We start from the raw sequence: 66,295 nt of genomic DNA on the forward strand, positions 1-66,295 counted from the left end.
GGTCCGTCTTGCCGGCCTCTCACCAACAGTCCTTTTAATTGAGGGAGTTGGGTCACAAATCCACGGTTATGTCCACAGAGGCACAGTCGTAGACATATCCCATAAGATGACGTCTTCAACTCAAAGAGAACGTTGAGTTACGTACTGTATGTAACCTTTTGTTCTCTGTAGAAGAACGCAATATGTCACCCTCCTTTGCACTGTCCACCTGCATATGCTCCAGGGCGAGTGTGCTCTTTTGCACGGCGTTACGGATGCTTGAGGTGGTGCTCCGAGGCACTCAGCCATTCATGTATTGGTTGTAGGTTTGTCATCTTGTGATCTCCTTCAGAGAACCTAGGCTACATACTGAACATAGCTCAACATTTAGGGACAAACCTGGATAAATAAGCTCAGAGTAAGTGGTAAACCTTCTATTAGAAGAGCCCTTTGGCTTTGTTTTGCTGGGAGAGAGTTAACTCAGAGTAAGTGGTAAACCTCCTAATAGGAGAGCCATAGGGTTTTTAAATTATCCAGGTTTGTTACTAAGCCATGTAAAATACTCCCCAGAGTCAGTCTAGCAGTCTTCAATAACAAGCCAACCTAAGAGGAGAACTCACACACACACACACACACACACACACACCTGTAATATCTGATCTGTTTGACCACACTGGTGACCCTGCTATATCTCCTCCTCTCCTCTTTTAAACCTTTTCTTTCCTCCTCTCTCCATGATCTTTCTCTTCTATAAACTCTCCAGGCTGCACCTCGGGGACAAACAGTCCCAACTCACCTGTAGAGGTGAGGTGTGTGGTGTGTGGTGTCAGGGGACCTGGGCTATGTAAACAGCTTATCTGTCAGAACAAAGTGGCGGGACAGGTTTCCAGTCACCAAATGGCGACTGTTGACTCCATCGGATTAAGAGGGTAGAGGAAAAAAAAGCAAGAGGGAATTAAAAAAGAAAAAAAAATGGTGTAAAAGAAGGAGTCATGGATGAATGGGTTCATCTGAACCCTCCTTGGATAATAGTAGCCTTCTGAGGTTATGATATCGCTGCTGGTTGAAATTCAATAAGAGAAACTCCTTTGAATTGAACTGCTGGAATGGGGCCAGCTCTGCCACAATACAATCAGCCTGAGAAAGAGAGAGAGAGAGAGAGAGAGAGAGAGAGGAAAGGGGGGAAAATGGTGGGGGTGTGAGAAGGAGAGAAGGGCTATTGGCCTTATCCTTTAGCTTGTAACCCACTTCCAAAGGTGACACATTTTTGTATTCCCCTGTGACCTGAGGCCTGAGGAGAGGCTTTGGGATTCGTCCAGTCTCAGAGAGCATGCTGGGAGAAAAGAAGAGAGAGAGCCACAAAAAGAGCAGCCCACAAGAGCTACACCTTAGGGTGTGAGTTTGTTTTCAGAGTGTCATCTAAGCTGGCAGTCCTCTTGCTTTTCTTGCTCTCTTTCATTCACTAATGCTGATGCACTCTTCCCTCGTTCTCTGGGAGACGGCAGGCGACGAGGGCCGCCTTGAAAAGGAACAGGTGAATCGTCGGAGAAACTCATTACGGTGCCGTGTGATTGAATTCCACCCTGCGAGCCCCCCCCCCCCCCCCCCGTGAAACGCGTTAGCGCGGCTCCTCTGAGGCCGTGAGCACGCACTGCAGCAGGCGGGCAGGTGCGCCCGTCACAAATTTACACTCCAGACTGTGACTGAGGACGTCTGGCTATATCTGTTCTTTTCTGCTTTCTTTCCCCCCTTGCTTGAACGTTTTGGACCGTGTGTGTGTGTGTGTGTGAGAGAGTGTGTGTGTGTGTGAGAGAGTGTGTGTGTGTGTGAGAGAGTGTGTGTGCGTGTGTGAGAGAGGTGCAGAGAGGACGTTTGGGGGGTTCAGAGGGGTGAGGTTACAGCCAGACCAGAGCACCACTGTGGGTGGTCCCCCAAAACACACAGACACACACTCACACTCACACACACACACACATTAAAGATGATTATACACTCTGCCTCTTTACCATTCTACTGGGGTTAATGTTACTGTACACACATACACACACTCGCACTCAGGGCCATAGGAGCCGTGATTCCCATGTCTAATGAGCCTGTAGCAGCTCCAGAGGGCCCCAGGGGTCTGGTTCATGCATGCCTCCTCCATCCAGGGGGAAACTGCTCCACCACATCTCGCACCACCCCGCCCCAGAAATAACCCCCCTACTTTGCCTACCTCTGCAGAATGAGGACTCACGCAGAGTTGGTGAGCTACATGTGTCACTGCATATGAGGCACTGCCAGAGTGGCGTGCTTGCTGCCATGTATAGAGTTTCTACAGTGATGGTAGCCTACATTTTGCACCATCTTGTCACACAGGAATGGGAGAGGTGAATGTTGTGAATGCCGCATTCATTTAGATGGTAGCAGTGGTGATGAAACAAGTGGATATCAGGTGCAGCTTTGACACTCATGTTGAATGACTGGCCTCTGTCATTTCCTTAAGCGTTGTCTCTATCTCTCTCTCTCTCTCTCTCTCTGTCTCACTCGCTTTGTCTCTCTCTTATTCTGTCCATCTTACTCTCTCTGTCTTTCTTCTTGCTCATTCAGTCTCACCGGCTCTCGTTGGGGCTCAAATTGATTATAAATGGCACTGGGGCACCTTCAGGATGTCTGTCACTCTGAGTAACAGCTGTTTCTCTACCCAGTCACCTCGCCACGGGAGGCCGACCTGCTGCAATGTGCAATCACAGCCCTGTGCGTGCCCTTGAGAATGACACAAACGAGGGACAGGGTTCACACTACAGCCGGGGAAGGAAGATCCACACATAAATGACTTTCTTTGAGTATTGATGTGCTGTAAAGCAGACAAGGGAAAAACACAAGTAAATGGTGTCTGAAATGAACTAATAATGGTGTGGTGAGAGTGGTCGGAAATTGACTTGTAAAATTTGACCCATAAACTTTTATGCAGAGGAATCATCATGGCACCTTAAAAGGGTGATGCTGTATGAGTGAGTAAATGGAAGAGAATATATTTTGTTTCAGATGCTGCCAGGTCGATAGCCTTTTAAAGGTAAGTGTGTCAAATGCTGCCAGGTCAATAGCGTTTTAAAGGTAAGTGTATCAAATGAAATAGAGAAAAATTATAACATAACACAATCCCACTTTTCCTGAAATAAGTAGGTCACATGCTTTTGGGGCCTATTAATTACACATTTTGAATGCAGAAATGTCACACACTTTGAAAATAAACTGTCATGTGAGTCAACTAACAATTTACCTGTGTAAACCATATCTCACACACAGCCCAGACAACAGCTATGCCAACGAATCCTTAACTAAGAATAGGCAATTCATTTCACATTTTAATAATTCTCATGACTGGGTATAAAACTGGCTGAGAGTTAGAGTCTATAACCAGTTGAAACCGGTTGTCACTCGATCACCACAAGCTCTGAGTCTGAATGTGGGTTACTCCTCTCTCTCATAAACCCTTTCACAAAGACACACGATGTGCGTGATGAATATCTTACAGGAGGAAAACCCCAAACAGACAGTGGGCCCCTCCTGCAGATGGACCAGCTCACTGTGGAGCTTCCCAGACTGGTGGTGCTGACCTGGCTGGCCCAAAGTGGGTCAGAATTGTCCAATCCAAGACATTTCTTCACCAACAGCGCAGTTCAGTAAGAGCCTGTGCAGCTGCTAGACCATTTGTAACAGACACAAAAATGATATCAATCAAGTATGTTGCAGTTTTATTGCACGAGAAAACTTAAATACTATCACACACTAAGAGAACCAACATTTTGAAGCTGTATTTGAAACAATACACTGTGGATCAGCCAAAGTTTTACAAGTCCTTAATGATTCTGTAAACTATTGTTTCATGACCGGTTCAGTGTGTCCAGACGATGACCTGCTATTGACTTAATGTTAGGACATAAGAGCACTGGAAATGATCAACTGTCTTCTTTAAATCAATCAATTACAATGTCTTTCAGTGCATATACAGGGAGGGAGTCAAATTATGTTTGTCAAACCTGGATGAAAAGAAAAACAAAGAGGGGTAAAAAGTCAAATAAAACTCAGCACCGCCTGTTTTCCAAACCCATCCCTGGGCACCAGATGTTGTTAATTACCCAACTGTGTTAAACGAAGAGCCTTGAATTGCTGTGTTTTCAACCCAAACAGTTCCCTTCACGATTGAGATGGCAAAGCCTGTGTGTGTTGGCATGTCCTTTCATCTCGCCCCATTGTTTTCTTAGTTATTAGCAGCTATTTTCTCAGGAGATCACAAGCGAGCAAAGAGTCCGCCTCAAGACTGCTAAATATAGTCCCATGGCGATGCATTCCACCTTGCGTGGCAGGGCTGTCCAGAGACAAACTGGCTCACGGTGAGCTGTTCCACACCGCCACACAGAACGAAAGACTAAAGGTCACCAGATCTTTTGATCTGGTAATCACGTAAACGCCTCACATTTAAGTGGGTGTATCTCTTGGACAGAGTCCCGTGACACGTCTTTTGAGGAGCTCCTTGTGGAGGCCTCAACCACTTTGAGCAGAATGGAACCTGGAACTTGTTGTGGCCGAGACAAGTCTCACTTTGTGCTAGTACCCATGTGGTAGGGGGGGGTGGGGGTAGGGGGAGAAAAACAACTCTGAAGGGTTTTATGTACAGTAAGATGAAAGAGTTTTCCTTGGACTAGATGGTGAAACCTGCTCAAAAAATGCTTGTTTCCTTGACGTGCCAAGGCATGTCATCATGCTTGTGATTCACACGGATGTGGCCAACGATTTTTTCTTTGGGCCCCCTCAGTTTGGGATTCCTACACCTCACGCTGTGTTTGCTTTGCAGTCACTGCAGGTGTGAGAGCTGCGAGCTGACGGCTGATTACTCACAGGGCAAAAAATGATCTCAACCAGTGCAACTGGTCTGTGTGTGTGTAGCAATCTACCAACATATATCAACCTCGGCAGGGCTGCATGCACTCCATGCTCAAGTGCTGCTGTATGACCACAACATGGTGACCTATGACCCCGCTGGATGAGCCTGTGTCTTAAGGTTAAGTGTCAACACTAACCTCTTTAAACGTTCGAATGGACATCAAGAGGGAGAGGGGGACTCTAAGGTTCCAGCACTGGTCTACCACGCGACCCTGACCAATGTGGACATTACACTCACAGGGCAAACATGATCTAAGCCAGTGCAGCTGGTCTGTGTGTGCCGCTAGCAGGTCACATGCTAGCTTTCCGCATATCACACTCAATGGCAACAGCAGCAATACATATAATCTCATACTCAATTTAGAACACGTTCAAAATCTCAGAATATTCTGTGTGACTGTCCCAAATCCCCTTGTAGTCTTGTTTTCATTGAAACTTCTGATCAAAGCCATGCAACGCATAATAATTGTCATATAGTTTCAAGAAATTATAATCAACTGTGTAATTAAAAATGAACAATAACTTCACTTTATTTAACTTTACTTTCCCATGCCCTCACTGGTGCCCAATCTATGGGGGAGAGGCCTGCTCACTTCCCCATCAGTTTCCCAGCTCAGCGGCAGCTTCCCCATGGCCAGCTGTTGTTCATTTACCTTGCTCAAGATGATGATGATCCATTATCAGACCACAGCCACCTCGCACCAAAATCTCTTTACATAACCCTTGACTGTACACAATACTGAACCTGTTTCCCAAGGGAACGGACTGTAGTCAATAAGCACACAATGGTGCTAGTCTCTTAGCGTGATCTGGAGGTTTGCGCATATCCTCTTTTACATCAGAGTCAACAGTGCCTGCCAGACAAGGGTGGCCTTGATGTGACACCCCAGGAAGGACGCAGATAGCCCTGGAAATAGAAGAATGTGAGCTGCTGTCTCACATCTGCAGTTGCTTGTGTGTCACCTTGTCCCCCAGTCACGCTGGCCATTAACCCAGGGCCACAAGCATCGCACAGGCTGGCATTCCACGAGTGTTTACTCACGGCTCCCCCAGGGGGCCCACAAACTCCCCTTGTAAAGGAGTAACTGAGTGCCAGAGAGACAAGAGGGACACTGGACTGAAACAAAACACTCAGGGTACCCCAGGTGAACTCTGAATTTGTGCTATTACTTGCTGTGCAATCATGCATTATTACTCATTTAATCATACCTCATTATATCACTGTTATTACTATAATTAGAGCTATTTACATTTCACTGTTTAAAATTCAGAGAACACTTGCAGTGCAAGTCATAATAGGCCGAGTTGGGAATATGGAGGGAGCAGGAGGCGTACGAGGCACGTAGGAGGTGGTGTTTGATAGCACAGCGTGACACCAGCAGTGCAGTAAGTCTCCGGTGGCATTGCGGTGAAAGCCATGCTGTGAACGTTTACACCATGTTTCTCACAGGCCGGCATCGTGAGTGAGTGGTTGATAGGGGCGTGGGCAGAGGCTGACTCCTGCACCATGCCAATTATGTTCATGAAGGCTGTGAGTGTGTGTGTGTGTGTGTGTGTGTGTGGGTGTGCTTCTGTGGACACATGCATGTGTGTGCATGTGTGGACGGATGGGGTGGGGGTTGGGTTGGGGACGGCACACATTGCAGGTGCTGCCCGAGTGATAAATGATGTTTCTTTAAACTTTGGAGGGTGTCGTGTTCAGAAGGCCATGCAGATCGACTCCTCGGAGGTGTCATGACAGCTCTCCCTGTACAGGGGGATATTTTCAAGCTAAGGGAAAAGAAAAAGAAATGCTGTGCAATTAGTTAATGACACATTCGGCTTTGATTAGATGTAATAGGATGAAACAGGAGGCCATTAGACTGGCAGCCTGCTAACGTTAGCCACGCCATTTCCTGCTGGCGTTAGCAGAACAAGAATGGACAAGGCGAGTAAATCCCTTCATACGTACACCACCACACACACAGGACAACAGCTCATTTATACAATGGCAGAGAAACTGTTAATGACTCGATAATTAAAAAACAATAAGACACGCAACATTTGACCGTTCACTTAAATTGGTCTGGCTCTCTAATTGGTGATCTATGGAGAAAAATACATTGCCATTTTAGACCAGACATTCAAATCGCTGTGTAGTGTGACTTCTAGGTAAAGGCCCCCGTCTTCTGGGTTGTAAATAAACCGTATCTCTTTGGTGGAGACGGTGGAGACGAGGAAACACTCGTGTCATGACCTTTACAAACAGACCTGTTTTAGCTCCAGGACTCCAGCAGTGGGAATGAACCTACAACACCTGTTTATAATCCAACAGCCTGGATATGCGTGTGTGTGTGTGTGTGTGTGTGTGTGTGTTTGTGTGGGTGGGAGTGTGTGTGTGTGTGCATTTTTGTGTGTGTGTGTGTGTGTGTGTGTGTGTGTGTGTGTGTGTTTGTGTGTGTGTGTGTGTGTGTGTGATATTCACAACAAATGGTTCTTAGTAAGCTGGAGGAAAAACAAACTGAATGTTACTATAACCTCCATCATGAAGGTCACTGCAGTGCTGACTTACTTATGATCCCTGCAAGAGTGAGGAAGCTACTAAAACCTTTTAAATAAAACAGGGTGTAGCCTATCAGGGAAGCAGTATCTGTTGAACTCATTGTCAAGTATTCTTCCTCAGTTTTGGCTCTACCGCTGAATAAATGTTGGAAGAATGGGTCTAGACTGCAGCTGAGTCGCTCCAAAACTTCACTCAGTCACTCACATCAGTAAGCAGTCCTCTCCTCTTCAATTTACATTCAGCTCCAAACACACCAAGTTAGTTAATGGTTCTATTTTAACAGCAGTCCTGATTCAGCTGGTAGGAATAATCAGTTAATCACTCACAGACTAATGAGGGAGATCACAGAAGATTGAAGACATGAAGGTACATGATGACCAAGAACACATTTGATTTTAGTTTAGTTTTGACTTTCCATGATGGCCTACCTCTGTCTCACCCAAATCTAATGTTCTAGATCTTCTTTTTTTATTTTTTACAACGTAGGCCTAACTCTCTTTCCACGATAACTTCCAACAAAGGTGAAAATAATCTAGTAGATCTGTTTAATGGTTTGCGGTGTGTAATGCCAGATGAAAGATATCCGCAAACACATTTCAGGCCTTACCAGCAATCAAACATAAACGGTTGGGTGCTGGAAAAATGTTTGGCGGGGCGTGCAACCAGGCAGCAAATCCAAAGAGAATGCATGCTTTCGCATTCAGCAATCCGCTGCCGGGTAACAAGAGACTTCCATAGCAATTACTACAGTCATTATCACTGATCTTATTGTTGTTTTCTTTCTGTGATAAACCTGCTTATCAGGCGAGGTCGCGATTATCTACTTACATCACAGTGAGGGTGGACTACAAATGCACAGAACTCCATCCAAAATAGCACACAAGGATGCCTGAAGTTGTCTTTGGCTGCCACCTAGTGGCGCACGATCGTTCCAACAGGTCTGTTCTCTAAAATAACTTACCGTGTCAGTGATTTTATTTATCATGTGGAATATCAAAGTTCCGTCCCAAAATGTGTTTAAAATGGTGACATTGTTACAATTCCGAACCACAATACATTCCTGATAATTTCAGCTAGAAAGGATAAAATGCATTGCCACCAAAATTCCATTCTCTAAATAAATAGGTATAACTCAGGCCAGTATTTTTCGTGCTTTGAATGTTTTTGCTCTACCCACATTATTTCGACAGAAAGCGTCCGACCACATGTTACCCGCTTTAAGTGTAGATATGACCAGGTCGGACTAAAAAGACCTGGAGAGGACTGCTCCTCTAGCAACCCCAACCACCACTTCATTCACATCATAAAACGAAGAGGCCCGCAGTTTACTACCCCCTCAGCCACCGTTAGCTGAGATTCACATCACGGGCCGAGTGAGCCTCGCAGTGGCCGTAAAGCAGACATGAGAGAGGCATGAGTGGCACTATTGACATTCCGTAAACCATATTTTACGAAGGGAGAAAAGGTCTGGAAGAGAACTGGACCTCGCAGTAGAAAAGAATCGGTCTGTCCATAATATCTCACATTTTCTGCCTCACAAAACCTGCTATTAACGTAAAATCCGATGGCAAAAATCTTTGAATGTGCCTCATTTATTTATGTCAATTATTGCCACTCGCAAGGCTTTTTTTATTGTCGAATACTGCAGGTTTAGCTTACTGCACCATCTTGTTTATGAGATACTAAGCAACTGTCAAAGAATAATGACAATACCCCTATCCAACTCAGCTGTTTGCATCACGCCAGCTGTCACGCACTACAGTGGAAATCACAGGCCGCATTCTGATCCTGTTCATCCCCCTCACAAACCCACAACAGACACTCTCCCTTCTACAAGTCTCTCCAGGGACCTATCGTGTGTGTGTGTGTGTGTGTGTGTGTGTGTGTGTGTGTGTGTGTGTGTGTGTGTGTGTGTGTGTGTGTGTGCGTGTGTGTGCGTGTATGTATGGTCAAATGTGTGTGCAGATGCTCTTTAAAACCATAATTTGTCATTGGGGAAACATCCAAATTCACGGCCTTCAGCTAACAGGCATCAACATTCCTCGGAAAATATATATCCCAACAGCTGTGGGCCAGTCTTCCTATGGCCAGTGAATAAACCACTGTCTTAGAAATTATGGGGAGCATCAAATCCATTACACACCACCTCTGTGTGAAGACCGACATTGGAAGTGGCCCAGGAGGAACTGATGGGTTATGGCCTTTGAAAGCGCACAGGAAGTTCAGACACAGACACCCAGTTTCAAGTCACCTTTAGTCTCTGCAGTGTACAAACAGATAAATGTAACTGTCACATTGCAGCTTTCTAGGCAATGAAAGGAGATAGCATAACCCCAGCACAGTGAGGGAGAGTGAGAGAGAGTGAAGAGAGGAGAAAAATGATGGCGTAAAATGATAACACCGTCGAACGGTAAAAGAATGGCCATATGAGGTACTTTTTTTAGTGCATGAAAATGCGAGTGGCGCGCTTGTGAGCGCTTGGAAACCCACAGTGCGTGCTTTCAGAGTGGCGTAATTTCCTTCTAATGCAAAGCCCCTGGGAGAAAGAGAGGGAACCGAGGAACAGACAGGGAGAGAAGGAGAAAATCAAGAGAAAGAAGAGGAAGGAGAGAGAGAGAGAGGGAGAGGGAGAGAGAAACCACAGACACTCAACACCAAAAGTTATTTTATGGGCGACTCTCTCAAAGTAAAGTCTGACTTTGGAAAGACTCATTTGTCCTGGCCAGCACGGCGAGGGTAAATAAAAATCTCTTATCTTGATTAATCTGTCCATCTGCACCAGGCAAGGTGAATGGAAGGTGGCACAAAGGACTGTGAAGAATGTGTGTGTGGGGTTCTTGTGTAAACACCCCCTGGGTCGCTCTCCGCTCCATCACTCGTGGCAGAAGGACTCCCCCTGGGTGCCGGCTAGCCACATTTATTTAGACCCAACATTACTGCCACAGAGGTCAGGGCTGGTGATTACAAGGGGAATTGGGTCGGGCAGGGAGAGAGAAATAGGGAGACTAACTGTAAATGCTAACACTATTTCAGGCACTGCTCCGTATCAACCAAACAAAAAGCGTGAGTGGATGACCAAAGTTGTTTGGGTAGAGGGTCAATTCATACTGGCAACATGTGAAGCTAGGAAAATCAGGTGTTTGATGCTGTAAAAAAAAAGATGAGAAATGAGAGAGAAATGTGAGGTGATATCGTAGGGATTTGACCTGGGAGGGATTCCCTGAAATTGATTCAGAGTCTGTTCTTATAACCCAAGAAAGAGACAATGCAAGTTACCATCATCATTTATATCTCCCCCGCCTCTGGTCATGGGCCTCCGCTAGCTGGGCTAGGCTGCAAGAGGGGAATTTCTCCATACTAACTGGGGAACGATGTATTGTTCTTGGCTCTCGCTGTGGCACTTTATAAGGCCAGAGGCAATGTAAAGAGGCTTGGAGGAGCTCCTCGGCAGACCTCCTGCCTCTCTCCTGTGCAGACCGCAGTCTTCTCCCGCCACTGCTACGCGTCTCTCTCGAGTCACTGACAGCATTATTAGCCTGGGCCTACAGATGAGTGACCTTTCAGTCTCCTTAACAGAGTGACCCCAGAACCAATTACTCTGCCATTAGTCCCCTGGTATAGTCTGGCCTCTGGCTGCACTTGTGAGCTTTGCTGTAAAAGGGAAAGAAGGGACAATGCTGCCATAATCTATTTAGGACAAAAAAAAAAACATACAGGACTTTACTGAAGCAGTTTTACTAGTGTGAGGTTTACGTGCCAAACCCAGAAATATGTTTTTACTCTAAAGTAAAAATACCTCCTCACGACTTCACTTTCATTGCTAACCTCACAATGCACTATAAATGCAACAAACCAAAACACTAACTGGCGTGCCACATCCCATTGAACGAAACCACTAAAGCAGTGCTGTGTTTTATTTAATTTCCTGAGGATATAAGTCGCTAAACTCTTTCTAAATGACTTTAAAACTCTTTGTCTCTATAGGGGTCTTTAATGGATGATACATCCCGCACTAGACATCAGACTCACTAATTAAAGCCTGAAGGCCTGCCAACAATAGCCTTCATGAAGCTTGTCTCCAGAAACCTTCTAATTAGTCCCTCAGAACCTCCAATTGAGTTGGCCAGTCCTTCTCAACTTCATCTTCACTTTGTCCAATGCAACACTTTCACTGTTCTGAATGCCACTACCAGGACAGCGTTGTGGAGAGTGATCTTTGACAAGAAAACCTTTTGCTGCCCCCTTCAGGCTAGGGGCGGTTACATACTTAGGCATTGCTATCTGTTAGCCACATCAAATGTGCTAGTAATGATGAACCAAACCGAACAAAGAAAATAAGCACAATGGACTGAGCTGAACGCAGAATCAGAGCTGTTGTTGCAGCACGTCATTTAGCTTGAGTTTGTTTTCACAAATCTGTCTCCTGGAAATTCTTGTCAAGTGACCTAATTTCTTGATTCTCAGCACATATGGCCGCACAGAGCTCTGGGGAAAATCCACGTTTTCCCAATCTGCTTTGCAGTGAGAAAGAGACAGAGAGTGAGTGTGAGAGAGAGAGAGAGAGAGAGAGAGAGAAAGAGAGAGAGAGAGAGAGAGAGAGAGAGAGAGAGAGAGAGAGAGAGAGAGAGAGAGAAAGAGAGGGAATGAGAGAGCGTGTAAGGCAGACTGAAAGACATCTCTGAAGTCAGTAAAATCAACAATTTCTCGGAAAGTAACGGATGGAAGAAGGAAAGTTAACTCAACAAATCTCAACTGTGTAGTCAACACAGACAATGCCAAAACAAATGACATTCCTTTGAGAGATGCTCATGACATTTCTTCTCATGATGGCATATTTAAATGTCACTTTTCTCAAAAGGCAAACAGTCTGCACAGAACGAGACTGACAGATGAATTATATTTTAAATTGTAAAATATACATTGATTAATTTGAGTGCATCAAATGGGCAGACATGTTTGTCACTTTGTCAAGTCCATGAAAATGCTGGTCCCTGTGTCAAATTGAAGGGAGGATGGCTTCAGTAATACCACTGTCAAGGGTTCAAAAGGACACCAAAGTTTATGGAACATTAAGCTATACACCAATAAGCCACAGTCTGACTTCCTGCCTAATAGCTGTTGGTCCTCTTCATGCCGCCAAAACAGTTCCGATCTGCCAAGGCATGGTCTCTACAAGTATTCTAAACGCACCCTGTGACATCAAGAGTAGATCCTTTAAATCCTTTAAGTATTGAAGTGGAGGTGGCTTGGTTCCTCAAACTGTGCATTTACTAACAATGTGTGGTGTGTGGCAAGTCCAGGCTCATTATCCTGCTGAAAGAGACCACTGCCATAGGGGATTACCACTGACGTGAAGAGACATACTTGGTCTGCAACAATGTTTGCACATGTCAAATTATCATTCACAGGAATTCAGCAGTCAGGGTTTCTCAGTGAAACATTGCCCTGAACATCACACATAGCCCCTATGTCAGTTTGGAGCAGACAGGACACCCTTCATTGCCCAAAAGCATCAAAGAGCCTTAACCCTCATATTACATTCTGGTCAAAAATGACCATTTTGTAACTTCAGTTACATAATATTATCTTAAGCTCACAAAGGTTCATGACATCCTTCACACTAAACACCTAAATGCATACAATACATTGTAGTAAGATTTGAATAGTATTTTGGAAATAATTGTTATGTTTGTTGTGTTTCTAGTCAAAATAGACCAGGCTTTTAAAATTAACGTGACGTGAGTGCAAATAAATATAGTAATAAAATAAATACAGGCAGCTGGATGCATATAAATAGGTGTGCATTTTCTTTTATAAATCAAACTGGTCATTTTTGACCGAGGACACAAGCATCATTATGTTGTTAAATTACAGATTGTATTATGTATTTTTTAAATGTGTGTTTTTAATTGTTTCCTACATTGTTTAATCCACAGAATACTTATAATAAGTAGTTGAATGAATGTTATAATTTTTTGTGAACTTCCCTTATTTTAAATAAAACAGAGTGGTACATTAAAAGGAGGCTTAAAAACTAGGAATGATATATAAATGTTGGACTGTCGAAGAGAATTGCATAGAAAACAAAATAGATTCAAATCCAATTTTTACAAAAGGTATTATTAACATCTCTGAGATTCTTTTGAATGAAAAGATAATTGATAAAAATAAAATGATTTATTATTATTATTATTTGTGTCCCCAAAGCCAGTCAATTGTGAGCGGAACCACATGAGGGTTACTGTCACTGTCACTGGGTCAGGTGCATTCCCCTCAGGCCACTGCTGACCAGGAGCACCCCACAAGGCCGGCCATTTTCACCCAATCATCTGCAGAACATGACTTGACCCTTAACGGCACAGTCCAAAATTCGAATCCAATACTTTTAAATAAATAATAACGGTCAATTGTTCAATTGTCCAGCAGTCCGTTCACTCTGTGGCACTGTAATGGGAAAACAACACAGTGGCACGGACCAGGCCAAATATCAACAACTTTTCCCCAGAATAGTGGCCTGTATCATTTACTTATCCAGATCTTTACATCTGTCCATTTCTCCCACATCCAGCAGGTGTATTTGGCTTGAAAAGAATTCAATCTCCCTGAAAGTCATCACCATTTCCAAAAGGTACTTACACAGATTTTCCTATTCAGTATTGTCATTGTGAATACTTATGTTCTAGTATATTCCTAAAGGCTAAATAAGTTATAAATGAGTGTATGGTGGCAACTAGGGGGGAAACATGCTGTAGGTCGCCCAAAGACAACCTGGAGACGAACAGTGGAGAAGGAAAGAGGTCATGAAGGATGGAGAAGCTGAAATGAGGTCTGAGGTCTAGCGAAAGACTGAGCAGAATGGAAAAAGAAAATTGCAGCCTTATGCGCCTCATGGCGCAGAAAGAATGAACCAAAAAAAAAGTGATTTGTCTACTTAAATTAAAAACGAATTCAATTTAAAACACATTTTCTGGCAGGCTTTCTCTACTTTTTTTCATTGTCAATTATGCATTATACATCTATATACTTATATAGCCTTTGAAAATATACTAGAGCATATGTTTTTGTATCTGTGACAGTGGTGATAACTTTCAGGGGGGTTGAATACTTCTGCAAGCCACTATATATCCCACACCATGTCAAGCGCAATTGTTATAAGCAAATCTATTCTGTTTGCTTCGTTTGGTAATAATGTTTTGGCTCACCAGTGATAAATAAATATGATACTATGAGTTCTGTCTGCTACATTAATTAATGAATGTTTGACAGCAAAGCGGAGAGCTGCAAGGACCTATGAAATATACAAAGCTAAGCGGGCTGGTTGAGTCGTTTATTGACTATATCACCAAGTTATCATCAGTCTTACTGCACCACACTTTTAAAATGAGCCTATGTATAAACGGATCAAGTTCAATTACATTTCTGAAGGTTTGGTGATACAGCATGTTACTTTTACCTACTACCCAACATCTCAACTATAAGTAATTCATGGAAATTCACTAGTATTTGCAAAACTGCTGACTGATAAAAAATGTAAAAAAAAAATACTGGTCAAAAAGGGGAAAGGAAGGTTGTTTTTATTTAACGGTAAACAACTTTCTCCTTCAAAAAGAAAAATATAAAAAAACATTTCTCTAAGGATTTTATGGAAAAGCTATCAAACAAGTCCCTTAGTCCTCAGCATATCTCATTCAGGCGACTGTCCACTGAGAAAGGCATGCCATGCTGATCAATCCTTATTTGAATCTCATGTGCTTGGCTTTGGGAGCGTGTTCAAAAGCGCGCTTGGCCCTGGGACCGTGTTCAAAAGCGTGCTTGGCTTTGGGAGCATGTTCAGAAGCGTCCTTCTGCTCTTCTGGCTGCCACAGAGCGTTCCTCACAAACCGACCAGCGGCCCCTTTGTCCAAACGAGCTGCCTTCTTCTTATCTGTGATCTCTTTCACTTTGTTCATGTGTGTTCGAATTCTCTCCTAAAACAACGAAAAAGATACATGACCCTACCAACTTCAACATATGACATACATTAAAGTGTTTTTTTAAGCACATACAGTTGGGAAAATTATAATTTGACCCCCTGGCGATTTCGCAAGTTTGGCCAATTGCAAAGAAATGTGTGATGTATAATTGTAATGGTAGGTCTATTTTAACAGTGAGACAGAATATCAACAAAAACATCCAGAAAACTGTATTTTATAACAGTTATGAATTGATTTGCATTTGTCGCGGAAAATATGTATTTGAACCCCTACCAAACAGCTAGAATGCTGGCTCCCACAGACCAAACAAGGTACACCTGATCTCTCAACTGGTGACATGTATAAAAGAAACCTGTCCAAAGAATCATACTTCACACCTTCAACCTCACCACCATGGGCAAGACCAAAGAGCTGTCCAAGGACGTCAGAGATAAGATTGTAGACCTGCAAGCAGCTTGGTGAGAAGCTAAATCATGTTTCGCTAGGGGTTCAAATACTTATTTTCCATGACAAATGCAAATCAATTCATAACTGTTATAAAATGCAGTTTTCTGGAGGTTTTTGTTGATATTCTGTCTCTCATTGTTAAAATAGACCTACCATTAAAATTACAGATGCCACATTTCTTTGCAAGTGTCCAAACTTGCGAAATCGGAAGGGGGTCAAATACTTATTTTCCCCACTGTATTAGTGAGATTTATGCATTACAGAGTTATTAAAGCACAGCTATGGACCAGTGTGCTTTATTCAGGCAGTATGTTAAAATAAGGGTTTTGTCTGATGTATTTTACAGATATGCTCAACCAGGTATGCAACATGCATGTTCTCACCAGTTCTTGTTTAATTCCATGCTCTTTTGGGTTGACTCCTTGCGTCACCAAATACACTGTAAAAATAACACAATAACTAGGACACCTTTGCATACAACTCCAGAACAGTTGAAAGTAGTGGAATGAGTATTAACTTACTCCAAAACAGTGAATTCATAGCATATGCAGACATCAAATCCAGCTTTGCTTGCTCCAGTGGGTCCAACTGAGCAGAGGAACAGATTACCCAACAATTTATCTGTGTATGTTTGACTATAATGAGTCTTAGGACCTGTCATTGCTAACACCAGATAACGATAGTCACACTACATAAACATTATTGATTACACAGCCCATACGATGTATTTAAATAATTATTGCAGTGAACTGACAACTACATTTTTCACGTTTATAAACTATCTGAAATCTCACCAGACAGAGATTTTCAAGCACCTGGTAAACCTAACGTTAACCCTGGCTTACCGTTTGCTCATTTTTAGAGCTGGCCATTAGTTTTTTTACAACGTCATTTACAGAGCCCAACGATGTGTCGAACCCAGTCAGGTATTCTTCAATCTCAGTGGGATAATCCTCAACAGGAATGTCTTCTGCCATTGTTATGTGAAGTATCAAGAGTTGAGTTCAGTATTTGCTAATCTGCTAGCTAGAGAGCATAAGAAAGATGTGCTTTCCGACAGGCTGATTCGTTTAAACGCATTAGTACAGGGACCAAGCCTCCAATAACATTGCCAGATATTAAATGTACCAAGACCTACGTTTTCGTAACCTTTAAACTGCCTAAACTAACATAGAGGAACATTCAATTTAGCTCACACAGATGTATGCCATTTCAGGTAACGGCGCACGTTTTTAAAGTGACATCACTGGGTCATTTGGTTTCACTGCCAGGTTACAAGGGGATAAGGGCTTTAAAACAACTAAAGCATTCTGTATTTGTACGACATGCTGATAACGTTATTTCAATTATTTTGAATTTATATATTTCTGAAATTGAGCTATATTATGCAAAAAATATTTAAACATAAAATAATTGTACTAATGTTTTCCGCAGACCTTTACTGTGGTTACATTTTACGAAACTTCCGGGTATCGGTTGCGTCTGCGTCAACAACAAAAAAAACACTGCCCCCTATGTGGGAGGAGAAGAAATGCCTTAAAAGTATCCTGGTAGGCTACTGTATAATTAATGCAATAATGTTGAGCGTGAGCAAAGTGTTTATTGCGCTGTCCTGCAAGGTCTCCGGTGTGAGACAGTGAAATAAGCAATAACATGATTATTATATTAACAGTTTATTTTGTTTATTTTCCCTCCTTCAAATGAGTTCACTCATTTTCCAATTCGTCTTTTGATAGATCACACCGATACTTATGGTACTGCTGGGACGAGGCCTATGTCAAGTTAGAATTTACTTGCATACAATGAATGAACGACTGAGTGAGTGGGTGACTCGACTGACTGACAGAGTGAATTCATTAATTAATTACTTCTATCTATGGCAAAACCACATGACCGCTGTCGCGTTTCTATGGTTACAGCGTGGCAGAGGAAGAGCTCAGAAAAATCACATTTGTGAGTGTGAAGTTCCTTCCTCTAATCCATAGAAATAGTGTTTATTTCTATGCCTCTAATCAAGGATGGATAACTGTGACCTAGAGAAACTCTCGTGCTCTGGTGGGAAACTGGAACCACCATTCAAGCCAGATATAACTTCTTATAAAGTAACTGTTGAGAGCAAAGTAAGTAAGGTGACTCTGGACTTCTTAACAAGTGACTGCGGCGCTTCATACAAAATAGTAAGTGACTGTGAACTAACTTTATGGGTACCAAATACGCTATTCTGTATGGTGATGCATATGTCAACGGTTTTGTATTTGATTTGTTTAGCTGTTTGGGGATGGCTCGAAGACCATTAAATTGAACGACGGATTGAATGCAGTGGCAATTGAAGTTGTTTCTGAAGATGGTACAACGAAGAAATATGGTATTGAGATCACTAAGTTATCTGCCAACTCTGCAAAACTATGTGATTTAGCAATAGAAGGACATTTTAAACTCCATCCAGAATTTTCTGCAAGCGTTTACGAATATTCAAGTAAGTATTTACAGACAGACAGCAGTGCCTATAAGAGCTTACTTTAATTATGCTAGCCTGTAATGTAACAGTATCTTGGTTCACTGTCCACCTTCCAGGCTCTGTCCCGGTCGATTATACCATGGTTGTCATACAGCCAAAGCTACCGGATAAGAAAATGCAAGTTGCAGTTAATGGAGAGGACAGCTCAAAAGCCCTTCTGTTGAATGTCGGTGATACTGTGGTTGCAATTAAAGTTTCATCGGCAGATGGCACCAATTCTCAAGTAGGAAACAATTGCAGCCTGTTTTTAATCCATTCCAGTTTTAAATTATGCACATTATTTTTTAACCATGTGAAAAGTACTAAAATTATATTTTTTAATTATAGTTTATTACATCTTAATGTATTGATACAACTTTGGAAAAAGCTTGATAGGCAAGCTATCTTTCATCACTTCTGCAGGTGTATTCCATTATCATCAGTAGAGAGTGCATTCCAGTGGCTGTCACTTTCTGTAATGTGAAGGACCAGATTAAGTATGAGTGTCCAATTTCCCTGACAGCCTTCTACAGACCTGTCTCAATAAGTCAAAGGTTGGACACAATTAATGGCATTCAAAACCTGTGTTCCCAACCTATATTTAAGATTAAAATGTCCAAAGTATTTCTGTCTTAATTGTCTTATATATGTTATGCTGTGCCCCTGCAGTGACCCAAAGCACGTCTTTTCAGCTCCCTACATTGACATGTTGACTCGGAGGTCAAAGGTCGACCCCCTCAGTGAGACCCCACTGGGCGAGGGCTGGAAAGTTCCAGAGCTGGATCTTGACAAGAAGATGTCTGACGCATCTGTCAAGTGTTTCTTTGCTCATTGCGGTAGGCTGTGTATATCCAGAGGGGGGGAAAAATGAAGTTTCTTTATGTCTGTAATAATTCACACATATTACACTTAGTCATTTCATGCTATAGAGTTGGATGTAGTCATTCATAAATAAATGTATTCTTTTGTGAATTAGTTGTGACATAATGTAAAGCAAAGGCTGTGGAACAATGTGAAACAGTGAAATAGAAAATGCATATAATCGGGTGAAGTGTGCTATGGAGCTAAACAGTAGTCATTTTGGTGATATCATGACTTGCCTTTGAAACTGGATTGAAGATTGAAAAGATACTGATGGAATCTTTGTTATACAGAGTACAACAAGCAGTCAGCCCATTGCACAATTCATATTTTCTTTATAAGTATGCCATCTTACACCGCATCAACTGAAAGTCTTTCATCAGCTGTTCTGAAAGACTGTTGTCTCTCTCACCAAAGGATGTGAAAGCATACTCAAACTGGCAGAGGTGGTGTCTCATGCAAAAGACTGTCCACACAAGCCCCCCGCAGACCTGGATCCAAAGGTCAGCAATAAAATATTCAGGAGGGTTGCTCCTGTTGTGCCAAAATCAAAGTCATCGATTTAGGTTCCACTCATGGTTAATTCATCCTTTACTGTGACTGGGAATTTATTGACCTGTGGGTCACACATCATTCTTATCTCTGTGATTATCCAAATGTAGAGTCAAACAGAAAGTCGTAATGCATCACAGGCTCACTCTGTTCCTTTTCCCGCAGGAAGTTACCGAAACTCACTGGTATAAAACCAATTTTGAGTCTTCAAATAATCTTGAAATTGAGACGAAACACACTTCAGAGGTAAACATGTTTGTTTCAGCCGACCAGTTCACTGTGACACATGCACATGAAGATGTAATGGCAATGTGTTTAAACCTGCAGAGTCGAAACTGGGAGAAAAGACTGCAAAAGGCAGTTGGCAAGGACAGTGTGGAGGACCTCTGTACCCACGCGGAGGAACAGCTAACTCTTTACAAACAGCGTCTTCCTAAACCAGGCAAGTGAACGAGGGAGGCGACCCGAAGCACTGAGCCTCAGCTGACGTGACTATAGATCCCACTCCAGCCTTTAAAAATAGATGAAGAGATAAATACAAAATGATTCCATTGTGACCGTGCACTCAAGTTTCCATGTTCATTTTCTTCAGCTTTTCTGTGCTCGCTCTGTGTAATTCACACTTCCAAGAAATGACATCAAAGCAGGCTCTTAAAGGATTTAATTGGATTTAGTACAGATGAAATATTATCTTACTTCACAACCTGCGCAGGGAGAATTTAATACAGGTTTCAGGGAGGATCATCCTCTGTTAGTTCAGAGTGGGTTGTATGGGGGATCATCTGGTATTGTCACCTCATTTTATTAGATTGATGTGATTCAAATAAAGTCACATTAAGTGCAGGCTTGAAGGTGCAGATGTTCCATAGGAAAAAAAACAGATTTTATTGCAACCACTATTTTATGTCATCCATGTAAACATATAAATCTCATAAGAGATCTGTGATGCTGTTTTTACGAGACATTTTCCCCAGTGGAAGCTTTTCCTCTTGGGAAAAAGAGCTGATATTTACAAAGAGTGACAGGAGGGTTTTTACTTGCATATTCAAATCCTAGTGACTGAATATTTCATGCCAAAAAGATGTACGAAATAATTCATAACTGTTAACATGGTGCAAATACAACAGAATCATATTTGTGTATTCATGTTCCTGTGTGTGTGTGTTTGTGTGTGTGTTTAGGTGACATGATGCAGTATGCTGAGGGACAGTCACCCTTAGACTGTCTTCAGGAGGCTGCCATCCACTACTCCTCTGCCATCAAACTCAAGCCTCGTGATTCCAAACTGCACTATTTGCTCGGAAGGACTCTGGAAGAGCATCACTATGCTGAGGAGATGTATGGCCTTAAAAAGAAGGTAACAGACGATACCCTATGTACGTACCCTATTCAATGCACAGAGTTACAACATAATTGGGACGTAATTACAATGATTGTGTTTCTCTGTGAGACTCTGGTGCAGTAACATGCATTATTCAGGAGTGATTAGCAGCTCTTATGTGACAAGCAAACTGGAGTCCTTACATACTTGTTCTTCATAGCAGTAGTGGTGAGTAGTGGCATCCTACATAGTATGATACAGTTAGCTCATTGGAATATAACAAAGAGTTCACGTTTCCCTTAATGTCAACAGTAAATGTAGTGATTATCAGCAGTAAAGGAAGGTGAAATGATGACAATGATAATGCATGAATACAATAGCAATAATATGTTAATATAATAGCAATAATACATTAATACAATAACAGACTTGGTCTGCATTTATATGTGCGAAGCAAAGCAGTAAACATTGCTGACACCAGTCCACGCTTCCCACTCATCAGGACACTGGCGACGCCCAGGAGCTGGGCAGTGCCAAGACTGCAGGGAGGCTGGATGAGATCTTGGCTGTGTGCAAACTCCATGGCTGCACGGGAACGCCCACGCTGGAGAACAAGCTAAAAGCCCTGGACACGGAATTCCACCAGCTGAAGGAGCAAGGCCAGTCGACCAAGGCTGAATATGTTCAGACCCTCTACCTCTGGCTGTCCAAGAAGGCTAAAAAGGTAATCCCACGGGATTACAATTGCTAGATCAGATCCGTTGATATACTGTATAGTAAATTCATTCTTCACCTTTTTATCAGTTAATTGTTCACTTAATCCCAATTTGGGATTTAGGATGTTCTGGTCCACTGTTCTCATTTGCTCATCGAAGCAGGTGCAAACCAACTCTTATATCAGCCTATGCTACAAGGCCACCATTGCATAAATGCTCAGTCTATTCTGCACCATTCTGACCTCTGCCGTTGTGCAAAATGAACAGAAATAAGACCAGTGTGTGCCTACAGGATGGCCAGTCCAGCCTTGCAGATGAGGAGAGCTGGCTGTTCCGAGCCCTTCTGAAGTACCTGGATGCCTGGTCCCTGAGCCAGGACAGCTGGGAGCACAACCTGCACGTGGGCCGCCTGCTCCTGCTTCAGGGGAAGAGCGGGGAGGCTCTGCAGCATCTCCAGAATGCCCTGGCACTCAGGCCATCCCAGCCAGCCCTCAGGTGACCCAGACGCACCCAAGCTGAGCTCCTCGTCAGGCTAGAATAAAGGGGTAGGATGTTTGGGGCATTATTTAGAGCAGCCAGGTGGAGTAGGGTTTCCATTCAAGCAGATGTAGCTTCATGCACCACTGAACAGATTCATTGCCATTTGAATGGATGGAACAGACACCCTTTAAGGTCATTGAGTCCTGCACATTGTAGTTGTGGTCATCCACTGGAAAATCCAGGAAGATTTACATCCTAATGATTGCAGGTAGCACCCAGAGTCAATACTATTGTCTCTGACACACAATGTATAGTGTTACTGGATAATTACATTAAGCTGGGCTAAGATTTCAGCTTTGTGAAGTCATTTGTTGACCATACGTATATCCCTGTCTTACTTCTGTTCATTCTGTTCTGGAAGGTTCTATACAGGCATGGCTCTGCTACAGCAAGGTGGGAACTCAGAGAAGCAGGAAAAGGAGGCTGCTCTGTACCTCCAGCAAGGGCTGGAATATGTCATGGCCCGTGCCTTAACTGCACCAGAACATGGCAGGTATGGGTGTGTCTGTTTGTGCGTACGTGTGTGTGTGTGTGTGTGTGTGTTGTTGTGTGTACCTGAAGTCTTGAAGTGTTATGCTTTTACCATACCTCTGTTGCAGAAGACATTATGCCATTATGCAGAAGACATTATGTTCCTGCTCTTTTCCCCCATAGAGGAGAGAAGCCGGACCACACAGACCCACTGTCTACTGTCAATGTCCAGTTCCTCCGTGGATGCTACAGCCTGGGTACCCTGCTCAGCAGAAATGCCCCCTCTGGGAGGTCCATGACTGCAGAGCAAGTCTACCATATGTGAGCGTATTGAAAAACAATACATTTCAGACAATTCAGAGAAACAAACAAATGCTTGAAACATTGTCTTAGAATGAGCCAGTTCTCTGATCCCATTCTCCCTTCTCTTGGCCTATTCTCCGTCCTCAGAGTGGTGTCTCTGGCGGCGCAGGGCATGGGCAGGTGTGTGTGTCGTGGCGAGGTGGCTCAGCAGCTGGAGTGGGTCCTGCTGGATGGCCACTTCGCTCTGCTGCAGGGCCTGATGCAGCAGCCCGGTGCGGGGAAACAGGCCTGGTTTGCACAGAGGTGCCAGGCCCTCAGCGCCCTCATACGCCTCACCTCCATCACCCCCTGCAGAGAGCTGCTGGACATACAGGAGAAGGTGACCTCCGCCTTTCTGCACCCATGCAAGCACACTTAACCAGTCTAGATTCAAATGTAAAACTCGGCCTGTCTTAGGGCCAGTTGGAGGTGCACCATTTGGCTTCGTTTAAACACTGGAAATGTCCACTTTAATATAAATGAGTCACCTGCTGTCCAAGTGAGCTGGTTTTAATTTAGATGCTATTTTGGTGTGTCCCAGGTCTGTCAGCTTGGAGTGGTGACAGTGCCCCGCAGCAGCCATGCGTTGGGTCTGCTAGGAGTGACCCAGCTGGCCCAGTACGACAGCGAGCCACAGTCCGAACGGGGCCAGGTGGCCTTGGCGGATGCCTGTCTAAGCTTCCAGGCCAGTATTGAGTTGGAGGGGTCCTCACAGACTGGAGATGCCCCTGAGAAGCTAGCAAGTAAGATGGGGTGACCCTAGCTTAATGCTCTCGCCATTGTGAACATTTAGATCTGATGTGAGTCAGAGTCCTCTGAGCTATCCTGAGCTTAAATAATGTGTTCCCTTGAGGTCTCAGTTAGCAGAAAAGCCGTTTGGTTACATCTGGTTCTTACACTGTGTTTGGAACATAATCCTTAATATTGTAAATTATTTACCAATTTTGTATTGAGTGATTCCTTTAATGTATTGAATTATCTGCTGCTCTTTACATGAGAACTGTAAGCACACAACTTTTGTCAAAGTCTAAACATACACAACCATCTATGTAGTCTCACACAGTTAGACATTCACAACCATTTGGCTTAAATGTTGGTCCGAAATGATGCAAAAGTTCATGTTGGGGTGAGCTTTTGAAGTAAAGCGTCTCAGTGGAAACCTCTTAGCAGGACCATAAACTACAAACATTTCAACAAGTTGTCCTTAGCTGTGTTTAGAGTCAGTCATGATTGGCCCTTTGAGAATAAAAGTAAACCAGGAGCAAAGGAGTATAGAATAAAGGTTCATGCTCTTTTTCCTTAAAGTGTCCCGCATGAATATTCAGACTGCAGTTTTTGCCTATCCCCTTACAGTCAGCCTCAGTTCGCTCAAAGAGAATCTCATAAATCCCTGCCGTGTTGGATGCCATGAGTGAGCGGGTCATGACTTGGTCTTGGTTCCCTCTGTCACTTCCTCAGAGCAGCCGTGGTGGCAGGAGCGTCTGGCTCAGAAGGCGGGAGTTGCCAAGCAGACAGCCAGCAAATCCACAGGGGCACCGGGGCCATCGGAGGCAGGGGCTTCTGGGAAGGGGACCGGGCGTGGGAGGGGAACCCCGGGCAGAGGGGGGGCTGTGGCAGCCGCTGCCAAGTCAGGTGCCGCGTCCCGAGGCGGTAAAGCTGTACCCACTGCCAAACCGGCACCGCCAGCAGCAAGGTGACTGTTTGACATGCTGTTCTTTTTATGGCCCTAGAGCTTCAAGCGCCTCATGTTTATTCCTGTATATTTACAAAGTTGTGTGATTTGTTTCATGTGAAATTTGCTACCTGTAAGTTTTTTTTTTTTTACCAGAGGACGGGCTGCAGGGACTCCTCCAGCCAAGGCCGATGGGGCAGCAAAGGCTCCAGGCAAACCCTCCTCTAAGACCCAGCTCTCTCCCAGCAAGTCCAAACAGGAGGGCAGTGGCCCTCCGGCTAAACCACAGGGTGGGAACAGATGCATTGCCCAGGATTCTTACTCTAATAATTGTAGTAATACTGTGATATTTTATATTATTTAACTAATATATAAAACATTTATGTATTTGGTAGATAGTAAATACACATATTAATATGTTTTATCCAGATATCACAGTGTAGGTCATCGTACATCGTAATATGTATTGACTTGGTGAGTATGTTTCTGTGTCAGTGGATGAGGCTCCATCATCAAACACCAGGATTGCCGCCCCTGCCATCATTAACCCTAAAAGCCATGCACCTCGTCTTGGGCTGGCCAGAGCTCTCTCCCGGTCTGCAGAAACCCACCAAGAGGCTTGCAGCCTGTACCAGGAGGTCATCTCCATGGCACCAGAGGTGAGTTTGTTAGTGGCACAATAACGTTCACATGGCCCACTCTCTTTCTTTGTGCAGGAACCATTAAGTATAAGTGGTCAACTAATGGTAAAGTGGTAATTAGCAACTATTTCTGCTAGACCTACAGACCAATTCTGAGAGCAAGAGAAAGATATCTGCTGTCATTCACTAGGTCTAAATTCAAGCCAGTTTTTTAAAAGCATTAGTTTTAAAGTTTACCTGGACATACCTCAATTCTATCAACTGGTTCAAATTGACATGAATACTGTTCCACCCGGAAAAAAAACAGCATTTGTGAAACAAAGATGAAAGACCTTTGTGGGTTTCGCAAACCAATGACATTAAGTTATGAGTCGTCATTTTGTTAGATAGTCCAATCACATGCCTGTAAAGAAGGGCTTGATCTCTAACCCTTTCATTCAACATCATCCCATCTTAACACGTCCCAGGTCCATGACGCCTACATTGAGCTGGCTGATTTGCTGGTGAAGACAGACCCGCTGGCTGCTGTGGAGGTCTACAGCAGCTTCCCCCTCCGGCCCGTCACCGAGCAGACGTTTGACGACGCATTCATCACGGGGGAGATCGTGCGCATCCTGATGAAGCAGGAGCTCTACGACCACCCTTCACTGGGTCCTAACCTCATTGCCTATGGGAAGGTCATGGGCTTAGGTGAGCCTTCATTAAACATGCATGCCAGGACTGGCAGTGAGGCACGTGTTTTAACAATGTGTATGAATCTGTATGTGCGCTTGGTGTTATTTTATACACTAAAATGTATGCTATAAAGGCATGGAGTGCCTACTGGGACCACATTTTATTCTATGTTTTAGGCAGGATTGTTGATGATCTACTACTTAGTGAGTTTCCAGTTTGAAAAGAGAACAAAGCGAGATTATCATAGTATATGTAGTCGATGTTGAAATTGATCTGTCTTTTGTCTCTCTTCAAGGCTGTCTTGAAAAATATATTGATGTCCTGGAGGGCAAGTTCAAGACAAATCTGTTGAAAAGTATGTATGCTGGAATCCATGACAAACCAGTGGATGACAAAGACCTTAAGGAGTTCTTCAGGTTCAAGTGTTGGATATAATATTTTCTACAACTGCATGATTTCCAGTGTGATTATGGACTTCTTTCTTGACCCTGAGAGGAGTCAAATGGTCACTGATCCATTAATGATTTTGAGCAATATTTTACCAGAAATAAATGACGTGACGAGTATAAGTGGCTTATTTTGTTATTATTGTGTAAAATAACAATTTAAAATCTCAAACATTTCCACCAGTTTCAGTTCTTTCAGCCAGCAAAAAAACAATTTCTCTGGAAAATTGTTTACATTTTACATGAAACCAAAGGCACCTCCTGGACATAACATAGGAAAGTAAAAGTGACATACACCACACTGAGCAGAGTTAGCCTTTTGCCAAATGCATTTGAGGAATAAAACAATGCAAAATGATTCTGCAGTTCTTCGTCAAATTCTGTAGGCTCCAACACATACTTGAAACATCCAACACATACTTGATCCATCATGTACTGTGTAAGCATGTATGGGTGTGAGTCCCTGATCCCAGAGAGAGAGAGAGAGAAAAAGAGAGAGAGAGAGTCCCCTCACACACGATTAAGCTTGGTTACAATGAGCACACGGATGGACTGGTCAAAAGCAGTGCACACACACAAACCCTGCTTGTCTGGGCTCCAGTCCAGGCTGGCGATTGGCTGAGTCGACAAGGTCACATTCTGCAGGAGGTTCACTGTGCCAGCTACGCCCATGTCCACTTCCTCAGAGTCCTTTTTACTTCTCTGGCCTGGATACTCACTGAAACACAAATGACAGTGTGAAATCACAACAACAATCAAAATAACACTTCATATTTCATATATATACTGCACTTCTCAAATTAACTTTACAGTGGGTTACAGAGCCTAACAGGTCTACACAGAGGAAAACAAAGGACTTACTATTTCCATAAATTAAGATTTCCTGCTCCACCTGTCGTCATGAAGATGTCTCTGTTTTGAGGCAAGTGCCTTACTTGCCAGACTGTTGATTTGTGGGCCTATAATATTAACCAAGATACACATTTACAAACATATCCATTGGTTATTATGCTTTCTGACATTTTTGGCATGAATTATCTAATAAGACAAACAAAGGTCTAGCAAAGCAAATTTATGGATTTCTGAACCCTATGAAGGACCAAGGTCAAACATTTCTGGGAGGGAGAAAACAAAACAAAAATATTTGTATAACTTTTTTGGGAGACCACAGAATTACTTGGAAGCCATACACACCTCCATTGATTTTTTTTCTCTCAAAATAAGATCAAACTGGTTTTGTGAGGTGGCCGTTGATTGTTTCATAACTACATCAATATTTGAAGTGGAATGGTTTCGGATCTGGCTAAGCGTGCCAACACTGGGCAAGGCTGACCTAGGTTTGATGTAAGTGAGAAGGCTTTTCATTCGGGGCACAGAGAGAAAGGAGTTGCTCTCATCTCTGTGCCCTAGTGTCGTTTTTGGCACCAACCCCCACTGCCAAAAGCATGCAAAGCAAACACACTCGCAAACAGTTCCAGCTGTGAAAATGTTAAAATGAACGCTTTCCATGCAGCTGAATGGGAAAGTGAGAAACAACCTTTGACGTGTTTTCCGCCTGCCTGAGCCAAAATCACCCTTCTGTTAATTACCTTTTCAGAAACAGATGCAAAGCCTTTGGTGGGGTGCTGGGTCCTCATGTCGAACACGTGGAATTTTCCTTCGAGAGATGACGCCACCAGTTTGTTCATGTTGATATCTTTCCTGTCAAACTCGACGCAACATACCTACCAATTACAAAGAAAAACAACAATCAGGCCCCTGCTTTGATTGTGTTGTTGCACTGTCATCAAGCAATCATGACTAACTAAAATAACCCCAGTGCTGGGAATCACTGATGAAAGCATTCCATAATATTTTGAATGGCTTCAATGTGGCAAGACATAAAATTGAGAACGTATACAAACCAAAGCACATTTTAAATGCCGCTGTTCATTTTACCCTGCAACCTACAGAATGCATATAACTTTTAAATGTTCAGGTAATGTTGAATCTCCATTAACCTAACTAATGTCTATTGAAAAGCCAGTGGTGGTGAAGAAATCTCACTCCATTTCTGATGTTTGTCTCCCATCGTAAAGCCATGTTTCTGAGGTCAAACAGCTTGATATCTCCATTGTCATATCCAGCACACACACAGCGGTCCTGGTCATTGAAAGCATGCCCTATAGAAAAGAAGAAAAAAAAAAACAGAGAGAAAAGAGTGCTTGTAAACAACCTATAATCCCAGACTATAGTAGAGTTCTAAGTTAATTTGGTGGTGAAAAGATTCAAATGTACTGTGACTTTAGTGCAGTTTAGTTGGAGAAGTAGGACAACATCCCTCCTACACTAATTCAGAAGAATGCCTGAAATGTCTTGCCTCTTCCATTAGCCCGAAACACAACAGTGGCCTTTTGCATAGGCATAGTTTCCCATAAAATCAATGTATTGACTCAGTGGAACATTACACATTCATTCATGTGCTTTTATTCCTAAATAACTTACCGAAAGCCACAGTCCAACAATCTCTCTTGGTGTCTCCCTCAACCGGTTCCATATTAGCCACTGGTGTGTCCTTTTGCCTGGAATCCCAAACCTTCACTGTCCCTGTGGGTCAGAAATAGCAGGCACAAACGGTCAGTTTGTTAAATCCAACATATGGAGGACAAACATGAGGATGACAGACAAGATGACACTATACCATCTCTACTTCCAGTCACAATCTCAGGTGCACCATCTCCAATTCCTACTCCTCCCACACCATCAATACAGTTCACAATCTCTTTGTGTGCCTTCACTGAATATACAGGCACATCTGGTACCTCCAGGTTCCTGTAAAATATATATCACATTATAAATACCAAAGGAGGTAGGTTGAAGAAACTGGTTAAATGGACACTGTTTATTACCAGATGTCCACATACAGTAAATGAACACTGTCTGAAATATACCAGATATGTAGATTTCCATCGAAATCCCCTGTGGCTAAATGTCGCTGTTGTAGGGACGTGGCTCCAAATGTCCCACATTTTATGGGCTTTGGCTTTTCAATCTGCAGGACAAGAAAGATTCAGGGTCCAATTACTCCAGTGACACCATCCTAAAATGTGTCTCGTTTTAACACATCCTTCACATTGTCGGGCTACTACTGAATAATTCCGAAACAGGCAACTGGACATACATCAACAGCCATCAAGGCTGAACTTTGCTCCTTGAACTGTGTGCCTTTTACTGTCTATGGTTGGGACTCCTTTGGTTTGTGTTGTCATGGTGACGATTCTCTAATTTCCTAGGTTGTTTCTGGAAGCTCATGAATTGACTCCCTGATAATTATTGTAAAACAAGTTGAAGGATTTAGGTTGTTAGTGTGTTAGCAGTGATGAATTCAAATTAAACACATATACCTCACCTCTTTTACTAGTTGAAGCTCTCCGTGACTGATTTCGTATATTTGCAACACCCCAGTACCTCTTGGGTAGTTACCCATACAAACAAACTTTGCACTGCATGGTACCCATTTGCTGTCAAAAACGGTGTAGTTAAGACTTTTTTGGATGTGCGCTATTATCTGAGGCTTTTCGAGAGGCGTTGACATGTTAGAAAATTGGATGGAAAACTATTTCAAAGAAAATATGTAGCACTCGTAAACGCCTCCAGGATTGTACCTACAAGCCGAAACAGTTAGCTGGGACGCATTAGCCTAGTTGTGACTGTGACAACAACGCTCGCGAGAAACTTATTCGGGACCCATTGCCGATTATAGCTGCCCACAAAGCTGCCATAATAAAATGGGAGGATAGACAAACATATAACGTGTTTCCTTGAGTTATGGAGCTTTGTAAGGTTTTCGAAATTCTAATGTTATCTTATATTTAATATCATATATAACTGGCTGTCTCTGTATTTTAACTGAATTAAGGCGAATGTCATTTAGTATATTGGCCTAAGACGGACACCTAACATGTCCTTTCAACATCATAGAGCATGGCTGCGTGACCAAGTAAATCATCTTCCTAAATAATTTTGCCATAAACCTGGTAATCGCCACCTTACAAGATGGACACTGAAACAAACAAAGCAACTGAAATGAGTTCTACGATGGACGATAACACGGATTCATTCGAAAAGGTTAAAACAAAAAAGTCTCAAAAGCGTAAACGTGAGATGGGGGCAATGGACATGGAATCAGAGGACACGATAGCAACAAAACGACCTCAATTCCCACCTATTTCGGGAGATAAACTAACGGTAGCGTACAATCCTTTACTTTGTCTACATTCCTTTCTGCTGTGTTTTAACAGTTTTTTGTATGATTTGTTTCGTGCTGCGTATATTGTCGATTACCAGCTGATTGTTGCTTCCACGTGCATCATGGGCTTTACGCATGCGCATAATCGCTTGTACATAAAGTTGAGTGTTGCTAACATTCATGCTAGACTCAATAAGTTAGAATATGAGTATGTCAGTTGTTTGCTTTCAAACTTAATATATATATAGCAGTGTTTTTTTTTTTAACGCAAACGCACATATTGCCCTCTGTCTCCTCACACAGGGTGGCACAGATGAGACGAGGAAAGTGCCTGTACCTGCACACCGCTATACACCCTTGAAAGAGAATTGGCTGAAGATTTTCACACCAATTGTTGAAAATTTACAACTTCAAGTCAGATTCAACCTCAAAACAAGAAATGTTGAGATAAAAGTAAGTCCCCTCCACTGCAGGCCATTTGCTATCCACTAATTCGTGATTTAATGTGTCTAACACTTAATGATTCTTCTGTAATTTTTAGATGCATATAAGCCTGTTACGATAGTGGGGATAACTGATCATAATATTATTTTTGTACAGACATGTAAAGAAACTCAGGACATCGGTGCCCTCACGAAGGCATCAGACTTTGTGAAAGCCTTTATCTTAGGATTCCAAGTTGAGGTAAATATAGCATTTAAATACAAATAGGAATATTACATTTTCTGTTTATTGTTTCATGAACTGTAATAATTAAGTGACTATTTATACCACTGTTTATTTTCAATAACTTAGTTGTGTATCCATGCTCGTTTGCTGAAAAAAGCCTCATTCTTTATGGCTGCTTGGATCAGCATGTGCCTAATGCTGCTGTTGTATTTCCATTCCCATGGTTACTCAAAGGATGCTCTAGCCCTCATCAGATTGGATGAACTCTTTCTGGAAACCTTTGATGTCACAGATGGTAAGTTGTGTCCAGATGCTGCTGCTGTTTCACTTGCTGGTTGTGTCGACTTCTTGCCCACCTCTCAATGTTTTATACCTTCTGTCACCAGTGAAACCCCTAAAAGGAGACCACCTATCTCGAGCAATTGGAAGAATAGCAGGAAAGGGAGGAAAAACGAAATTTACCATTGAGAATGTTACAAAGACTAGGATTGTGCTTGCGGACACGTGAGTATGATTTCCTCATCGGCTAAATGAAAGCCAGTACAATCTGTTTTCATATGTTGTGTCATTTTCTTTCAAAAAACATGAATATTATTATCCCCTGTGTTTTTCAGGAAGGTACACATACTTGGGTCTTTTCAAAATATTAAAATGGCACGGACAGCAATATGCAACCTAATCCTGGGTAAGTGGATGTGTGTTACTAATAGCTAATATATTGTGCATAATCAGTCAAAGGTGTAAAATAATTCAATTAAAAGTGAAATGTACTAATTTTTGCAGACATCACTACAGTATTTCTGTAGTGATTTGCTTTGGCAGTTTTGTGTTTGTTTGTTTGTTTGTTTGTTTGTTTTCAACTCCCTCTCTTCCCAACAGGGAGTCCACCATCAAAGGTGTACGGGAACATCAGGGCAGTTGCAAGCCGCTCAGCAGAGAGATTCTAACATGGAGAGGTTGTTTTGTCGCTTTTTCCTGTGAGTGTACCTGGGTGAGAACCAGACTTATCACCTACGAGGTGGACTCTGCCTCAACTATGTGGAAATGGGGGAAAAGATGCTCTGATTTCCAAACAACAATGGACTTTTTGTAACATATGCCTGAGTGGATTATGAAATCAAATAAATACCTATCGACTGGAGAAAAACAAGACACAGAGGTCCACAGTTTAACAGATTAAATGTTTCAAGTTTATTATTTTTTGTTGTCATACAGTATTAAGTCCAATAGTCCCACAGCATAAGATGCAGCATGCAGAGAAAGATAAAAACCCTAAAACCGAAACTTAATTCTTAAAAACTTACGCTTTTGCCCCCCGCCCCCCCCCCCCCCCACACACTCACTATGTACCCAATCCACCAAACTAAAAGTACAACCGAATAACTGAAACTTCAATTGGTTATACAGACAGTGAAGAGCTGGAACTGCATCTAACAAATATTTATGTACAAAAAAAAAGAAAAGAAAAAAAAATCCCCCTTTTGAAGCCCACTATGTGGCAGTTGACAGGATCAGATATGCAACTTTTGTGGAATTCAAGCATTTCAACGATCCAGGTGAGTATAAAAGTTACACTTAAGTAGGTTCACTTATGGTTATTACCAATTGTGTGTACACTTACCAAATTTTGGCAACATCCATATTAAACATTTGAATCGTTAATATATTATAAACATCACAATCAATGTGTAAACAATAGGAGCATTTCAAAATGGATTGACATGCATTAAGGGTCTCCATGTCATGCAAGCACAAGACGTCTCAGCCTGGTTTCCCCAAACAAACAGCTTTTTAAGAGTGTGCACCATGATTGTGACCGCTTAGTTCCACCTATCCTCAGTAGAACACCACTCCAGCTATGCCGTCATTTGTAAGAGGCTGAAGCACAGGAGAAGTCGTAATTTCACAGAATACAGTTTCTCATCTAACGTGTCCAATTATTTGGTTTTAAAGTGTGTTAGAAGTGTTCTCCCAACTAGTAACTTTCCTTGAGTGCTCACAACCAATTCTGGATTTTGTCCATTAGGGGAAAGAAAACTACTTTAAAAGCAAAAAAAAATAAAAAATATCCACATACAATCACGAAGTGTATTTTTCCATTGTACGTCTTTCATGCCAATATGTCAAGAGTACAGTTATTCCATTGCACTATATAGAAGAAACAACTGCAATTACTGTGCACAGCAACCCTTAAGAGGATGAACTGTATACACATGTACAGTTTTTCTCTGATGATCTGAAGAGGAGCCTATGTTGTTGTACCTAATATACATATATTGATTTATAAAAGAGGAAGAATCTGCCAGCAGTTTATGAATGAAAGCGCAACAAAAGATGCATTGGATTTCCAGAATTGGATATCAACACTTAACTTTTGGGTTTTGTGAACATCAACTGCATTCAAATGCAGTCAATTCTATAATAAAATACAAGTCCATAAAAACGTTCTTAATGGTTTTAATAGAAATTTCGCAACGTGTATTGGTCAATGATAAGCACTGGGGTGTGAGGTGAGGATGCAGACTGCTTGCGTACTGAAGTAAAGTGTGTTACAGGAACACTATAAAATGGCTAGGACGACACTTTTTTTTTGGCATCTAATTCTACTCTACTGTATCTGAAAGCAACACAAAGAAACCCATTACTCTGCAACAATATAAACAAGCGACAAAAGAATCTTAACAAGACTGGAAGCGAAATTAAATGTATCAAATCAAATCAAAACCTCATATTACAAAGTTTATAATAGAAAACAATTCCCACTGCCTTATCTGTTGCTTTGAAATGAAATTGCATTAACTTATGTCAATCATGCAATTGCAGTTTGTCTTCCAAAAAAAACGATGGTACAGTTTTCCTTAATTGATTAATTAAATATTCTGCTTGGCACATCACATCCTACAGTTATATTTTATGGATCAAGTATGTTAAGTTGCACCTCAGCTAACTGCTCATTTTCACCCTTAAAAAGCAAGACGTATTTTTTTTCTTAAAAGACGAGAACAAATAAATATATTTTTAAAAAATAACAATAAAAAAAAAGATATAAACAAGCCAAACTTCCTCCCTTCTCACCGTCAAATTGAGATGTTCTTACAAGACTAGCCACTGTTCAGTCTCTTAAAGTGCTACACCGGGGTTATTGACAGGAGAAAAGTTCAATAACTCAAGTTGGCTTCACGAGGCTCGTGTTAGAAGAAAGTGGCTTCACAGAGAAAATACTTCCATTTAAATACATAGAGAGCGACTGCCTGACATCTTGAGCTGATGGTCGGAGAGATGGAGAAGAAAGCGCGCTGTGTGGTGTGGGTCGGTCAGGAAGCTCACACGTCCACCACCATCTTTTTGTGTATGTCAAGGCCTCCAACAACCTAGGAAATAGAAAAAAGATACAAGCTAAAGATATGTAACATAAGCCAAAAAGACAACTGACTTGTCAGTGAATACGGTGTTATCTCAGAGTCATTGCGTGCTAGATCAATATTTGCATGACGAGTATCATCCAGTGAGATTCAGACCCATTCTCACAGCAGCTTCTTGTAATTTGGATCCCAGTTCAAATGATTATACCTGTCTGAGTACACTAGTGGCCAAAGCAAAGACCTCTGATGAAGATTGCACAGGCCATCACCACTGGGACACTTTACCTTCAAAGCACATAGTAAAAACTACAGAGAAAACTTACGGCACAAAACTCCTCGAAAGATATTCTCCCGTCTCCATCCTTGTCTGCATTTATAATGGTCTTGTCAACAATCTGCTGCAGCTGGGTGTCTTTCAGGTTGTTCCCAACCATCATTTTGAGCACCTGGAACAACTCCCCATTCGATATGTAGCCATCTTTGTCCATGTCATAGATTCTAAAAGCAACTGCGTGCATTAAGAGATGAGGAAAATGTTACATTAAGACATGTTTCAAGATCACCTAATGGCTGCTGATGAAATGGCTTTGACAAAGTACTTACACCGCAGCTTCATTTCCTTGTCTCCTTTCACACTGAACTGTGACACACCCTCAATAAATTCTGCAAGGTATGACAGTTTGGTTAGTGTCAGAGATTGTTGCGCCTAGTACAATGCCAGCTTGTCAATCAACCATAAACAAGGATAGTAATCAATCAATCTGCCAGAAGACAAAAGTATTTTTTACAATATGCAGGTATGTATGTACCTTGCTATTATGAATTATTTATTATGAGTGTAGTTCAGCTACTTTATTATGAATGTAGTTCAAATGGTCGGTACTGTCAGTACTTATCACTTTCATTTCATGTCATTTATCAAGGTTTCCTGAGAAAAGACACGCCGACGCAAACTGTGGGTTATTTCTTGCGATAAGAAGACAAACCTAGTCTATACTGGAGAGGACGCCTTCAGGGACAAAGTCCTAACCTCTTTCCCTGGCTATTGAGCTCCTTTTGTTAATCATGAAATGTGATTCAAATTGTGCAAAGGCTGTATATCAGTGAGGGACATTCCTGGACAAAAGCACAATGAGGCTGTTCAGGACTTAACGCCATGATTATGATGAATAAGCTTAAGACAAATGTGATTTAGAGGCATTTCCTGTACAATCTCAACAACAAAGTACATGCTGCAGAACAGTGTTTTATGAGCCTATAGCACCATAGCCATTGAAAACATGAAATTCTTCAGATACGGGTTATTAGCTTGGTGTATTCAACAGCGTTATTTAAGTTAGTCCCGAGTGTTTGGAGATAAGCTGAGTCTAACCAGATATGTTCCGCAGGGGGCCTTCAAATCAAACTAGGTACTAAGATTGTAAAATGAGTACAGACCAATGAATCAAATGAGAAACCGATCTTACCTTTGAAGTCAACTTCCCCGTTGCCATCTGTGTCAAATATATCTATGACCCTCTGCACCAAGGGGTTCTGTTGTAACTCCGGCAAGGACATAAACTCTTCAACACTCAGGGATCCTGAGTTATCCAGGTCGAGTTTCTTAAATCTCTTTCCTAGCCTCTTAATCTCATCAGCATCGACTGTGGAGATGAGAAGGGGAGAGAGAGAGAGAGAGAGAGAAAACAACAAAGAAAAAAAAACATCTATTGAGCAAAAGGGACAGATGCAAATTAAGCAACATTGAGCTTCCACACGCACCTTACTCCAAAGGGCTTGTAGCTTAGGGGTGACCACTCCTTTTTCCCTTCCAGCTACACAAGGGGAAACTGCCACATAAAAAGTGCCTAGCGGAAGGAGAAGAGCGCTCGGGTGTCCACTTACAGCCAAACATCAGAGGCTTTCCACCGCCACGGAACGTGTTACCCATCCCCGATAGTGCCTAACCGAGCGCGTTGGGCGTCCCAACCATACTGAGGCCAACTTCCTGCACTCCGCCACACTAGTGATGGTAAGCTCCTGAACCGCATACTTGGTTACTATAAGCTCTTTCACCGCCACCACGTGACCCCCATTCTCCCTCCTAGCTGCCTCCTTCAAAACTAATCAGTTCTCCAAGATACACCAATAAATCTTTACACAAACTACAGATAGGAGAGGTTGGACAGTGCAGGCTCACAGCTTAACGGCCTTATCTTAAGGAAAGACCAGGGCCGAGAACTCAGAGAGATAACCCGGCAAGAGGGTGTGGACTGGGGTATGGGCGGGAACAGACAGCTGAGAATGATAACCCTGGTAGTAATGCTTCTACTTCGACTGTATGGGCTTTCCCAGCCGGTTCCTCTGAGGCCAAGGTGCATGTCCTCGATGACTAAGTGGAGACATGCAAGAAAGATTATGTGCAAGGAGGATGAGTAGAGAGGAAACGGTCGCCTGGAGCACGTCTTAGTTATAAACCATTGGTTTTTGACCATTATGGGATACATTAGTTATGTAATCTTTGTTTCGATTTGGATAACACAAAGTATTGAACACATGAATCGAAAGATGCGTAGTGAATGCAAGCTTGGTTGTACACACTCCATAATGTATTTCATTACAGTCCTTTGTCTGCAAAGGTGTCTGCTTACACTGCTCAGGAGTGTTCATTTATGACTAACAACTTTGTGTTTACATGCAGAGAAAATCCTTACTTTGTATCAACATAGCAATTAATGACGTGTGACTTTTGTTGTGACACCATTTGCATTTCCTTATCAAAAGGGTTTCTGGCCAGGCCTTGGTGACATTCCCAAAGATTACAATATGGCCACTGCTAATAACAGATATCTAAAGTACACACAATAGTTACAACATCTTCAGCAGTGGCAGTGATAGCAGATGATATAGTATCACTTAAACAGCACAATGGATTCCACTTGAACAGCTTTCCTGATCTGAACGTTGCCTTTGTTTATGGGGCTAATACAGCTGAAAGCTGAATCATTCACAACCAACCAACCACTGTTACTAGGCAACAAGCTCTTTAAGGGTCTATATGTAAGGATGCATATGAACTAGCATGAAATATGTTCACGAGTAGGCCTACACCTGTAACTACTTGACCAGCATATCAGCATGAAAAACTGAGGCACAAATGGATCCAAATAATACCTTATTGTATCGAATGTTCTTTTAGACAAAACCGTCATTTTAAAAGCACCAGTGCGAAGGTGCCTACTGCACTAACCTCTCTATACAGCACTTAATCGGAGAGAATTACAGGTTACGGCTGTATGATAATCAACGTTTATGTGCCACAGCCAATTAAACTAATGAAAGGTTTCCAGTGTATTACACCGCCGCCTGTAATTACACATGATCAGCACAACGTCTCCATCGCCATAGCTCCTTCATGATGCCAGAGGATGGAGCTACACCTGCTGATGCCCTCTTGCTACGTGAATGATTGGTATGCCTAGAACATTGATGTTTGTACATTTGAAATGATAAACATCCTCTTACATCCACTCACCAGGGAGGTGAAAAACTATAATGGATGTCTTAATATCTTTGAAATATAAGTGTGATTCAAGACTGTTTTTACCCTTTCTGAACACTGACACCGCTTTTTGAGTAAGCTAGGATGATTACTAGGGGTTTTTCTCTGTCAAGAAACGAGATGCAGATAAACTGCTTACAAATGTAACAGGCTTAGATAGAGCTGATCATCCAATTCCACCTGATCGTCAGCAGGTGCCGCCGTCGAGCAGAGAGCTGGGTTGGAACAATCGGTTGGAACCGAGTCTCAAGGCCCAAGATGTACAGTGTATACCAATGCTCTATGGGTGTCAACCTGACATCATACTTCTCTCAGTTGATACTAAGCTTGCCACTCCAGTCTGGAGGTACACTGAGCAGAGCACATTTTCTTTCTTTAGCATAAAACCATATTTCTATTAGTTTTCACAGAACTTCTGGATAGCTGAGCTTAACATGAAAACAGCTGATTACGTCCTTCTCTCTCTGTCTTCAACTCTCTCCCCCGAAATTACTCTTTCCTTGCCATATGCATAATTCCTTCCTCCCAAAATGTTGCCGTAACAGAATCTCTAATGTGTATCTTCATACCTAGCCTACTTGCATGACTGGAGAATGAGAAGCATTTGGTCTTGATGTCATCTAATAAGAGTCCCATTGAGCCCCGCCCCCCTCTCCCTGACTCCTGCTATTATAGCGGCTATAATTGACCCCAGGTTTAGACTGGACCTGATAAATTTAACAGCTTCCAACGGTGCCCCGTCAAAGCCCTCCTCTCTGAAACACGTCTATGCTAAGCTACGTTATCACTCACCCTCTCTTTTTAATTCTGATGAGCTAGTGTGAGGGGAGAAGCCATTGTTATTTTTAGTGATGTGGTCACGAGAAACCCCTCCCCCCACACCGCCCCCACCCTTGTCGGTGCTCACCCCCACCAACAGGGAAGCCCCTAGCAACATGGGAACCCAACTAGCAGGCTAGGTTTATTTTTGGCAGCTGTAGGCAGAGCAAAATAGGTTTAGCCACTCTTGGCTGGCTGAAAAATCCACGTTACCACACATACAGTTTCATAACTAGGCCACTGGTGTTGTCCATGATCTCCATAATCCTCAGGTAGTGAGAATGACTATTTGAGATTCTCTCTCTCATTTGCGATAGACACAGAGAGAAAAGACTGATTCCCTTTCTACTATGAACTTATGGTGTGTTCCCTACCAACGTCATCGATGAGGACAAATATATCACTCAAGCCAGATAAGTGAAATGCATCTGCAGCACTTAACATCCAGGCTCCAAACGAGGCTCAATCTCTTAAGCCTGCCTGAGTCCACTGGAACAGAGCTCCTCTGTCAGGCAGAACAGGTGAGACTTTCACACGGCCACATGGAACATATCAAATATGCCTCAGGTGCCCCTAGATAAACAAAGCTCCTATTTTTGCACGTTTCTGCGTTTAAGACTCTGGCTAACCCTGTTGGTGAGCTAAGAAACAAAATGCAGAGCATATAAAAAGGGCATCAAAGCATTCCTTCAAATGTGTAGGTACTCCCGCATCTTCCGTTGAACCGAAGACCATAATTCAATATCATTTACTGAGCATCTTCTCAACTCTATCCACGAAGCAAATAATCTGAAATGCCAAACTTTTAAAAACAGCTCAGAATTTCAACTGTAACATTTTCAGCACCGAAAGCCTTGATTGGCTGCAGCCCCTCCACTGGTCAGCCGTAACCGTGGTAACAAGGCCCGCTCTCACTAGATGAGGGACAAAGGATCACAGACAGTGAGATCCAGTGCTTAAGAGCAACAGGCTTGAGCCACAATGTCCGTGCCGCTAGCGAGCCTGGCTGACACGAGCCTGTCTGTGCGCTTGATGGGCCGAACAGCTGTCCTGACAGCACAGGGCTGGAAATAATCTCAGACTGCTGAGGTCCCCGAGGCGGCCAGTTCATCTGAATGCCGTGTGGCTGCCCCACTGAACTGAGCACGGCCGTGCAAACCAAACCCCCAGGCATGCACAGGTCTGGGCTAGGCACCCCCAAGCCCTACCCTAGGCCACCTTCACACAGGCCTTTGCAGCTAATTTGCAGAATGCTAGCCAAGCTTATGTTTGAAGTGCTGTCAGTGGGTGCAGCGGCATCAGTGATGCTAGCTGGGCAGCTATAGTTGGGAGGACTGTGTGTTGGCTATGGCAATGTCCTTCTGGTCCTCTGAAAGTTGATGCAATGGCTGCAGTGATGTGAGTGTCTCTGTGTGCATGTGTTTGTAATGAGAACATTGCTCTGTGAGGTGTGGGCGATGTCACAAGGTTTCCCCTCTGCAGACCCTTTTCTGTTGCTTTTACATGCAGTACTTGTAGCGGTAGGATAGCAATATTCTTGTTTCCTTACAAATATGTAATCTTCTTCACCTCTCCATTGAACTCATACATGCCTTCTATATTCCCTTTTATTTCTGCTGTGCCTTCTTAAGTGACTCTCATCCTCTGACTCTCTCCATTAAAGGAGCCATGTACTTTTTTTTGGTTTCCAAATCCTGCCGGGTATTGCCGAGAGGTTGGAGGCCTCTGGTGTCATGAGCCATGACTGTAAAGCCCGAAGTGAATTTAGCGTAGCGAGCGAGTGAGGGCTCAGTCCGGGGGGGATGGTGCTCGCTGTCTCACAGCTCATTAAGAGGTACACTTGGGCCTCATGAACACCTGATCCGCTCGACAGTTTAAACATGCGTTTATAGGCCACGCTAGAGAGCTGAGTCAGCCAACGGAGAGGTTCTGGCTAGGGATGTAACGATACACTCGATTTGATTCACATTACTATGTTTATGGTTCGATTCCTTCACAATATTTTAAAGATAATTAATTTAACAGATGGACGTATTTTTCGATGCATTAACAATCATGGACTGCTGTTGTCTTTTTGCACCATTAAACCAAATATAATGACTGCTTGACCCAAGAAGAATTAAAAAATAAATAGTCTCAAGACATAAAATAATATTAAATTGAATGGGACTGTCTGTATCAGCCAACGTTCATATGACATTATGAAAATTGCACTTCACCAGCCAACACTCAAATTTAGCTACAAGTGTGGCTTAGAGATACTGACATCCTTGAAAACCAGGGCTGGTTTTAGGTTACAGACTGAGTGCATGTATGACATTATGCTGTATTCAGGCTCTAGTGCCTTAAGTAGAAATCGAAGACCATCGTTGTTGACTACCAATAATGGTGTCATTTATTTAATGATAAAATCTTAAAGGAGAAGTTTGGACTTTGAGCACTTTCTTTCTCCCATCCCCTGACTGGAATTTGTCATTGCGATAACATTGTTTAGGATTTTGCATCATTACGTATTAGCGTGGTTGATAGTTTTCTCTATAGTGTTTGCATAGCCTACCATCTTCATTTTGTCAGTTAATGTGTCACCGTTCACCTGTTTAGTGAATGGAAAGCCTAAACGCTACCATCCTTCTGATTACAATTTAAATGTCAGCTCCTGTCACACTCACTAGGTTTCACGTTGACGCTGCAACTCTGCTACCGAAACCTCTCTGTCAATGACTGAAAGATGTGAAACATAACACCTCGATTGGAATGTTCGTTTGAGTTAGGACTGAATTAGATATTGTGCACTGGTAACACAAAACATGATACAGGGGACTACTTTACTTTCATGTTATATTGGCCTATTTATTTAGCCTACTACTAATGATGCATTAATGTTTGTGAGTGAGTGAGTGTTTTTTTGTGCATGTCTACACATTTTAAAATCAAATGTATGTTTAGTGATATTACAAAATAATATATGGTTAGAGCTGACAATCACAACTGTCCAACTTATATGATGCTTTTTTTTTTACCAACGCAATATATCGTACAATTAATCGTTCCAGTCCTAGTTCTGGCTCAGGGCCAGGGACAATTTAATCATCCGACTCGAATTAAGAGTCTTCTCCTGCGCGCGACCTACTGATAGGCCAAGAAACCAATTAAAAACATGCATCCCGGCTAAAAATAAGCGTGGCTCCCTGCTAGACCTGGGGCTGACCTTTACGACTGCCGGGAATTTTTAGCCCGGGCAAAACGGGTCTCCCCTTTAGTCGTCTCATCTTTCCCTTTAACCTCTGGTGAGACTTGTAATAACCAAATGCCCCCTGCCTGCAGGGCGGATCCACCCAGACTGATTTATGTACTTTTATTATTTTCATCACACTTTTGTTTGGTCTTAATATTTGCTTGTCTAACTCAGAGGACAGATCACATTTCTAAATCTAGAGGGGAACCTTTGAGTATCTGGAGTCGAGTATCTGGAGTATCTAAACGTAAGGGTTTTGGATAGTCAATTGTCAACTTATGAAAGTGAGCAAGCAGATATTAAATATCCCAATCACAAACACACAAATTACTACCCATCATCGTACCTTACCCAATCAAACACAGATGGCAGTTATTAATAAAACTACTTACAATGTGTGCACATCTCCAGGGGGTAGCTTGCTTCATTTCCCTGTTAGAGAGAAAAAGAGAAAGAGAGAGAGAGAAGTCATTATTGTCACTGTTTTGAGGTCATACAGTAAAATCATGTAGTGGATAATTCAGGAAGTAGTGTGAGGACAGAGGGGACCAGAATATCGCTGTGCTCTAGCTTCTGCAGGCACCCTTGTGCCAAATACTGAAATGGCACAGTAGGTTTTGCAAATCTTAGAAGAACATTCATATTTTAGTGCTTAGCGTATGAACTTGTCAAAAGACAGGAAACCTGACAGACCTGAAACCAGAAACACACACACACACACACACTCATGCGTGCCCAAATGCATGCATGCACACACGCACACATGCACACACAGATACAAATCATCAACGCCAATGGACGTCTTATAGAAATAGAAAGGACCTCCGCCATGCACTGAGAATAGTCATGAGATGGTCTTCAGATATCTCAGACATGCAGCTATGACAAGGCCCTGTGGGGGCTGACTCCTCTGGAGCAACTGACAACTTGACGAGCACGCTGAAGTCCCAGCTCACGTTACCACGGTGATGACTCAGGAGAAGACGGCAAGGACTAGAGTATCAATTATTAAATTCAGCACTCATCATAACTGAGAAGCCAAAAGAGTAAAGGTTGGTAGAAGAGAGTGGAGAAAATCTTGGATGGTTAATCTACTCATTTAACTAGAATGACAACTGAATGGGTGCACTACATGAAGTATCACAGAAACTATGAAAACAATGCAATAATAGCGTGTGTTCGCAATTCCCACAAACAAAACATCCTCATACATTTTAAACATGAATGACCATGTCAGAATGATTAATAACCGGTTTAGAATTTCTGAATCTATGTTAAAGCCCAGAGCACAACAAAACACTTTACAAGCAAACCCAACTTTTAACCTGATCACCCCAACATTCTCTGTTTCCAACTGTTGATGACTTTCGATACAACACAATCACTAGCACTAACACTAATAAAAGTTCATGGCCTTATTACCATGGTCAGTTTTAGGGCGATAGGCAAATTAAACAAAATAGTGTTCTGTGCTTGGGTAACACCCTGACAGCGAGATTTCAGTTACACACACGCACAACTTGTTATGTATAGATGCAATCGGCTAATCCTGGAATCTGGCAGCATGCAGTGATGGTTTATCACAAAAGGTAGATTTCTGTAATGAGAACCCTACTTGCCATTTCCACTTAGGGGGCCATTTTGTTCTATTCAAACCACTTAAAAAAAAGAACATTTGAAGACACTTGGTGAGGTCCAAACATGGGGTCCAGTGCTCGACTACTACCTTGATTGATGTGACATCCATAATCAGACTCATTGGCTGGAGTACCAGATATATGCAGATATCATGGATATTTACTGGAAGGGCCTCAGTCCGTGCACATTTATGGTCCTCAGTGCCTGGAACTATTGTGCTGGAAAGTAATTCTAGCATAAAAATGTGAAACTTTGCTTCAAATGATGCCATTTTCCGCTTTCATTTGCCATCTTGCCTATATCTGGGACTTATTTTTTTGTTTACTTTGGGTAACCAGGAGAGATGGGTAAAGGCTGCACAACATTATTTTTACCATATCATAATTCTCACAAGTTGTTTTATTCACAAACCACACTCATTCTGAATATTGGTTGTTCAGTATCTTGATATATTCAGATGTATTAAGATGTTTCATTGATCGATGTCGATTTACTAGACACATGCCTAGTGGCCTTCAAATCAATAATATGTATAGTGGCACCCTGACGGTTACAATATGTAGATAATTATCAAAAATCTAAATGTTTGTAGACCAACCACAATACGGTAGTAAGGTTTTTAAGATGTTAAGATGTGTTCTATGTCTCTTGATTTGTTTTGCTTCAGGTGTTTAGATGCTTTTGTTTACACTGCAGAAGACGCAGAAGGAAAAAAAACGATTGGAATTTAAAGGCCTGAAAAAGGTAAACAATATAATTTGAATGCACAGGAATCTTGGGATACAGATTTTAGACTATTTAAATATACACGGTATAACACAGGGTATAACACAAAAATACATTTTTCAGCTTAACATCTGAGAGAATCATCCATAAATATCTAAAGGTGCCTAACTGCTTGGCAGCCACTCAGTGCAGTGGTAAATCTGCATCCCCTCCTCTGCAATCCCACCATCGAACACTGCAGTGTTTTGCTGTGGCCACTCACATGAGAGATAGAGAGATAGAGAGAGAGAGGGAGAGAGAGTGGGACAGAGAGGGAGAGGGAGAGAGAGTGGGACAGAGAGAGAGGGAGAGAGGGCCCGTCTGCACGTGACCTACAGTGTGGAGTTTCCCCATCCAGGGGATTTCTGCCTGAGTGATGCTTGTTGCCTCGCTACTGCAGCGGCCCAGGCCCAGTGGGCAGCAGGGAGAGAGGCGTGCCCGATGAGCCGAGGGCTAAACAGACCCAACATCCAGTGTTTCCCCGAACCAGACTTCTCAAATGCCAAAAGGCGATTATTACACAGTACATGCACTGGTCACCTCTGCGTTCTTAGCTTCAGATGGTGAAAGCTTACAAAACACTGTTTAATGTATAGTCAGGGATTTATTTGTCAAAAACAAAAGCATGGTGCCACCCTTTTCATGCCATAAACAGTTTATAGCAAAATATGTCAACGGAAGAATAACTGGGATGTCTTGAAAGCACTTTTGATAAGATCAGAGTAAAACCAATCTTTTTTTGTTTTTAGTTTATCAGACCAAATCCTTCCAACACAAACTAACATATTATCCCCACTGCAGTGTCAACACATGGCAGACTAGGCAGAAATCACCCTGCTCATGTGACTATTGGTTGTTGTTTACATCTCAGTGTGACCACATCATTTCCAGTGGGACACTGTTATATTTCTAAGGGTTATCCTGACCCGAAAATAACCCTCCTGTTGCCCAACTGAAAATCCCATGAGCGCAATATTAAACCTGCAAATGGGATCAAAGGCACTGAGGAGATGTTTGCAGCAGCCAGTGTACAGTGCTGAAATACTCACACAGAGCTCCTTCACGTACCTTTTCAACACTAAACCTTTTCAGCTCAGCCTTGAGTACCTGCTGTGAATACACAATATCTCCTACCATCAAGATTTAAAAAAAGAATAAAACGTACAACACAGAATAAAATATGGATGTGCTCAGTGACACTGCATGGCCATTCGCTGTTTTTGCTGGTTGCTAGTTTAACCTTCGGCCTAAGACGTAATGACTTAAGGTAAAGGAGATTGTGGGTTTAGGATTACTGTTACATCCTAGCCTGTGGTTCTCTCATGAATAATATGTTGGCTGTCAAAATAAAATTAGTCTCAAAGTGAGGGTAAGAGTTAAAAATAACTGGATTTACTTTGCTTTATATGTCTGAAGAATAAGCTTGTGATGATCTGAATGTGACAGAATGTAAAGTAGATCGTGGGGACTGGATGGAAATTGCTTTTGTAGTGCTGATAAATAATGCATTATTTTTTCAGAATCAATTAGACCACAAAACAATTTTGTAAGTCGTGGCAATGACCCATCCAATCTGCTTTTGATGTATACAATTTTCAGATGACCATGATCTTAAGAGCCCATCTAGCATCATTAATATTCATTTTTTTGCATGGTTTAAACTCCAAATAGGTGAATGATTATGGAAATGAATTAGTAAGCTGTTCCTTTGATATTCATATCTCTGGGAGATGAGATTCTGCTAACAGAGTGAGTAGGTGAGTGAGTGAGTGTGTGTGTGTGTGTGTGTGAGTGAGAGAGAGAGCGTCGTTGTGCATGAATAAGGCATTTCTGACAGCCAAAAAAGTAAACATACAGTTCTTAAGCATGGTTATCAATGTCAACATCTCTCAAAGTCTTTTTTGAATCCAGTATGACAGCTCAAAGGCCTCTTTTTTCTACTCCAATTGTCAATGAATGTCAGTGAAAGGGGTATGACTAACCATGCATATTGATCTAATCTGTTGGTTCACTCTCAAGATACTGTATACCAAGTAGCCAGTTGCCTGAATGACCCAGTGCCTCTGCCTGGCTGACACCTCTGTTGAACATAGTTCCCTGTGCATTTTGTTTGTCTTCACCCTATGTAAAGTGTCTTTGAGTACCTAGAAAAGCGCTATATAAAATTAAAGTATTATTATTATTAATTTACTGTGACTAGAATGTATAGGCCTAGGCACATATTATCCTGTGACAGGGACAACTTTGACCTGGCCACCCCATTCCGTCTTTTCTATCAAACTGTTTGACTGACTGACTGGGTCACTTTTAACCACAGATCTTTGGGGGCTAAATGTATTGGACAGCCTTATTCTTCAGTGATTAGTGACAGAGCATTACTGTTTCTCTCGACTTGTGGTAATACAGATGTAAACGTTAGTGTCTTCAGATTATTTAGGCTGAATTTTCTTGATGACCTCCAAGACTGAAGACTTCCTTTACTCCTGTAACATATAGTTCAACATGTAATCACCTGAGTGCCTTGATATCTACACGTGTGCAGAACTCTTTTGGGAGACCTAAACTAAACCCCCATAAGGAGTGATACAGAACCACTTAGCAATGATATTGGATCAAGCCAAACTGAGCCAAGATCATTTTACGATACCAAAACACTCATAGTCCCGTGTCTTGCTGTGAGAATGTATTATCCCAACACAACTGTATGCAAGATGTAGCCTACCTGTAGCATATGTAGATATAGATGTAGCAGACTTAACTAAATGACGGACTCACAACCTGTCACAGACCAGGCTACAAACAACTACGCATACCTGTTGGAGTTCAGTTGGAATGTAGGCTTATCAATATTAAACCAGTATTAGGTCCAATGAAGTCATTACAAATACATACATCTCCGACCAATGACTTTGATTCATTTTAAACTTCAGAAGAAGTACAGAGCTTATATGAATGAATAACGATTGGTTACAGCCAGAGCCATAGAAAACTGGTTACAGCCTAACGCTAAAGGCTTTTACGTAAACATTCGGTGTTTGACACACTGTTGCTTCATTGCGTGTATTAGGGTACTGGTTCATTATCGAGACTGTGACATAATTTTAAGTAACATTTTAACACATTATGTAAGTCTGTGATGCTGTTTTTGGTCTTTAAGACCACGGACTTTGCACACTTATTGGAATCATGCAACATAGTTCCAAGAGGGAGAAAAAAACATCAATAGCTGTTTCTATTTCTATTCCTTGTTGCTCACGATTAGTCCAAGGCTTTGTCGCGACCAACAGGATGCGACTGAATTAGCCTTACTATAGCCTGCTTAACTGTTAGGATACCACTTTGAAGGGGAAAATAGTACAGCATTATCTGGGCCACAGTGACGATAGCTACGTTACACAAAGGTGGAGAATTACAAGGAAATTGGTATCTCCGCCCGACCAACCCTGTGCGTCCCTTTTGTATATACATAGACATTACAGGGTATGCGATTCCCACTCCGAAATGTCAAGAAGGGCATGCAGCGTCTTGACATTTTATGTCATGACACACCAAGCTTCTTTTTCAAGTAGTATAACACAAGCAGCCCTTACCATCTTGCCGGTTGGACGATGAAACGCCTACCAAGAGATGTGCAGAGGTGCCAAACGACAGATTTCGCCAAGGGTGGAACGTCGGCCTTCTGGAGCCACGCAGTAGCTGATATTTGCGTATTTACACGGGTGTGTTTTTGGTTCGCCACTCGCTCTCTTTCGCCGGGCGTTTCACTGCAGTGACTTGGGGAGACCCGTAGGGAGGGGTCTGTAGAGCGGAGCAGAGGAGTCTCGGTTGGAGAAGAGAGGTTGAAGGCAGAGAAGGGGTGGTAGAGAGGGGGAGGTGCAAATACTACAGTACATCCGGGAACTTTTTTCTTACCACGCTCTTGCATGCGCACATCTCAGAATAACGACTACCCATTGCATACGTGCGTAATATGTTTCAGCGTTTGCATAGCCCAGCAAAAGGCCACTAATGAATAAACACATTCTACCAATTCTGTCGGTTGCATCGTGCAGCGTTATGGTCTGCATTACTGTCTTTGATATTTATATATTTATTAACCCGTGCAGTTAATGATCTTGAGGCTGGTCATATTAAGCTCCAAATTAACTTTCATTTGAATAAATGTAGGCTAACGTTATATGTGCTTGAGCAGCCAGATTATCGATGCATCCGGATGCTCCGTACTTTCCCTCCTGCTCCCATGAAATTCCTATTCGACCAGTATGTCTACATTAAGTAGTAGTTATTTATTTATCCTGCCGACATTATAGGCCTGACACTGTTTACAGACCCAATCCAGCATTTCATTTAGAATTTTGCATCATGTCGATCCACCAGCACCATCTGTAGATGGTTTGTCAGTACTGCGTTTTTCTTCCACAACAGTGGAACTACATCTCAGACTGGCCCATCACGTAAGAGTAGTCCTCACCATAGACATACATAGGTCTATGTCTATGGTCCTCACACCTGATGCTCACTGATGGCTCAGACTGACCCATCACGTAAGAGTAGTGCTCACCATAGACATATATAGGTCTATGGTCCTTACACCTGAGGCTCACTGATGGCTCAGACTGACCCATCACGTAAGAGTAGTCCTCACCATAGACATACATAGGTCTATGTCTATGGTCCTCACACCTGATGCTCACTGATGGCTCAGACTGACCCATCACGTAAGAGTAGTCCTCACCATAGACATACATAGGTCTATATATGTCTATGGTCCTCACACATGAGGCTCACTGATGGCTCAAACTGACCCATCACGTAAGAGTAGTCCTCACCATAGACATAGGTCTATATATGTCTACGGTCCTCACGCATGAGGCTCACTGATGGCTCAAACTGGCCCATCACGTAAGAGTAGTCCTCACACATGATTCTGCAAATACAAGTAGCTTAAGTAATGAGAATAGCTGTGGTATTAGTGCATTAGACGTTTGTATAATATTGCACTTAGACTTTATTTGTTCAGATTTGCATGGTTCCAGATCCGAAGATTATCATTTTACAACCACATATGCTTTTTAAAAACATCAATACCTCACATTCCTACATGTGTGCATAGTTAGGATCTGACTGACGACAATACAAAATATTTTTACAAACAAACACAGATCAGATCTGATATGTAAGCGGGTATCTTATTTTCTACAATATCACAGACAAACAAGATATTTAATTTAACCCTTAAATCTGTCAGCACTTAGGTAGTATCCCTCGTTCTGATTGTGCTCTTCAGAGGTAGAACATGAGACAACTGCATAGGGATAAAAAGAAAGAAAGACAGAAGTGTGTAAGTACATACACTGAAAGTACATACACACACACACACACACACACACACACACAGATAAACTTACTAGCTAACCATTTTTCTCTAGGATATGTAGTTGACTACTCAATAGTCTCTGTTTGTCTGAACATCATTGAACATCTGCTAATATAGTGTCAGTCACATATGACAACGTCCAAACACCACCATAGGATCAATCTGATTCATATTGGATCATAGGATCACACAAACAGACAGGTCACAGTTCACAAAAACACAGAGGCAACAGGAACTGGTGATGATGACTAATATGTACAGCCTATGGGGAGGCCTGATCAATGAAGACGTCTCAGCAGTGTGCTTTATTAATCACTTTTAACCAGGCAGAGTGACTATAAAGTCACACCAATTCCCTAGTCAGAAAAACGTCTCTTTATTGATCCACATCAGGCTCTTGGTCTCGTTGGGCTTGCACTCATAGTCGATGCTTCGGAAAGGGTTGCCCCCCTGGCAGTGGTCCCGCTTCTGGTAGTTGTAGAACTTCACCTGCCATGTGGTCTCAAACTGACCAGCATCAGGAAACTGAAACCAAGCACAAAGTACGAAAATTGTTAATAACTGCTCTATATCAATATCATTAACTACTTCTGTATCTATGCAGGTTTGATGTACATGCGGTACCTGTATGCTGATTTGGACAGGCTGCCTCTCACCACTCTTGGTGTGGGGCACACCTTCTGTGTTGTATAACCCTGTGTAGACCACTGACTGGGGATCCTTGGACTGCTCCTCCAAGGAGAAGGTCACTCCCCCTATAGTCATGGTCCTGATGGTTTTCATACATGAATAAAGAATGGATTGATGAAAAATGTGTATAGATCAGATAGATAGATAGATAGATAGATAGGTAGGTAGGAAGGTCGATACAAACATAGATAGATAGATAGATAGATAGACTATCTCAAGAGGTTCTAGTCTTAAATTAAATCGTCTATAGATTCCAGACTCGGCTTCAGTCTGTAGATTCCATGCTTGGAAACAGCTGTAACGGTGTTTCTTGTTTAATTAAAACTATTCAAACCGAACAGATTAAATGTTACCACGCTAAACGTTGATAGGTTTACTCTGCGTGAGGTCGAGGCAGCACAGTTAATGGTGGACTCCTAATCGGCTGTGGATTTTACTGACAACTGGATGACATAATCTGATAGCTGAATCTGGTTCCTCTCTGTCCTAAATTTACCAGAGAGTATTCAATATTACAAGTGTGCCATCATTTAAACACTTTTACCTATGCACGCCTTAGTACATCGTCATCTAATATAGACCATCTAATTATAGGCTACGATAGTATTTTCCCTTTCCCATTTGAGCGTCTCAATCAGTTTTTATCAACCGACAAAGCAAAGTGACTGCCCACTTGCGAGGTGTAATGGGGCGTTAAATTGTCGAAGGGTCAGAAATCATTCCTCAACATTTGATTGTTGTGTAGACTATCGAAACCTAAATTACCGACACATTTTAGTTTTCCCTCTGTGACAAGATACTCACGTAGCCTGCACCACTCCGGGTTTAACGACCACCTCGATTTTGTATTTTGTTCCAGTGAGTAATTTTATTGTCCTGCTCTGATCGAACCTGGTTCCATCGGTTTTGAAGAACACTGGTCCCCCGTTGGGCGTCGTTTTCAGAGACACCGCGATTTTGATTAGGGGAACGTCAGTCATTGTTCCTGCTATGGATGCTACCTTTAAACTCGGCTAAACGTAAAGCAACCAGGTGTCAACGGGAGGTGAAGCAACACTGACACGAGCGAATAGTGTGACGTGTGTCTATGTGGGGAAAAAATACAAAAACGCATCGTCGAGGAAAGGCCTCAATGCAATTTCTGCTCTTCCTGTGCATAGACTAATCCCTTACTGTAATCCCCGAGGAAGCGTGTTGACTGCGAATCTAATGAGATAATGGCAAAAAGCACGTAGGGGAGAGTGGGGTAATGTGAGACATTTTTTACATTTGCTCTCCTCTAGGCGAGCTTAATTGATGTATCAGTAAAATGTACACATATCCCATTTATTCAGGATGTTTCCTAGCAATTGAAATCATCAGAATGTCTTCAAGACAAAGGACATTGAAAATATGATTGTTTTAAAAAAAGTGGTCTTGTGTCTCACTTTACCCCAGCTTAGGGGTAAAGTGAGACAGACCAGAGAAATCAACGGGGTAAAGTGATCCACTTACTTTTTCCACTTTAAAACTACCATAACAACACATGTTGTAACAGTAAGAATCCTGACAGCTAGCTTGACAACTACACATTCCAAAACCTATATCGGACTAGTACCAGAATCAAGGGGATTGGTCAATTAAGCATTTTAACATAACACTTGAAAGTAACTCCGAACAAAATCATGTACAACATAATATAATTCAAAATGTTTTTGTTAACATTCAAATGACAGATAGAATGACCAGTTAGATTAGAACACAGGCATAGGACCATAATCAGAACCAGCTAGAACAGCCTGGGACTCAGAACACAGGACCCAGAGACCCAGCTGGATTAGAATATCAGCCTCGTACTCATTTTGTAAGGGATAATGTATGGAACGCCGGTCATTATCGTGAAAATAAGCCCCGACAGGGCGAACGGCACCCCGACGCGAAGGTTACAGTCATCTGAAGTGGATGGACCAGTGGAGTTCAGCTCAGGATTTGGCCGGTCTGACACCAGAGATGGTGCAAACACTTCCTCAGGGAAAAAAGCTTGGTTATATGGGAATATCCCAGTGGACTTGAATCCAGAAGAGATATTCCGTTGTGTCACTGCTGACAAAAAGGCCTCATTCACAAGTCCTGCAATCTGGTAGATGGGGAGTGTTTTGCCAGGGTTAGATCTCTCTAAACAGTGTCTCACTTTACCCCACAGCATATGTCTCACTTTACCCCGCAGCCACTTTTTTAGAAAAAACAACATCTCTAAGCATTTCAGGCTAATCTTCACCAACATCAATCACATGGTTTTATATGTTGGAAGTTCATCAACATGTATGATATAAGTTTTTCTACCTGAATCAATTTGCTTTGACACAACAGTTGATTTAGTTCACATCAAGAAAATTTACTTTTACATGCAAAAAACACATTTCTGTGCAAAAACATACTTTCCACAGCACCAGCACCAACCTCTCCTTCATGGCAAGGGGGGAATGGGAATGGCTTGAAAACATAATTGTCATTTGACCAAAAATGTGTTCCTTAGCCTAGATACAGGGGGTGTCTCACATTACCCGATGTCTCACATTACCCCGCTCTCCCCTATGCATTCTGATTCATTCTGCGTTCTGATGACTGATCAGTTTGTCGCACAGCCCCTTTTGCTATAGTTTTAAGTTATTATACATGCTGTGCATGTGGTCACTAGCCTTTGCTGGTGATGAAACAGCCATAACAAACGTATCATACGTCAGTGAGCTATGCGTTATTCTGGCATATTCTCTCCGTCTAATAATAGGCTACATATTTAGTTGTAAACCCAAATGCGGAAACAGCTGGCTAAAGTTCACGCAAGGACACCCTTTATTATCCAAAGTGATTTTCTTTATTATCCAAAGTGCTCAGAGCTCTAATGTTCAGCCTAGTGGTAGTATTTCACTGCTGTACATCCCATGGCCTGTCATGCACACTGTTATATTGGTTGTATTACAGTTATATGCCAATATCAATAGATGCTTAGCTTTATTCAAAACGTTGATGTTTAGACAATGAAGATCAACAAAAACTCGACCTAAACCTAACCTTAAGACCTAATGGCTTATCTGAAACATTACATTGTAAAATCAAGCAATCATACTCTAACCACTGAAATGTAAGGGGTTGTAACAATACATTTGTTCACAAGATACATTGACAATATAGTATTTGAATTCTGTGCTTCTTATATCTCTTTTCAGGCAATGTCTTTTGTGTCATTCGTTTATATTTTTTCAGAAAGCTCAACACATAAATCCACATTTGGATTGAAGAATGAAACCATTGCTCTAGGTAGGTCCTCCAAGCATTTTTAATTTAATATGAATATACACAACTGCATTTCACACTACTTAAGAGCAGTACACTTCAGAGGATCTTGTGCACAGGCTGGACACCCTGCATGTGTGTCTTTCCCTTACTTAACTTACTAAACTACTACAGTAGTTACATTCCTTCACTTTTTTCTATTTCTTATGTAAAATAGTATTTATTGTTACACTAGGTCTCTATTGTTCCAAGCTTGATTGTTTTTTCCCTTGAACGTCGCTTTGGATAATAGAGTCTGCTAAATGACTATGTTTCCCAGAAAGTAAGCAAAAATACAAGTCCAACTGATCTTTGCATTGCGCAGAGGGGGGGGGGGGGGCTCCGCCCATCCGGTAGAGTGAGAACGTAAGGCTCTTTCTTGCCGTCATTTCTTCAAAAGCTATGAGTTATATGCCCCCTACATTCTGTGGAATAAAATGATTCACACTGCCCCCCTTTGACATCTGACACATTGTGTCAATATGGCGCCCTGGTCATTTTGTTAATCAGGAGAAAACAGAAAGTTGAGGTTAGGGTATTTTTTTAATCTCCAACCACACACCTACTTCCTTTTGTGGCAACAGCTGCATGTACTACCACAGCTTCTACATTCTTTGTTGATGAGGCATCTCTATACCTCTAACTTCTCTTGTCTGTCTGTCTCTTTCTGTGTATCAATACATAAACAATGGAAAGAGAGTCTCTTAGAGCTCCTAATGTTGAATATCATATGCATAATGCAATCATATGATATCAGATATAAAATATCCCACATATTTGATATCTATAAACCTCAGTCCTATAAATGATATGAAATATCAGTCACATGTATAGACAGTAAGTGTCACATTAACATATCTTGATTAGTGAGAGATTAGTTAAAGAGTTCTAACTGCTGTGAATGAAGGGAGGGCCGATAAACAAATTATTCTACCTACAATATAAAAGCAGTCAAGAGCAGCTGGACGTAAATAGAGAGGAAGCTGTTTGACCATGTGACTATTCGTCACTTCAGAACTTCCCTCTTCATTTAGGTAAAAGGCTCATCAGTTATGCTGAAGTTGACTCCTCACACACTCACACTCACACTCACACACTCTCCTCACTAAAGTCTGACATTTTTCAGCAGCCAGCCAACTCATGGAGCCAAAGAGGATCAGAGAGGGATACCTGGTTAAGAAGGTAAGGATAAGCATTGTAAGGTAAAGACAGAGCCAGAATCCCATGGAAGTCTCTATGGAATTCTGCATCCTATATAAATATGCCAGATACTAGACTAATTACTGAATACAAACCAGTGCATTGCTGTCATCCAGACAAGAGTTTCCTGATGCTAAACTTGAAACCTAGCTGGAATTCATATTTGCTTATTCTTTTTAAAGTTTTGCCCGACACTGAGCCTCATTCAGGAAGTGGTCTGTGAACAAATTTCCTCTTAGTTTTGTATTTGTATATCTTCCACGGCCGGTTCTTTTTTTGCTTGTACCCATTGATGCCTGGGAGCCAATATGTTTGGTGCATCTGGAGTTGATATCTCTTATTTCTTTATTAATGTTAGTATATATGTTTTCTACTGAAACCTCCCCAAAGCTCATCATACTACAGTTAGAACATTTTGTGTAGTTTATTTTATATTTTTTATGTTATAACCACAAGTTGTGGTAAACAGCTGTGCCACATATAACAGGAACAGAATGAGTAGGCACTTATTTCCTTCACAAACAATAGAGGTGTTAAAAATGTTTTAAAAGAAAAAAAAGTTTAAAAGATTACTCAGATGACTGCCTCATCATGGAAGCCTGACTGTTAGTCAACCGTAACTGGTGCAAAGTGGTTGAATTGCAGTGTTGTAATACACTAATGAAATCTGTCTTCTGAGTTCTTTTATGTAATCTTCCTTGTTCAACTCTTCAAAATTAGGATACAGTAGAGTGAATGAGAATCATAGGCCAGAAAGCTTTGCACCCTCATCTGTTGAGCTATTGCAAATTCTGTGGTTGAAAGCATTTTATTAAATTTGTGAGATAAGCTAATTATTGTGATCAGATTAAATAATTACATCCCAATGAGTACAAAACATACTTGTAAAATTTGGATGCAAAATAAAATGTATGTCAAATATCTCTTGAGATATAATGTGCACACCCCATCAGCTTTGCTCTAACATTTATTCAGAAGAAGGCTTTGAGGAAGTTAAAGCATAAAATGTCCCCATGTACTGTATGTCAACTGTTCTGTGGCCTATGGTCAAAATGCTCCCCAAAGGGCACTCTATTGAACTCATGGAAAGCTGTGTGGGTGGTGCTGTGCGATGACGGACTTGAGTTCTACAAGAAGAAGACTGACAACACTCCCAGAGGAATGATCCCCCTCAATGGAGCCACACTCACAAACCCTTGTCAAGATTATAGCAAGCGAACGGTAACACCCCCGCCTCTCTCACCTCTCATTTGACATTCAAGAAAAGATTCAGAAAAAAGCACTTTCACACATGCTACTCAAAGCACTGACAACATCTTGTATCTGCACAGCGCTAGTCCCTTACTTGTTATCCATGCGGTGTGACAGCCAAGTATGCCTGTAGGTGTTTGTGCTAAGAACACATAAGAACCCCTAGCCTAGACTTTAGCAAGACAGCAGTAGGTTCTATCAGTAGCCAACACAGTGTGACTCACTGCTTGACATACTGGTACTCTCAAAAGTATGACACAGACATACAAATAACTGCTCTCTCAACTTTGCTACAGTCAGACTGCTGGATCACTGCAAGGGGAATATCAAACCATCAGTACAACGTTTGCACAACACTAGGGATCCGAGGGACTCTAGGCAATACTTTCTTAAACATATTCTTTGTGCTTTGTGCAACTCATTGTCAATGTTTGTTTTTGCCAAAGCTTGTGTTTAAGATCAGCACCCCGAAGAAACAGGACCACTTCTTCCAGGCGACACACCTGGAGGAGAGGGAGGCTTGGATCAAAGACATCAAGAGGGCCATCACCTGCTTGCAGGGTGGCAGGAAGTTTGCCAGGAAGTCCACGCGCAGATCCATTCGACTGCCTGACACTGTCAACCTGAGGTATGAGACTAACGGTGCCCAAAATCTATAGTAATGCAGATTACAGGATCAGACAGTATAGATAATAGACTATTAAGAGGATACTTTACACTGCTGGTCGTGACTCATGATTGCTTAATGCAATGTAGCACAGCATTGACATGCCCAGATCAAAATGGGGGAAAAAGTGTGCCTTTATGGACCACGACTGAACAACATTGATAATTTTAGTGACAATAACTGTACAATATTAGAGAAATAACAATTTAGTATAAGTGTCTTTCTATGGTTTTGCCAAGTGCATTCCATTTTCTCTGAACATGCAGTTCATTCAGTGCGCCCAGGCAGCCCAACCGTGGTGTGTATTTATTTACATTGCTCTTTTCAAACAGAATTCTTAATGAGTTACCTTAATCTTACTTCTCTGAGATTTTGTCCTCTTCTGCCCTCAGTGAACTTTATGTTTCAATGAGAGACTCAGAAAGTGGAATTAAAGAGCTGAAGCTTGAGAAGGAAAACAAGCTCTACAACCACTGCTTCTCTGGTATAACACAATGTATTCAATTCAATTTTATTTATAAACTGTAGTGAGAAAACAATACAATTGTCTCAAGGCGCTTTAAAGAACCCAGTGCCTGAATCCCCTATATGCATCATACAAGCGGTGCTAAGACAAAGGACAATATTTATACCATTCCAGGACAATTTGTCCTCTTTTTGCAAAAGCACCTGCGTTACTGATGGGCTTATAAGTGGTACTGATGTTATAAGTGCCGATTTAAAGTTTAACCATTTTTAACCAATATGTCTGAAACACCCTTGTCTCCTCTTCCTTCCCCTCACTACTCCTCTCCTCTCCTCTCCTCTCCTCTCCTCGGATCAGGCAGTACTGTCTTAGACTGGCTGGTCTCCCAGGGGAAAGTGCGGAACAGGCCAGAGGGGCTGATGCTGGCCACCGGCCTGCTTAACGAGGGCTTCCTGCAGCCAGCCGGGGAGCTGTCCAAATCAGGGGCAGAGGGGGGCACCGAATCAGTCTTACTGGATCAGCCTGAAGCTTTCTACTACTTTGTGAGTAGAATATTCACCATTTCACCTCATTATTTTTGTAACATTCTTTGAAGTGGGTTTCTTTCAGCCTGACACATTGCCTCTGTTTCACCAGTCTAGATTAAAACAGATATGCCTAGTTGTGTGTATCTAGCCTCGAGCATGCTAGTGCCCGGAGTTTATAAAAATGAGATTAGATACAATCTAGTATCCATGAATGTCCAAACATACATACATCAATATAGTTTGAGATACATATCTTTTGACCGTACTGTAACTGATTATTGTTCCTTATATGTGAAATAATGAAGTGTCTTTCCCACAGTTCTGCCTATCTAGTCATGGATGGCATCTGCCTTGCTGTCAGCATTTCTTCTTGAACCCTGAAATACGTATCATGACAACGGTAATCTGTTAATATCAACATTTTGAATAACCCAGTGTTTATGTGTGTATATGTTTGTAGGCAGACAGTGGCTTCTTCTGTGAGGGGTACTCCAGCGATGAGGATTCGATTGTGAAGGAGGAGTTTCGAGGGGCCGTCATTAAACAGGGATGCTTACTCAAACAAGTAAAGAATGACTCTGCATTATTAATCATCCTTTTAAATATCTCCATACATCCTGACAAATGTTCTGTTCTGATAAAGAATATTTGACATGAAACACAACACTGAATACAGTTAGCTAGCTTAAGAGGTACATGATGCATAGATGAATAGGAATGATGTAAAGCGAAGATGACGTATTTCTGAAATTAATTTAGATTTTGGCAGGACGTTTGGCTTTACCCTTGTAGTCTGTCTCACCTCAAGCACAAGGACCTTTCTGAAATGAAAACAACAAACTCATTTGACTGCATTGCTCTTTTAAACAGGGCCACAGAAGAAAAAACTGGAAGGTTCGGAAGTTCATGCTGAGGAATGATCCTGCATATCTTCACTACTACGATCCGTCAAAAGTGAGTGAGACATTATGAAAGTTCTAGTTTTTTTTAAATGAGTCACACAGGGTGGGTGTGCTCTTATCAACACCTCTCCCCCCACACCATCTCTCTCTCTCATTTCTCCTACCCCTCTCTTTTTTCATGTCATTCCCCCACTCTGTCTTTCTCATCTCTTCTCTCTGTAGAACGAGGAGGATCCCCTTGGATCCATTCACCTGCGTGGCTGTGTGGTGTCTGCGGTGGAATATGTCCCAGATGGTGTGTTTGCTAGTTTAGCATCTTATCTTCATCTCTTATTACCTTTTCACACCTTCATCCGTCCCTAACCCCCTCATCTGTCTGGCTATCCACTAGCTAAGAAGTATGACGTGGACGGGAACCTCTTTGAGATCATCACCTCAGATGAGGTTCACTACTTCCTGCAGGCCGGTACAGCAGAGGAGCACAAGGACTGGATCAAAGCCATACAGACTGTGTCAAAGACTGGGAAATAGTGGGCAAGGACAGATATCTGTCACTTTTCATGGTCTCCTCATATGTATAATACACAGAAGGCAAGGAATTGTACAGTTATAATGATACAAAACTAAATATACACTTGTCTCTGCCTTCTTAGTTATATAAATATCTATGGCAATGTGTCTCTGTGTTAAATTCATGTTATCAATTCTGTTACAAAAAACCCAGTGTTGGACATATCCTGATGGCTTTGTCTGCAATCTTCCTTTAAATGATGTGGTTGAAACAACAACGTCAGACAGGATGTTAACATTAACTATTGTGCTGCAACGTATCTTCAGTCCAGCCATTTCCTGTTCCTTTGTTAACACATATCACTTCCTGCCTCTCCTGTCTTGTCACTTTGTGGTGTACAGTTTTTAAAACAATGAACTTCTAACTGTCTTTAACACAATGTGCCTTAATAGTTCTTCACAGAAGTTCTACATGGATGTGTGTAACTCCTAATACCACTCAGCACATGTCAAACAAATAGTAAATCTCAAAAGTCACCTATTAGTCACTGAGATGTACTTTTAGTCATCAATGGTGAGGTGGAAAACAAATGGTGGATGACTTTAAAAAGGCTAACAATAAACTTCACAGAAGATACATAGTAAGGAGCGGATGTGGTTGAGAATGTTTGGTCAGCAATATCAGTCCGTTTTTAACTGATATTCGCTAACACTATTGTACGCTATTGTCACTTTCACAGCAGCAAGGTGAAACACACACTCCTCTGTGGAGTGTTGCTGTGGTTAAGAGCGTTTTCAGTCTTACTTGTCACAGCTATACATTGCCTTTGTAACCACTGAGGTACAGGATACCCATATATAGCCCAAAGTCTTCTCATTTTTCAAACAACTGAGACAGCAAACTGTGTATCTAAAAGTAAGTAAGTCAAAAAGGTTACTAATAACAATATGTAGGTAGTCTGTTACGGTATGCAGTCCTGTGACGGTAAAATTGAAAGAGGTCTATTCCTGCCATTGATGTATTAGCAGACCTCTATATCCCTTAAACATTTATTTTTGTAACTTTGTAAACCTTATATGGTGACTATTCTCATCAGTTGTAATTATTAGATACGACTCAGCAAGTAGGTGACAGACTAGCGGGAACTGAAATAAGCATTTTAAACAGAGCAGTTTCAGTTCTCTATAATGTGTTCTTAAATAGACTTTCTCTTAATAGGACAAGCACATGGGAAAACAGTCTACAATCTGCACATTAAGTGATTCCAAGTATTAATAAACAATTGCACATAGTTATATCATCTGGACAAACAAGTCTATTAAATACCTTATTCTACTAATGACGATTGGGGGCTACAACAGTATGTACAGTCTTTGAGTCATAGTTTGTGTGAACTCTTTCTCATATGAGATGGTGTTCATAAAGCAGGATATGATTGTATAGAGAGCTGTCCTTCTTTTGGGCATCCATGACCACAGATTTCTGACCGTAACATGCAGTCATCTCCTCAGTCATGGGGTTACGGTAGCTAGTGTGTGGGAGAACTGTTCCCCCTTGGTTGTCTCATGTACTATGACACACACACAAACACACACACACACACACACACACACACACACACACACACACACACACACACACACACACACACACACACACACACACACATGACTCCGGAGGAGTCCTTAAAATACTGTCCTGTGACACTGATCCAGCTCCCTACATCACTGGACATAACTAGCTAGCACTCCATACTGTAGGTACTTCATGAGGAGCCTTACATGGAATACAAATGAATGAGGACATGATATCATTCATGATATCAATAACATTTAATAAATATCAATAACATTTCATAAATATCAATAACATTTATTTTATTATAGTTTGTTTTAACTATGTTTTTATGTACTGTGGCACTCATAGATTTAGCTGAATGATGAGTGCGCTATAAATTTAATTAATTATTATCATTGTCTAACTATATGACCAGTCCTATTTCTTTTTTTCTGTTCCTGCTTTCAGTCATTTTAAAAGAATTTGGTGACCTTGCCTCCATTTTTGCTTCTTGTGATATGGTGCCCCCTAGAGGTGCAGTTATGCAATGGTGCCCTCTCGAGGTTCGTGGTGCAGTTATGAATTAGTGCATCCCTAAAAGCCTCTAGAGCTGGCTAGAGCACAAGATTGCAAAGAACACTTCCTTTCAATCGAGGTAGTTCTCGGGCACAACAAAGCATGTCAGGTGTGGAGTGTTGTGGTTGTGACCATGATGTAATGGTTGCTGTCCAGGGAAGAGGAGAAAACGGAAGAGAAAACAAATAAAAGAGGATGAGAGACAAAGACACCCACACATGACAGGTGCGTGACGCATGCCACCTGGGGAAAGGGAAAATGGGGCCTCTATGTTCATAATTAGCTTTCACTGGAAAATATTTTAGACACTAAATGAAAAATTTGATATTACTGTAAGATATCTAGTACTCTCCCCTTGCCCCCTGCCTCCTTACTTACCTTCTTGCTCGCCTCGCCTGGACGTTACTGTGTGTTTTCCTCTTGCAGCTGATATGGGATGCACCCCTCCTGGCGCAGACTATGCTGCCCTGTATGATGTGTGTCTCCAAGGCTGAACTGAGGCGCTCTCTGCCTCTGCAGTAAACCCTCTTGATCAGACCTGCTTGCAAAGATAGAGAGGAGAGGCCGTGGCTGACCTTTCATTCATACACAGCTTTGGGGAAGTTGCAAGCCCCTGTGAATCACTGGGAAACAAACTCTCACCCTGAGCAAAGACAAATATAAATGTCAATTTTGAATGAGACACGACTATATGAGAAGACATGTTGCAGACTTGTGGACATTGCTCATTGTTGATGTCACCCATAACATGTGACCCAAGAAGGTCAGAGAGAAGGCATTACAGTAACTTAGCCTGCTTCTTTTGCTGCCAAGAAAATAGTGTTTCTCTTGTTCTGTTTTCACAGTCCCATAGGAGAGTTAATGAATAAAACTGGAGAAATGGCACAGAAGATGAGGAAGACACCCACGCAGTACTTATCATTTTTAAATTATAAATGTTGTTATTCTTGCTGATACTTACAGAAGGTTGTATCATTCAAAGCTTTAATTTGAATAATGTATCAAGTATCAGTGTCATAGAGAGCAAAGATCACGTTTAATCTGTACCAATCCTTGACATTCATTAATTCTGTCTGTTTCAAAAGTTCAACAGATTGTTCAGTCTTAGTATAGCGAATCATAAACACTGAACACACTCTACCCTCTCTCTCTCTCTCTCTCTCTCTCTCTCTACCTCTCTCTCTCTCTGTCTCTCTCTGTCTCTCCCTCTCTCTCTTGTATCTTTATTGCCACCATACTTTCTGTGGCCTTGAAAAATTGATTCTCATTGAAGTCGTGTGTAAATTCTTTTACATCTTACCATTAAATCAGTATGCATCTTAAACAGGACAAGTAGCAGCCCTTAAGTTGAAATTACTGAAAGCTCAAGAGTTCTGCAATATGTAAGCACTGTGTATTTCAGAGACCAGTGGTGAGCAGCACTGTTTGCAGCGATGGATGAGTGTCTGAATTGGAAGCCAGTGTTAATTAACACAAGCTGCTTTCCTGTCTGTATGAATACGGAGCTACTTAAAGACTTATAATAAACACCATATTTCTGAATATATTTAATTAATCTTCATCATTACCATTTCGGTTTGTGAATGTCACGAAACATACTGATTTCTGACCATCTGCACCTCTGTTTTCGGTTATCAACACAGCCTAGCAGCTACTTTGAAATATTTTGGACAATGGTAACCATGACAACAGAAAATAAAGGTAACCATGATTCCTTATGAAGGGGGTTGTGTCACATTACATGTTTCAAACAGGAAGCAGAAGCGCACTCTCCCTCTCTCTCTCTCTCCCTCCCTCTCTCTCTCTCCCTCCCTCTCCCTCTCTCTCTCTCTCTCTCTCTCCCTCCCTCTCTCTCTCTCTCTCTCTCTCCCTCCCTCTCTCTCTCTCTCTCTCTCTCTACTCTCTCTCTTTTGTTGCCAGTGGTCATGGCGTTTTGAGGTTAACAAACACACCAATGTGTTAATTACAATTTCCTGCGGGATTCATTGGAGCATTTTAAAATTATGACTAATTAACCAGACCCACTCAATGAATGGGGAGCAAGCAGATGGTTGTAAAATGCAGAGAGCAGCAAATGGGCTAAACACACCTCACATCCCTGATCCTGATGCAGGAACTCAGCCAAGAAGAGGCATGAAAAGTTTTCCTCTTTCGTCATTTGCAGACGGTTACTCTTTGATCAAATATTTCATGACACTTACATCATTTCTAAACTTAGAAAACACAAATGTTTCTCAATAACACTGTTTTAAGATGTGTCAGTGTTGTGATAATGTATTGAAACTGATCAATGTGTTTATACTATTATTGATAAATCTTGGACTTTGCTACTGTGTCTTTGTCAGATGAACAGATGATGTGGTTGTCTCTTGATAACCATTGCGTTTATTAGAGTAAAATAAGTGATTGCATGAGGAACAACAGATTGCACATGTTGCGCTGCTGCTGCTGCTGCAGTCAGTGACAGAGAAATCCTCACTCCAGTCGTGAGTGCCAAAGAGATGAAATACTAGTGGAGACCTGAGGGCATGTTCTCTCATCCCCTCCGATGGTGGATGGCACACGGCCTCCATCATGCAGCACAGAGGCCCAGTCTGGAGAGGGTGTATGTGTGTGTGTGTGGGGGGGGCAGCCCTTCAGAGATAGAGCATGCGGAGCCAGGGGGGTTGGGTGGTGTAGGGGTCTGGGATGGACTGAGATGATGAGGGCAATTATCTTTCTCTTTTTCTCTCCATATTTACAGCCCATGGAGTATCAATACCCGCTTAATCAAACACACAATGCCCTCGTGGAGGAGCCTATGAATAATTAGGTTCACAGGGAGCTGAATAACAATCCTCACAGCACCCAGTCCGTGGTTATGCAAAAACAAGCACTGTATGGCCGGCGCATGATTTGTGCTGCCTCTGGTTGTTCATTTGTATTGCTTGGTGGTGATTTGGTGTATTTAATTGAACCTATCTCAAGTCTTTGGACTACATTATATTTAAACAATCAATACAGCAGGTGGCACCAATTGTCTGGGCTATTAAGGATTCATTCCGAAATGTTTTTTTGAATAGTCCTCAACATTTCTTGAAACAATTAAAACAGACATCATTGAAAGAAAGAGTATAACTGAGCCGTTGGTGTTCCTCACACTGGATAAAGCCACTGTATTTGAAAGCAGGGTTCTGTAAAAGCCTGCTGGAAAGCCACACAACAGGAAAGCATTGTCTTACTTGAACTAATCTAATATAATCTCACATAAATTTAATCTAATTACCTATCATCATTATCATTCAACCCAAAAAAATCTAATGGACTTTTATCCAGTGGAGCACTTTGGTCTTTTTCATCAACTAATAGTAGCTTTCAGCCAACAATACATGGATTTAGTGCAATACTGCCATCCAGTGGTGGAAAGTACTTAAGTATTTACCGGTACCAATACAAATTTAAGGTACTAGTTCTTTACTTCAGTATTTCTATATTATGCTATTTTATACTACCGCTCCACTACATTTCAGAGGGAAATATTGTACTTTCGACTCCACTACATTTATTTGACAGCTTTAGTTGCTATTGACTTTTAAAATGAAGAATTTTACACAATGACTAATATAACAAGCTTTTAAAATATAATGCATTCTTCACCACTGAATGATATCATGTGGACACTGGCCTGTCAAATGATGAAAGTAAAACTACCTTAAAACAGTGAAGAAGTAGCGCCTGTGAAGATCTACCTGCCAGAGATGAAGCCCACTACAGAGAAGATCTACCTGCCAGAGATGAAGCCCACTACAGAGAAGATCTACCTGCCAGAGATGAAGCCCACTACAGAGAAGATCTACCTGCCAGAGATGAAGCCCACTACAGAGAAGATCTACCTGCCAGAGATGAAGCCGACTACTCTACAGAGAAGATCTACCTGCCAGAGATGAAGCCCACTACTCTACACAGAAGATCTACCTGCCAGAGATGAAGCCCACTACTCTACACAGAAGATCTACCTGCCAGAGATGAAGCCCACTACTCTACAGAGAAGATCTACCTGCCAGAGATGAAGCCCACTACTCTACAGAGAAGATCTACCTGCCAGAGATGAAGCCCACTACTCTACACAGAAGATCTACCTGCCAGAGATGAAGCCCACTACTCTACACAGAAGATCTACCTGCCAGAGATGAAGCCCACTACTCTACAGAGAAGATCTACCTGCCAGAAATGAAGCCCAATACAGAGAAGATCTACCTGCCAGAGGTGAAGCCCACTACTCTAGAGAGAAGATCTACTTGCCAGAGATGAAGCCCACTACTCTACAGAGAAGATCTACCTGCCAGAGATGAAGCCGACTACTCTACAGAGAAGATCTACCTGCCAGAGATGAAGCCCACTACTCTACACAGAAGATCTACC

The 66,295-nt window shown here is 41.9% G+C and overlaps 6 protein-coding genes across 6 annotated transcripts; 2 read left to right on the plus strand and 4 right to left on the minus strand.

Annotated features, from left to right (window-relative positions):
- Positions 1-14,820: 14,820 nt before the first annotated feature.
- On the minus strand, positions 14,821-17,083 carry c1d (C1D nuclear receptor corepressor). Its single transcript, XM_080849421.1, has 4 exons — positions 16,713-17,083; positions 16,389-16,455; positions 16,251-16,306; positions 14,821-15,414 (listed from the first exon to the last, which is right to left on the minus strand). The coding sequence occupies exons 1-4, from the start codon at positions 16,842-16,844 to the stop codon at positions 15,181-15,183; spliced, it is 489 nt and encodes a 162-aa protein (XP_080705547.1). The 5' UTR covers positions 16,845-17,083; the 3' UTR covers positions 14,821-15,180.
- Positions 17,084-26,787: 9,704 nt separating this feature from the next.
- On the minus strand, positions 26,788-30,269 carry dnaaf10 (dynein axonemal assembly factor 10). The gene is made up of 8 exons (XM_080848681.1): positions 29,990-30,269; positions 29,532-29,632; positions 29,282-29,412; positions 29,086-29,187; positions 28,648-28,763; positions 28,191-28,325; positions 27,463-27,560; positions 26,788-27,319 (listed from the first exon to the last, which is right to left on the minus strand). The coding sequence occupies exons 1-8, from the start codon at positions 30,173-30,175 to the stop codon at positions 27,112-27,114; spliced, it is 1,077 nt and encodes a 358-aa protein (XP_080704807.1). The 5' UTR covers positions 30,176-30,269; the 3' UTR covers positions 26,788-27,111.
- Positions 30,270-30,376: 107 nt separating this feature from the next.
- pno1 (partner of NOB1 homolog) lies at positions 30,377-33,584 on the plus strand. The gene is made up of 7 exons (XM_080849007.1): positions 30,377-30,828; positions 31,133-31,282; positions 31,430-31,513; positions 31,733-31,793; positions 31,885-32,002; positions 32,113-32,183; positions 32,378-33,584. The coding sequence occupies exons 1-7, from the start codon at positions 30,637-30,639 to the stop codon at positions 32,443-32,445; spliced, it is 744 nt and encodes a 247-aa protein (XP_080705133.1). The 5' UTR covers positions 30,377-30,636; the 3' UTR covers positions 32,446-33,584.
- Positions 33,585-33,724: 140 nt separating this feature from the next.
- Positions 33,725-48,676, minus strand: ppp3r1a (protein phosphatase 3, regulatory subunit B, alpha a). The gene is made up of 6 exons (XM_080849008.1): positions 48,449-48,676; positions 42,848-42,887; positions 36,327-36,503; positions 35,464-35,523; positions 35,184-35,368; positions 33,725-34,869 (listed from the first exon to the last, which is right to left on the minus strand). The coding sequence occupies exons 1-6, from the start codon at positions 48,449-48,451 to the stop codon at positions 34,822-34,824; spliced, it is 513 nt and encodes a 170-aa protein (XP_080705134.1). The 5' UTR covers positions 48,452-48,676; the 3' UTR covers positions 33,725-34,821.
- Positions 48,677-50,595: 1,919 nt separating this feature from the next.
- On the minus strand, positions 50,596-51,905 carry cnrip1b (cannabinoid receptor interacting protein 1b; the record flags this gene model as incomplete). The annotated part of the gene is made up of 3 exons (XM_080849096.1): positions 50,596-50,760; positions 50,860-51,004; positions 51,730-51,905. 3 exons carry the CDS (start codon positions 51,903-51,905, stop codon positions 50,596-50,598), a joined length of 486 nt encoding a protein of 161 aa, XP_080705222.1.
- Positions 51,906-55,377: 3,472 nt separating this feature from the next.
- Positions 55,378-59,781, plus strand: plek (pleckstrin; the record flags this gene model as incomplete). The annotated part of the gene is made up of 9 exons (XM_080848677.1): positions 55,378-55,419; positions 56,503-56,658; positions 57,135-57,316; positions 57,748-57,839; positions 58,179-58,363; positions 58,809-58,913; positions 59,219-59,302; positions 59,473-59,545; positions 59,642-59,781. The coding sequence occupies 9 exons, from the start codon at positions 55,378-55,380 to the stop codon at positions 59,779-59,781; spliced, it is 1,059 nt and encodes a 352-aa protein (XP_080704803.1).
- Between the last annotated feature and the right edge of the window lie 6,514 nt (positions 59,782-66,295).

This window comes from Sprattus sprattus (assembly GCF_963457725.1).
Source record: "Sprattus sprattus genome assembly, chromosome: 12".
NCBI classification, from domain to species: domain Eukaryota; kingdom Metazoa; phylum Chordata; class Actinopteri; order Clupeiformes; family Clupeidae; genus Sprattus; species Sprattus sprattus.

Bases quoted from the DNA above. Each gene is read 5' to 3' on its own strand.
- dnaaf10 (XM_080848681.1), bottom strand. From the start codon at position 30,175: ATGTCAACGCCTCTCGAAAAGCCTCAGATAATAGCGCACATCCAAAAA. The intron at 29,413-29,531 runs GTATATTTCAGA...TATATTTTACAG, and splicing joins GATGGAAATCTACATATCTG to GAACCTGGAGGTACCAGATG. The intron at 27,561-28,190 runs GTAATTAACAGA...TTAATATTATAG, and splicing joins TTGCATCTGTTTCTGAAAAG to GCCCACAAATCAACAGTCTG.
- pno1 (XM_080849007.1), top strand. From the start codon at position 30,637: ATGGACACTGAAACAAACAAAGCAACTGAAATGAGTTCTACGATGGAC. The intron at 30,829-31,132 runs GTAGCGTACAAT...CTCCTCACACAG, and splicing joins TTTCGGGAGATAAACTAACG to GGTGGCACAGATGAGACGAG. The intron at 31,514-31,732 runs GTAAATATAGCA...GGTTACTCAAAG, and splicing joins TCTTAGGATTCCAAGTTGAG to GATGCTCTAGCCCTCATCAG.
- c1d (XM_080849421.1), bottom strand. From the start codon at position 16,844: ATGGCAGAAGACATTCCTGTTGAGGATTATCCCACTGAGATTGAAGAA. The intron at 16,456-16,712 runs GTAAGCCAGGGT...TCCTCTGCTCAG, and splicing joins GCTCTAAAAATGAGCAAACG to TTGGACCCACTGGAGCAAGC. The intron at 16,307-16,388 runs GTAAGTTAATAC...TTATTTTTACAG, and splicing joins TATGAATTCACTGTTTTGGA to TGTATTTGGTGACGCAAGGA.
- ppp3r1a (XM_080849008.1), bottom strand. The intron at 36,504-42,847 runs GTAAGTAGTTTT...TCATCTCCACAG, and splicing joins CCTGGAGATGTGCACACATT to TCGATGCTGATGAGATTAAG. The intron at 34,870-35,183 runs GTAAGTTTTCTC...TCTATTTCCTAG, and splicing joins CTTTCGAGGAGTTTTGTGCC to GTTGTTGGAGGCCTTGACAT.